The 60,948-nt window shown below is 32.5% G+C and overlaps 2 protein-coding genes across 3 annotated transcripts; one reads left to right on the top strand and one right to left on the bottom strand.

The window, feature by feature from the left end:
• Nucleotides 1–604: 604 nt before the first annotated feature.
• Nucleotides 605–15,082, top strand: LOC129216661 (uncharacterized). Its single transcript, XM_054850878.1, has 5 exons — nt 605–653; nt 4,976–5,191; nt 11,428–11,637; nt 13,340–13,580; nt 14,901–15,082. The coding sequence occupies exons 1-5, from the start codon at nt 605–607 to the stop codon at nt 15,061–15,063; spliced, it is 879 nt and encodes a 292-aa protein (XP_054706853.1). The 3' UTR covers nt 15,064–15,082.
• A 3,275-nt stretch (nt 15,083–18,357) lies between these two features.
• LOC129217499 (autophagy-related protein 13-like) lies at nt 18,358–39,080 on the bottom strand. 2 transcript variants are annotated; one of them, XM_054851810.1, is made up of 6 exons: nt 38,991–39,080; nt 38,382–38,624; nt 37,472–37,822; nt 35,941–36,143; nt 20,201–20,501; nt 18,358–18,685 (listed from the first exon to the last, which is right to left on the bottom strand). In XM_054851810.1, exons 2-6 carry the CDS (start codon nt 38,601–38,603, stop codon nt 18,479–18,481), a joined length of 1,284 nt encoding a protein of 427 aa, XP_054707785.1. In that variant the 5' UTR covers nt 38,604–38,624; nt 38,991–39,080; the 3' UTR covers nt 18,358–18,478. The 2 variants fall into 2 exon arrangements, with proteins under 2 accessions (XP_054707785.1, XP_054707784.1); XM_054851809.1 differs by having other exon boundaries at nt 38,923–39,054.
• Between the last annotated feature and the right edge of the window lie 21,868 nt (nt 39,081–60,948).

The raw sequence follows: 60,948 nt of genomic DNA, 5'->3' as shown, positions 1-60,948 counted from the left end.
ACGAGTTTCATTGTTGATGACGTCAGGAGCGTTACTCGATCATTGACTATTATATATATGAGGATAATAAACTTATCCGAATCTCAGAATGTTTAAAATAACCAGTTTTAGAATGCTTAAAATAATTTAATTCGAAATTTTTTTTAAAAACTTTTAAGCTATTTACCTAAAAACTATAAGGAATGTTGTCATTTTTAATAGTTGAATTTTTAAATGTTGACTTAACTTAATATTAGACAATATTATAAATATGTGGTCCAAACTAACACGCTCGGCAATTCTTGCCACGGCAATTCTTGCCACGGCAATTCTTGCCACGGCAATTTGGAAAATGTTAAAAATTATTTTCTTCGATATGTAATCGGTTGCAAATACAATAAATACATAAAGGTTCAAATATATAGAATTTCCATTTATAATTTTAAAATATACGAATAAAAATTAATTTGGGAGAAAAAAATATTAAAAGAGGTTTTTGGTACCTTTCGTTTCAGAAGTAAATTTCTTTAGAAAACAAACATGGCGACGAAACGAGTTTGTGAACGTCGGATCTATTACCAAGTATAAAACGCACAGAGTCCCTATTCCGATGCATTAAGTTACGATGTATTTGTACTTGTTGATTGTATTCCTAGGAGACTCTTTTGCAAAAGGTAAATTAATCTGAAATTTATTATTAACCACAGTTTATTATCTAGCGAATAAGTATTCATTCAATAAAATTGTTTTAAGAGCTATTTATACTGGAGAATACACCCCCCCCCCCACCCTTCCCATCCATATTTGAATCCAAAAAAAAAAAAAAAATTAAGAAAACAAAATTTGATATGCTTCCAGTTCAAGTTCAAGGATGCGATGGCTGAAATCCATCAAAGTTTTAAACCCGCTAACTCTGGGTTCTAGTATAACCTCTAAAACGAATATCGGAGAATCTATGCTGTATTTTATATAACCATATGAAAAAGAGAAACTTTGAATTTCATTTATTAAATGAGTTACGAGCTTTCCAACCATACCATGCTCGAAGCATTAAAATGCATTTTTCGTGTAGAAAAAGGGGGTTTCAAAAATGAATTAAAACTTAATGTTTCACGCTTCCAACAATGAATTTCAACAATGGAAAAGAGATAAAATTAAAACTTTAGAGTTTCGCTACCTAAAAAACGCCTATAACTTTTTTTTCTAGTAGATTTAGGTTATTGGACCTTGGGCGCCCTGACAATTTTTTCGTTAGGAGTGTTTTTTAAAGACCTTTCCAACCATATCAAATGCGAAAAAAAATGGACCATGTGTTCGTGTAGAATGAGCCATTTTAAAGGAAAATGCGTTTTTTTTTATTAATATCTCCGTTAATTAGCGTTCGATTTTAAAATTTTTTATTAATGACACTAAAACTCGGCAATAGCTACCGAATAAAAAAAAAATAATAATAATAAAAAATAAATAAATAAATAAATAAATAAATAAAAAAAAACGAATGAAGGAAATCGGTACCGAAAGAAAACGGCTTGCCTATTAGTATATAAAGATACTTCAGCTCTTTTTTTTTTATTTTATTTATGCAGTAAACTTTCAAATTTAGGTCACAAAAATTCCGGACCGAAAATCGGGAACATCTTTTTTTTAAAAAAGAAAATTCGGTAAAACATACAAGATTATTCTGCAGTTCATGAAAATGATATGTATTTTCTATCTTTAGCGCTGCATGTTTCAATAAAATTGACTTCGTTTATGATTTAACCATCCTATACAATGGTCCGAATTTTTTACAATATTTTAAACCTTTTTTTTTTTTTCATAAATGTACGATTATAGCTAATAAGTCTTAGAGTCTACTGTTCTCTGAAAAGTTATGAAATTGGACAACCTGTACCGAAAATTGACTTTGTTTATGATTCAGCCATCCGCCACAATAGTCCTGATTTTTAAGAGCCTATAGTACTTTAAAACATTTTTATGAATGTACCATTATAATTAATAGGATCTTTGTGTCTACTGGTTCGTGAAAAGTTACGAAATTAGACAACAGAAAATGCTAAAAGAAATCGCACCGTCATCCAATCACGGAAAATCGTCCTAGTATATACTTCTAAGTAGTAACTTAATATTATTATTTATAAGAAATGTATCCAAGACATTTATCCGAATATTTTTGTACATACCTGTTACGAACTGCTCAGTATAGAAGTATTTATCTCTTCTACGTAGAATAAGATTCTATGTTCGTAGTACCATATCCCAAACCCGGCTCGCTAAAGTTAAACAAAAACCTTTGTGAATAAGAAGTAAAACAAGAACGTCAAACAGCATAAATTGATAAATTGAAAATTAATGCAGAAAAGTGTTTCGGCGTTACAAGGAACGTCTTTTTCAATGCAAAAGAAATAAGGTTATGGATGAAAAGGCATCCAACAGTAAGTTCATTTCTTTTGCACTGAAAAAGACGTTCCTTGTAACGCCGAAACACTTTTCTGCATTAATCTTCAATATGTGCTATTTGACGTTATTTTTTATTCAACCGACTAAACTTATTCTCTTACATTTAATAGCAGCATATTTGTTCCAATTTTTAATGGATTCATTCACCTCAAGAAAGTTTAAAAGAAAAATTTTAGAACTTAGATAACTAATGCTTAATTATAATTAAAGTGTTACTTCAGTAATAGTGTTAGAAAAAAGCTCTTTAAATTAATTTTTGATAATTTATAAGTATAATTGTGTATAAGTTGTTGGTTTAGAAGACAAGCAGTTGCAATCAGCCTTAGATTTAAAACTTAACTAAAAGATGCTCGAGCATTCTTATGCGGGTAGTTAATGGGAATTGTTACTCAATCACTATTTTGTTCTAATTGCCTTCAGAGAAACCGTGGCTTGAACCAAAACTAGAAATGATCCAGTTAAAGAAACCCGGTGATTTATCGTCTTATAATAAGAGCCAGGGCCGTAGACAGGGTGGGGACCGTCGGGACAAATCCTCCCCCGAAATTTTAACCTTTCTTCAAAAAATAAAGAAACGAAGACTATCTAATTAAAACTCTTCCCTTTATTCCTGCTTCACTTGACCTTGTTATACGAATCTTCCTTCAGACAGACTCAGACCCCTTCTCCTCCTCGCCGCTCCACACCCGCATACAAATTTAAAAAAAAAAAAAAATTCAAAAAGTCGTAATTTTTTTACACCTTGGTCCATCATGGAATGTTAATGGCTCTTATTACGAATAATATTTTAAAAACATTCTTTGATATACACTTCAACAAGAGACTGTAAGAGATTCACGTGTTCAAAACTATACCTTTTTAATCCAATCATACTTTTGATTAAATGCTTATTTTGGTGGATTTTAACAAATTAATGTGGATTAATGCATTTGCTGACTTTAAGAATATTAATTTGTTTTTTGAGGTGGCCATTTTAGATTATTTTTCAATTGTGACTATTTTCACTTATTTGCGCGAAAGTAATTCTAAAAGGCCCCCGTCGCATGCACTTGTAGTTGTAAACATGTAATAAACACTGTATGATGTATTATAGACCGTTTAAGTGTACGCAGTCCTCTTATTTTGCTGAGTCGGGTAGTCATCAGATAGTGATGTAGATCGTATAAAAACGTATTATTACTCCATAATGAATAATTCTTGTGTAATATAAACTAAATATCAAATGATTAATTAATGAACTAATTAATTGGTTAAAACAATCATTTGATAGTTTTTTTTAATTACAATTTTGTTAGATTTTTGCAAACAACATAATAAACATAATTTTAAACGCTATTTTCCCCCTTGATTACAAGTCTGGAACCACCATTGCCTCCGACCATGTTCCCCTCCGAAAATATATCCTGGCTACGGCCTTGATAAGAGCGTTTCTACATAATTTCGTACTACAAAATGACAAAGACTTCTTTTCATTTTCATACTATATATATGGTCTTTTAAACTGAGAATCTAATGCTATGAATACTATTGCGAAAATGGTGAATCAGGATTCAAGGAATGTGTAGAAGAAAGTTCAAGAAAAATATTGAATTTTCATTTTTTTAAAAAAATTATTGTGAATGTTTTTACGTATAGTGATATGTATGTAATACAGGGTCTGTATTTTAAGTAATGTGAATAATTCCACAAGTCAAAATGTTTTGCAGGTATCGCTGCAAAACTTGAGTAGTCTTCAAAGTATGCTCTTTGGGTATCAACACTCTTCTGTAGGCGAGTTTTCCCCCTCTTCATACGTTCCTTGAAAGTCAGAAACATCCTTCAGAGCACACGTGCAAGCTCAAAATGCAGCAAAACATTGAACAGAGCTAAAGAATCAAATTTTTATGCAAAAAATTGACAAGACTGGTCAATATAGAGTTTAATGAAATAGAAGTGCAATCAGAAATTGCTGTTAATCGGATGCATCATCATGACAAAGCGCCGTGTCATACCTGCTTCGTGGTTACAGAGTACCTGACGAAAACTGGCATCACAAATATTCTTCTACCTCCCTACATCCTTGACGTTACCCCAACAGGAAAACTAGGGGCTATTCACATTTGGAGACAGGCTCGTAATCGGAGTAATATAAATTTGACAAGTTCTTTGAGGGGAGGGGGCCCGGTGACCAAACTGACAAGGGCCTTGGCTCTCGGCAGCCCTGAGTGCACGAAGCGTGGAAAACTAGCTTGCGGATGTGTGAAGGAGCATACCTTGAAGACTAAAGTTTTGTAGCGATATCCATAAAGCATTTTGATTTGTAGATTCATTATCATTACTTAAAATGCAGACCCTGTACACAGGAGTATATTTGAGTATGTTTTTACGTAAAATTTAGTTCATAGCAGATAAATAAAACTTACTTTTTAATGCGATTAAATATAGTTCCTTCAGACAATATATTTTTTAAATTAGCAAAGAATAAGAAATGACTGCTTTTTCAAGGGATGACCAGTAAATTTCTAGTCATCTTGAGCTATTGCATTTCCGTTTTCAGACTGCCCCAAGCCCTTCTCCCTGCTGGAACGGGAGCAGATCTGCGTCCAAGTTCAGGAGCGGCTTTTAGACAGAAAAGACATGGAAGGATACTGCCAAAGTATAAATGCCAACAGCAGACCTTACCTCAGGAAGGTGTCCGACAACATGCTTCAAGATTTGACGGACATGCTTGGATACAAAGTGGAAGTCGGGAGTGCCGCCCTCGTCTTCACAGGTATAGAGGAATAATATGTATAAAATAAAATAAAAAGAACTCCACTTAAATCTGTTGAAACACTTCTAGATTAGATAACTTGAAGGTTTTTTGTTTTCTTTTTAGTAGTGAAAGAAATCAAATAATAATTGAAACCTTTTAGAAAAGAAAAAAGGAAAATATCTCTCACACCGGTACACTCAAAAAATAATAATAAAAATAAATAAATAACACACAGATGAAACTGTCTTTTTCTTATACATATGACTAAATCTGGGATTAACTTGCAAAAGAGCGTACGGGAGCCCAGCTCCAGCACTTATTTTCAATGTTATGTAAAATTTTAACGTTTTAGACTAAATTCGTCATGTTTGACGTGCAAAAATAGATCTCAGCACTGTAGGGCTCCTGTTCTTCTTTTGCAAGAAATTAAGACTTGGATTGAATGCTAAACTCTGTGGTATCATTTGCATTTTGAGATTATTATGATGATAAAAACTTTGAATTTAGTTCTTTCAGGTTAAATATTTTGACGGGGTTTACTTTCAAGAATAAAATTTGCTTTTCTCATTGATGCATATAAAAACGGTTCTATGCTTGAAAAGCTAAAATTTAGCAAAGTTGTCCGGTTATCTAACTCTGTAGCAAAATAGCACAGATAAAATAATGTCGTGTTTGTAGAATTCAAAGGCGGAAGAAGAGCAGAGTTTTAGGATCCCTCTCCTTACACCTACAACCTTTGTTGCTAATATATATAAGTAATTTCATGTTCACCTTCCGAAAAAATATTCTAGTTGGGTCACTGCAAGGACGTAGCCAAGGGGGGGGGGGGTCCATGGGGTCCGGACCCCCCCTTCCCGAAAGACCACTGTCTGCTTTTTCTCGGTTGTTGCACCTCACGACAACAAAAATTTTCCAAAGAGAGAAATTTTATGAAACCCGGTATTTTCCCCTTAAATATTCCCATTTATCGACAATTTTCCCGCGTCCGAGTCAATTCAGAACACGAGAACCTCGTGAAATAACTGCGGGTTCCCAGTTGCCGCCGGTCTCTTCCTGTGTCGCGAAGAATCCGTTCGAAAACGACGAATTTCCAATTCAAGCCAACTGGGTTGTGACCTTGAAATTCGGCCCCTCTCCCTCAGCACACCACATTGCCATCGGCAAAGTAATTGAAAACAAACATTCCTTAGTCTCATTGGGGTGTTTTTCTTTCTTTCTTCTTTTCGTTTTGACTCTTTTCCCGTTTGGACTTGATTTCCTAGACACATGCTGCACGAAGGACAGCCAGAGTGAGGTGCATCCCTCGTGAATTAGTAATTGAAATTCCTATTATTTTCTGTTTTAACACACAGTTTTTTTTCTACCACGCGCTTATAGGAAACATATCTTGAACAAAATTGTAATCAGAAGAAAATTAAGTGTACATAAACTAGGTAAGTTGTAGTGTTTCCTTTTAAAGTTTTCTTAACAATACGAGCAATTTATGTGTTAATATGTTTTCCCATTTAAAAACTAAGTTCCGACAGCAACGAAAAAAAAATTCTACACATTTCGTGTGATTGAGGATGAGAAAAAATAAATATTAATTATTAATTTATTTTTGAACTTTATATTTTTGGTATGATTTATTTCAGATTCATTTTATATTTTGATTAATATTCTTATTTAAACTTTTAGTTTATTTTTAACAATAATAGATTACTTATCTCCCCGGAAGCTTACAACTTTTAAACTGTAATCCTGAAAAGTTCGTTTTTTTTTTTTTTTTTTTTTTTTTTTTGAACATAAGTGAATAAATAAATTTGAAGTTGATGCAACGAAATTACTTTTCGCTGTATCAAAATTTTATGAAGCGAAGAATGAAATTGAAAATTACTTGAATATTTTACTGTAATCAGTTTATGAAATTGCAAGTTCGGCCATATTAACGCATGTAATTTAAAAGTAATTATTAGAAATTCGTACTTTTAAATCTTACTGAAATGTGAGTCTATGGTCCCAAGAGAAGAGCAGCTAGTCATTTTTAACTGAAGAAAAAAAATCTTTCTTCGATGTTGTTCCGTTTTTCAAGAAAAGCATATTTGTATTTGTTTCATTGGAATAAATTTTCTGATTAGTATTTACCACCTTTTTACTGAGGAATTATTTAATAAGCGTCTATGCATCCATCATTAGTAAATTGCGAAGGTAGTATTAAACGTAACAAAAAACGGACATGTGCATTTAACTATAAAATTACTAGGTGAAAGTTTCTGCTATTTACTGCGCATGTAATTAAAAAAAGGTCAATGCGAGGTACATTTTCTTGTGTTTTTCACGTCTATATTAGATTTTTTTTTTTAACTCTTTATTTCTTCAAGTTAAAATTATTTGCTATTTCTTGCAATAGAATATCTTTTACTAACATCACATAAAAGAAAGAAAAAAAAAGTCAATACCTACGTTATAAAATATGATATGCTTTCGAGAATAGATGATGATTACAAAATCGCTCCTAGAATGGAAGTTATACCAATTTGAAAATGAAAGAATCAAAAGTGTTATTATTGTTAGATGAATTTTGGAAGGTAGATTTAAATCATTACTGGATTTTTAACCACAATCATTCTAAGATTTTTTTACAAAAGATTGTTTTTAGGCTTTTGAACATCGGATGACTGTTGAGCAAAAAATTTATAAACTGAGGCTATAAGAAACCTATAAGTTTTGATTTCAAAAATTGGCTAGCTTTATGCATATTACATATTGTTGAAAATGTATCTAATTTAATGCTACTGTATTATCGCAATCGCAAACGGAACGAAGATTACCTTAATGATCAAAATTTGACGTTTGACTCCAAATCATGAAATTTTCGAGTCGAACACTTGCTTACTGCTAATAAAGACAGTAAAGTAACCAGGTTATAATCAAATATTGACACGATAATTCGTAATAGAGTATATTGCCATTTACCCTGTAGTTGTTTACAATTATATTTTTAATTTGAAAAAGACTGATTTGTACAGAAGTGTTTTTTGTATTGGCAGAATAAACTGAACTCGTGTTTGGTGGTGAGATAGGTGGGTGCGATGCCTCCTCTTGATCTTTTAAATGAAACATCAAATTGAAAACATCAGAGGAAAATCGCCAATAATGTTTAAATCATTCATGACCTTATAAAAAACATTTATAAAAAGCAATCATTTGCATTTTTTCCAAAATGTTGTTAAAATAAAAATACATAGATGCTTAATTTCATTCACCATACATTCCATTACTCGACAGGTAAAAGATCTCTCAGGTATTCGTTTGGCTTGACAAAATTAAACCCCTAGTGCAGTTTCGCACCGAAGAGAGCTCAAGTGTCTCCATCTGGTGGAAACTCGGCATCGACATTTCCTGTGCAGTCACATCCGCGCCTTAATGGTAGCATTTGAAAGACTAGATGCCATATCGGTGGTTCGCACTAGATCCGAAAAGGCTAAAGCCTCTAACGAAGCCCCATTAGAAAGAAAAAAAAAATACCATAACGGATCCTAAGATAGCTTATTTTACCAATTCGTTTTGCAAAAAAATAATAATAACGATTTAAAAAAAAAAAAACGGCAATACGCATTTTTTTTTTTTTTTTTTAATGATTGCAACAAAGGAAGTCTCCATCCATCAAAGAGTTAATAGTTTGCAGTGGCGGCGCTAGGCGTCGGCGACGTCGGCAACTGCCGACGGCCTCGCGCAGATAGGGCCTCGCAAAATTCTCAGAAGTAAATTCTCAGAAGTTTTAAGATATTTCCATGTTTTCGATTGAAGCTCTCATTAAATATAACAGACGCAAAAGTAATCAAAATAGTGCGTGCAGGAGAGACTGCACAGAGTCAGCCTTAGCAAATGTTTGGCCCAATTCTGTCGGGGCCTGAATTAAAAATATTCATTGGCAACAGCTAATTGATCAGCTAACTCTCCCCCCCCCTTTCTTTTTTCTCTTCTTTTCAGTTTTTTTCTTTTTTCTTTTGTTTCCTAAGTTCATCTAAAAGTAAGAAAATATCCAAAATGCTGCTCCTCCGAACTCTTCCCCCTCCACACACACACACCGAAAGCATTATGGAGCAACTGAAATTTTGTTTCCAGATCTTAAACTTCGCAATATTTCCAGCTTAAAGCTCCCAAATGTTCAACAACGTCGAAAATCGCTTAAAATTGCGTTTTTTTAGCTTGAATTTCAAAAATTACCGAGCGTAATATTACAAAATATGGCAATACAATCGCATTTTTAAGGATTGAATTTCAGAAAACATTCGGGCAAGGGTCCCCATATCGCCTTTCTTTTATATCATAAGCAATTAGGCTTTTTAAACTTCATTAACAGAAAGTTCAAGTGGAATGGCTCCTGAATATAAAATATTCCTAAGTTTTTAGGACCATAATTTTCAAAAATTTTCGAGGGATCTCCCTTCCTTCCGGTAAAATCTTCAAAGTTTGTCTAAAATTCTGTTTTTGAAACTTCAATTTCGAGAATTTGCAGGAAATTGATTTTGACTTTTTTTTTTTTTTTTTTTAAGAATCGATCTGGGACAGTCTCTGACCCTAAAGTCAATAAATATGGCCTATAATTGCATTTTTAAGGCTTCAATTTCTAGAAATTTCCACCGAGACCCCCTGTACCTTTTTTACCTTAACATCAGCAAAGAAAGCACAAAATGGCGTTTTTAAACTACAAGTTTCGAAATCTTTCCGGGGGAGAACCCCCAGACCCCCCTTTCTATCAGGTAATTTTTTCCACAGTCCAAGTGCCGGCTCCTCCCCCCACCACGAAAAAAACTTCTTTTTGACTGTGCTACTAATCACGAAATGTTTTTGTCCCAGCAATTAAGTGAATTGGGAACCCTATGTGCCAATAGTTAGTACAAAAACTAATTCTATGAATTCAATTATTTGTCTCACAATATTTTATGATTAAAAGGGCCTCGCAAAACTGCATCGCCGACGTTTACTTTTGCTCTCGCGCCGCCACTGATAGTTTGTTCAAGTTTTTAAATGATGGTTAGAAATGATAATTAGAAAACGGATAAAATTAGAAACTTCATTCAATTTCGTATAATCAAAAGAATGTTATAAAGTAGATAAATAAAGAACTAGTTCAAGCTTTTTAAATGAAACCTTGCTAATATTTTCGTCGAGAGGGTGGTTGAATTTTGCCAGAAATCTTGTTCAAATCGGACAGGGTGGCGGAATTACGTTATATTGCATTCATAGTTATACATTCGACTCGATAGATATAGATTTCTTTATTTTTTTCAAATAAAATGACTTGTACATATTTTGTTTAAATATATTACAAAGATTTAATATTTTATTAAACTATTATCTGCGTTTTCCAAGTAATCCATAGAACAGTTTTCGTTTTCCGATTTTCTTTTATTGTGAACTTTTTATTAATAGGAATTGTATCACTCATTTTCAAAGCATCAGAACAGAGGAAGCTTATGTGATGGAATTTTTCTATCCATGTATGAAAACTTAGTATGGGAAAACTTTTAGTTTAATGTTAATTTTATAAACTGACAATAATTTTTTTGCCACTTAAAGTAAAATTTTTGTGAAATAATTTTTTAATAAATGCTCTATCAATTTCAATTATTTAATTAATTTTAGTTAATTATCATATTTTAATAATTAGTTTTAATTGGATTTATTTTTTAACGTAAATATGAGCTACTAATTTTGCTTTAGCATGCCTCCTCTTTTGAAGTTCGTGAAACCTTGGACCCCCCCCCCCCCCCTTAACAAAGTTCTACCTACGTGCCTGGTCACTGGTAGAGTTAAAACTTTCAAAAGTTGCTGAGTTCTCTTAATATGATTGTTAGATTTTTGCGTCAAATGGCGTGCGTATATCATGCACAAAATAATGATCACATAATTGTTTTACTTGTGATCCCATATGAAAGTAATATTTTACTTTAAAACTACTGAGTAACTTCAATTAGATTAAACTTTGTAAGCTGTCACAAAAATATTTTTTTGGTTAAAACTTCTTTTTTTTATTACCTTGAATATTGTAATCATGTACTTAATGTTGAGCGAATATTAAACCATTAACTTCTGGGAATAACATAAAATTCACATGTCAGGCAATCAGCAGTTTCCACAATTTATCAATATCTCTAGCTATCCATGTCAATGTGAAGGTTGTTTGTTAATGTGCAGTTGAATTTTATGGCAGAATCATAAGCAGCTTATATGTCCTCCCACTTACTGACGATGAGTTTCATCCATAGGTATGAGGAAAGATTCTGGATTCGGATCAAAGACATGGCAGTATTCCGTAGGAGACGAATCAGTAGAAGAAGATGATTATCCCCTGTGGATCAAAAAGCCGAACTTCGGTGATGACTGTGGAGCAATCATGTACCAGAAAGACTTTTTAGTGGCTCCTTACTCCTGTGGAAAAAATGCTGCTCTAATTTGTGAGAAAGAAAAAGGAACAGGTAACAATTCTTCCAAAAAAAAAAAATCAAGTGTGCTGAAAAAGTACCTATCTTCTAATGGCCTCAATGTAAGTCTTACATAATAAATGTGGTTTCCTGTGCTGACACTGAATTGTATTGTTCATTTTTTTATCACTGTTGATAGTAACACAGCACTAAGTACTCTACTGTAAATTTATAAATAGACGAAAGGTGTAAGCTTCCATTGCGAGTTGATAAAAAAACATAGGAGTTATAAGAGAATAGTCAAAAATCCTAAAAGGTTGCTTTAAAGATTACTTATTTGGGATTTTTTTCCCTTGACACCTTGACAGAAAACTTAACTCTGCTTAACTCCCTCAATAGTGCCAACGCACCGTTTTGACAGACAATGTGTGTCAATAAGATATCGCCTTGCACCTTGAATATGAGTACAATGTCTATAAGGCCTTGCATTACTGAAGAAAGCTTATTTTTAAAAAAGTAAGATTAAATGCATAATTCTTTTTTATTTCGACTATCATCGCATCAAGTTTTCCCCCCATTTGTATAAAATTATACCTAAAGTCGGCTGGGTGGAGTGGTGGTAAAGTGTTGGCCTTCTGCGCCGTGGTCCCGGGTTCCGAACCGCGGTATTCTGTCGGTGGATCTGGATTTTCAAGATGCTGAAAATCATTAGTGCTTATGTCGTATGATTATAAGGTATGTAAAATATTCCTTGGGTATTCGTTTCGCTTTGAATGTCATCTTCAAAATTAAATCCCTAGTGCAGTTTCGCATCGAGGAGAGCCCAGGTGCCTCCATCAGGTGGCAACTGGGCGTTAAAATTATCTGTGTGCCATCGACAGGTCTTTCTCTAACATCGAAAACTAAAAATAATGGTGTCTATGAAAGAAAAAACTCATAGGGACGTGGAAAGGGGTTTTGAAGGTCAACTTCTCCAGAAGGTTTGGTTTTCACAGATTGTCATAATAGTTCATATCGGCATAAGGACTGTTTTGACCAAACCCTCACCCTTGGGCGTAGCCAGGATTCCCGTTAGGGAGGGACAAGCACACAGGCGCAACAAGATAGTGGTTTTTAGTTACCCTTCACCTATCCCAAAGTTCGGACCATGGAAATTGCTTGAAATTATATAATCCTCCTCTCCCCCTACAAAAACATTTTGTGCTATTTTTGATCAGGTGAGGGCGGAAAAGATGGTTATGTAGCATTCCCTCGGAATTTTTTTGAAATTGGAGACCAAAAATTGCATTTGAAATTATCTTGGGTGACATTTGGAAAGAGCGTGAGAGTCGGAAGTTCTCTTCTAAAAAAGGGCAGATGCACCAGGTGCAGTTGCCCTTCCTAAAATAGGTGTACTTCACCTCCCTGCCCTCCTCTGGCTACGCCCATGCACCCATCCCTGAAGAGCGTAAATTCTGGCTGCGTTAGTACCTGGCGTGAAGCTGAAAATCGTCTTAATTCTTCTCAGAACCACCAAAGGTGCAAACGTAGAAGCGTATCAAAGTTCTGATACAAAAAACTTTTCAAGACCAAAATAAAGAAAGAATTATGTTGAAATCACGTTTTTTAAATTTTTTTTCAATGAATTTTATTTATCAGTGCAAGACTTTATAAACAATCTTTACATTCTTTTTTTTATTTTCCCCATTATTTAATTCTGTCGCATCATTTCAACACCATTCATTTTTTATTCATATCATAAATTTGATTTTCTCAGAATGCCACTCAGATGCAATGAGGTATGTAAACTACTATGGATTGTGCCTCTCCGTCGTAGCGAAAGAAGACTCCTACGACTTAATGACTAAGTTTTGCATGGACGGACATGCCTTCCCATACAAGAACGACAAGCAAACCGACAGTGTAGCAGCGGCAATACTTAATATGCAACTTGATGGCGGCATATACACGGGTCTGAAGAGGGAACCAAACGGAAGGTGGATTTACGAAGAAGATGGGTACGCCTTTAAAGATTTAAATCACGTCACATAATGAAATAAAAAAAAATTAATCCTTAATTTACACCAACTAGGTTGGCATGGGAGAATTTCTTAAAGTTCTGTACGTTAACAATACTTAAGGCATTCCTTCTTGATTTTATTTGAGAAAACATGGGATGGCAAGAGCGGGTCCAGAAAGCTTTCAAAGTGGAGTCGGTTAAATTACTTTATTTTCCTTCAACTACGTATCTCATTTATACATACTTACGGGGGGGGGGGGGGGCACATTGTTTTCATTTAAAGCAACTAAAATATAGATTCAGCCACGGAGAGGAGGCAGGAGCTCTCTGATTTTATTCCTTTCCTTCCCTTTTACAAAAAGGTTTTCTAAAATTGCATTTTTAGAACTTCAATTACGCAATGATTCCAAGATAATATTTCGAAAGTTCCTCCGTCTAACATCAGCAAAGGTCGTCGAACACAGCGTTTTTTGGAACTTCAGTTTCGAAAATTTAATCAATCCCCTCCTGTAACACTACTTGAGATGGAACTGCAATCGTGACTTAAATTTTGAAAAAATTTCGGTGGAAAGCCTTTAAACGTCTCCTTTTCCGAACATAAACAAAGATCGTCTAAAATTGCCTTTTTGAAACATCAAATTCTAAAAGTTTTCTTGGAGGAATTTCGAACACCATTTCTTCCTCCAACGTCATCAAAGACGAGGACTTCAATTTCGAAATATTGCCAGTGCATAGTTCCTCAACGGAGGGACTTCCTTGCAAACTGTCGAATGATAGTCAAACGAAGCGATAGTTACTCGTTATTAGCACAAATTACTAACGGTTAGAAAAGTGTATTTCTTCATTTACTGAACTTTCAAAAGTTCTCATCTATTTTGGCTTTAAAATTAGTCTCTTTTCCCCTCCCTCTCTTCAGTAAGCTTACAAAAATACTCCGTTTAAATTAATACAGTGCTATAAGAAAACTGATGGAACTGAGAAGCTCTGTTAGAAAATAAATGATGAATCTTCTCGTCAATTAAAATTTCTTGTGGAAATCCTGAACTTGATTATTTGTTAACAGGAAAAAACTGTAATGGAGTTCTTTTTTTCTTTACAATATGGTTTCTTCAAGTTTTACATCAGTTGTAAGAAATGGCGCTGGAAGATTTGCCCCAGTCGGCACGCACAATGCAATTGCATGAAGCGACGTCAACTATTTCACATTGGAACTTCGTGCCACAAACAAATTTAAAAAGATTCCCTCCTTTGAAATTAAAAGAACTTATTTTGCTGCTATAATAAAGTAGTAAATTTGAATTTGTACCCCTTATTTCAGATTGGAGGAACACCGGTGGGATGCACATGTGCCGCAAGAAACAGATTGCGGTATCATCAGTTTTGTCAGAGGCATGACGTTTGATTTTTTTGCAATGAAATGCGAAGATGGTATGAGAATAATTTGTGAATATGATGGTAAGTTCCAAAAATCTCTTGTTTGAAAACAAAAATCATATATTTTTTTTTTCAATAATTTTCAATTTAATTTTTTTAAAAAAATATTTAACTTTTAGCTGATTTGCTAATAGTAAAGGATATATACAAGTACTTCATTTCCGAGTAATTTTCGTCACCTCATCCTACCTCTCAGCGTGAATACTATTAGCGTCCACTATCACCGCTGCTTAGGTTGAACCACTAGAGAGGTCTGCAAAATTTTTTGGACAGCTTTTTTTTTTTTTTTTTTTCAGTTTCGAGAGTTTTATAGTTGTTATTTTGATATAGAGAAGAGGGAGCATTATATCAACCGCTAACATTCTTCTGAGGGGTTAGAGGGGAGAAAAGTACTAAACCATAAACATTTAACACAAAGAGGGAGATTTAGAGGGGTAGTTCCTCTATCAGGTTTACCCTGTATAGGTACATACGTGTGTAATGTATGCATGCATGCATTATATTAAACTTCGCTTCCGCCGTCCTACAAAATATTTCCCACTATAATGAATGTAAATTAGGTATGGTATTTCTAACCTGAAATGTAAAAAAGAAACTTATCCCAATTCCATGATACCATCGTTTTAAGATAATGCTTTATTTTAATGGGATCACTGCATTTTTGCTAAAACATGAGGAATAAATGTGGTTTGAATGATTCACTTGAGATAAGAAATGGCAATATGGCGTACAAATGAAATGGATGTGAGAATGATTGTGAGTGAATGCGAGTATATGAGTTGTTGTGCATAACTGTAATGACATAAAATGAGTGCAGCTATCAAAACTTGTAATTTGGTTTGACAGTAAGTGTGAGAAATTCTCCAAAAATACTATTTCCTTTTGTAAATATATGTAATAACATGTTATTGATGTAAATATATGTAATTATGTATGTAATTGCTTCTTCCACTATGTTTCAATAGTCATTGAAATTTTGTAAGCAATAGGAAAATACTAAGTGTGCCTGTAATACTGAATAAACTTTGGATTAAAAAACTGAGATCAAGAATTCTTTTACATTCTGAATATTTCAGTACAATATGTGCTTTTGTTTATAAATAATGTCCAATTATTTTAGAGTATTAAGTTTGAGTTCTTATGTGAAAGTCTCAATTCGCAATGAAGCAATGCAATTTTCTCTGAAATTTTGCACAGCTAATTGACACAGTCAACATAGTTTTTCATGATAATTAAATGCATTTCAGGAAAAGCAAAAATCAAGCGATCACATTTTAGTACAAGTTCTGAACTGCATATAAGACCATTCCACAAAAAAAAAAAAAAAAAAAAAAAATGTCTTAGACGTGGCAAATCTATATTTTGTTTCCAAACACATAATAAACGAATTTTTCTGCCTACGAAACCACGCATCTGCGATTTCTTAGGCAAAATTATTTCGTTCATTAGGTTTTCAAAAAATTTTCATTATAAATGAAATACAGAGCAGTAATGTGCAGGAGAAAATATTTGATTTTCTATGAAAGGGCTCACTATTTTTGTCTCCTTTTTGAAACTAACACTAAAAAATAATAAGTAGGAAAACAAAGTAATATAAGTTTTAAAAAATTACAATAGATTCGGAGGAAATATTGGTAAAATCAAGAATTTTAAAGCTGATGCCCAAGAGAATGTCCTGACCGTGAAAGAAAAAATTCATTTTTTAAATGAGGCATTAGAAAAAAAAAAGTTTAAGAAATCAAGAAAGTGAATTACTTTCACTATGTCAACAAATTTTTAACTTTCAGAACTTATTAATTTGTATGCATAAACAAATGTAAGGAAATATTTAGTGCTAATTGTTCCACATGTGACACTCAAATCGCCCTATACAGGTTTCCAGGCCACATTTCTTTTGCTTAATAGATGACAGTCATGCTTTCACAAATTTGTCCCCACCAACAAAATTCTAGAGAAGAATATTCTCATGACCATTTCTCTATTGGAGGTTCCCAACCTTTATCAATTTGGAACCCTTGCGAAAATCAGAATGAAATTATCAAACGCCTAGTGTGGTAGTTGTAACAGATAAGAAATCAATAACATTTGAGAGAACATTGTTTCCCTATGTTGCTAATTGGTATAAAGCTACTAGAAAATTAACACAAAATTATTTCAAAACATGGACTGAGATTTAGTTGAGCACACGTTAGCTTTGAAAAAACAGTTAATTAAACAGTTGTGGAACGAAAAAGTTCGACGTTTGGTTCAATTTCAGACACTTTTAGTCATAGATTTAAGTTCTGAATTTAAACTACTTCTGCAGATTTTTACACACAGGGTACGTACACTATTTGTAAACTTTTGCACATTATCCCAATTTACCAGGCTTTTAAAGCTTTTGAAAAAAAGAGAGTGAAAATCAAGATTTTCCAGGTTGCCTACCCTGTATATAGCAATTTGGGCTTTCAAATAGCATAAAATCTTAAAACATGCAAGAATTTTTTTATATCTCCATACTAACAAAACTATAAGAAAGTTTAAATTAAAATTGGAATTAAAAAAATAATAATTTCACTGAGCAAACCCTCATGATCCAAACTTACGTAGGTCAGTCAGAAAGTTAGTTGCACTTCTTTGTAAATCTGTTCCGTCTAAGACAATTTTGATGAAATTCTGTGGCAATACTTCAGACATGTACCTTTATCGTCTGACGTAGCGGCTTCCCCAAGACAAGTTCAGTTTTTCCGATTATCAGCCGCAAACATGTCTTGACAGCTGCAAGTAGCATCCAAATTGGAAATGCGTGCAGTGATTCAATTTTGTGAACAAAAAGGGGCAACTGCGCTGAAATTTATGGGCAGTAGCATGAAGTGTATGGTGAAAATGCAATGTATATGGATATTGACGACGCTGAGCGCAAGGAAAGACCAAGTTTAGGTGTGAAGTAGGGGATCACCTTCCCAAGTCAACCTAACCTTTCACCTCCTGACTTTGATGTTTTTGGTTCCATACAACAGGAATTTTCAAAGCGATGATGCCATTCCGGTGACAAAGTGAAAGCTGCAACCCAACAATGGTTGTTGGACATTGGACAGGATTTCTTTGCAGAAGGCATCGAAAAACTTGTACCATGCCTCAACAAATGCTTAAATAATGGAGGTGGTTAAGTTAAAAAGTAGATTTTGAATGGAACTTTAAGATAACAATAAAATTATAAAAATTTTCTGACTGACCTTTGTATTTTGTACCAAATTTCATGAAAACCAGTCGAATAGTAGCCAAGGGACAACTCTACCTGAAATAAATACACAGACATACTTTCACCTTCATCCTTAGTAAGGACAACAGAACAAAGCATGGCTGAGCAGTAAAATAAATTTATTTATCTTAAAACAAAAAATGCAACCAATAACATAATGTAGAATGTAAATGAACAATGATATTGCAAATGCAAAGATGTACAAGGATATTCATTTTGGCTTAATCAGGAATACAACAGACAGATTCCACAAAACTGTCAAACTCTGTCATGCTTAGTTCAAATTTTTCTAGTTGACTAGTCACATCAAAGACTTGCTCTTCCAGTGTTGGTTCACTAGCAAAGGATGATAAAGGAGGAGCATGTTGACACTCATGAAAGAAAGCACCCAGGTCACAGGTGCTGTTGCAGCTAGCAAATGGTGGTCTCTGCAAGAAACAATGAAAAGGAAAAACTTAATATTAGTAGTATTATTTGAACAGATTTTTAGAGCAGTGAAAGTCATTGAATTTTTTTTTTTTTTTTAACTTTATTTTTAAATACAAGAGCATTTTGGTTGCTCGGACTTCAATTGAATTGGGCATGTAAGGGGTATGACTGCAAAGGGTTTGCATTCACTTCCATAATTTCATCCAAGTTCTTTAAAATATATAGCTTTCATGTCACTAAATTTATAAATATTCCAAAATTAATGAATGCCTTAAATCATATTCATTCCATTTTCAGTAGACTAGCATACGCTGATAAAAGGAGATTTCTGTATTTTATGACATTTTTTTTTGGGTCTCATTCAAGGTGGGATCCGAGACATTTCAGAGGAAATCCCCCATGCTGCCCCGAATTTCAGCCTCAGTAAAAAAAAACTTTGATACTTTCATTATTGTAAATACCACATTTTGATACATTATAGAAGAAAAATTAAAGTCTCAAATAACATTTTTCAGCTTTAAAAAGGTAAACTGGGCTTCTTACTAATCAAATTTGCTAAGCATATTATTTTCTGACTAAGAACTTTACTGATTAAGCATTTGAACTTTTCAACAGTTAATAAGAATGTGTAACAGTAAAATGTTAATTCTATGATATCTATAAAAAATCCTTCAATAATTAGAATTTTATATTTTGAAACAAACTGCAATTAAGTCTTAAATTTAAGTCTTATAAAAGTTTATTAAAGTTTATAAATTTCAGACAGCTGGCAAGAAAAAAAAAACTGAATTTTAATTGAATTGTTGAGTCCAAAACCAGTCATCCCCAGGAGTTAACTAGTTTTCAGACTCATTGATTCAATTGGATTCTTCTGTCTGCAAATGATTATCCCTAAAAAAGAAATAGCTCACATAAGCTTAAAAACTTTCCCTTTATGGTCCCAATATTTGTCTTCCCAACACATTTGGAGGTTTTTGTCAGTACAATGTAAGAGGGAAAATTATTTGTGTAATGGCTTGTAAGCCAAATTAAAAAGTACCTAAAATAACTTCTTTAAATAATTGTACAGTCGAACCTCGTTAAAACAAACTCAAAGCGACCTTTAAACTCAATGTGACTTATTTAAAAAAAAAAAAAAAAAAAAGCTACTAACAGTAGAACAGGGATAAAAGGGATTTCAAAGGTAGTTCGTCTTAGCGGGAAGCACGTATGAGTTAACGAGATTTGATTGTAGATGGCTGTAGCAAGTACTTATGAAATGAATGGTCTGAAATGTAAGTTAATTGTATGAGATTCATGATCTTTTCTGATGAAAGCAACAATTAGACATATAAATATTGAAAGGAAATAAAATGCAGCAAGAACACATAAATGCAATATCAAACATAACTTAATCACCAAAAGCTCATTTAATAATGGCATTGATAATGCGGATCAACTCTTTTCTTCCAAAAAATAAATAAATAAATAAATAAATAAATGAGAGAGAGACTAAGATTAAAGTAAAATCTTACCATGTCCACAAATACAAAATCACTGCCATTGGAAACATCACTGTTTGTTAGTTTTTCACAGTCAATTTCAGCATCAATCCAATCTCCAACTTGAACATCCCAAGTACCATCCAAACTGTTGCAGTTTAAATCGACAGGGTGATTGTCCTTATTTCCTTCTTTATCACTGCAAGTGTCAAGCTTTCCCCGAGATAAGTTCAAGAAAGGCTTTTCAAAAGTGGATAGTTCAGGGAAAAGCCCATTTGGTAGAATGCTACAACGAGCAAAGGCTCCAACCTTTTGAGAATTTAATAAATTTTGGCTGAAAAAAAAATTCTTTATATTAAATAGATTTGGGAATTATCCTGCATTAACACAAATTTTTATGGTTGTCTACATTTTAGTCCAAAACAAAAATTCTATAAAACTTTGAGTAGCAAATTTGTTTATGCTTCAAAGTTCAGAATTCTATCAAGGCCACAATGTTACAAAGTGTATAAATACAACAGGGAATATAAATGATAAAAAAGAAACAGAAAATAAAGCTTTAAAATGTGATGATGTTTCAAAATGATTGTCGCAGCAACAATTAAATTCAACATGTAAGTTTAACATTCATTTTTCAGTTTTGCTTGATCTGTTCCTTGGTTCCTTCAGAGAAAAAAAAAAATCTCCCTTCCGTAGTCCTAAGGTGTTTTCTAAATTCATGAGAATACAGTTTTGAAAGTCTTGAATCTCAGAACAGTTTAAGTCAAGCAGAAGGTGTGATTTTATAACAAAATACTCTAGGGTTCCCTGTACATACCACACAAAGTGGCTAAACCAGTTGGATAGAGACCTAAAGAGACCTTTTTTTTAATATTCACATCCGATCGTGAAATACCAGAGGGTATTGACTTGGAATGAGAATTTGGATGTCTTTTTAACCATGAAAGATTCAACATGCACCAGTCACCATTAGCAAAAATGAAGGATCTTCAACCAGCTGGTATTGAACTCCTGAATTTCTAGTTATGAATCCAACATACCTTTGACAACATACACTGTCGTACCTGGGAGAGTTTTTCATAGTGCTTACTTTATACTGAAAATGTGATGCAATAATATCAAAAGCTCTCTACAAATCCAACATGCTTTCCTCTCTACATCTGCTCTAAACTATTTCTGTCGTACAGAAAATTAGCAGTAAAAATCCTACAAATATACTGTGTTTGTACAAGTGCTTTACAACGTACAAATATGGTACATCCACATTGTTATGTGTATATCACATTTTAACTACATTATTTAAAGTCCATTAATTCACTTACTAATACTAGTTATTTTACATAATCATAAGTGAGTTTTTATACCACAATTACTCCAGTAATTATTATCAAGGAAATAAAAAAATACTGAAAAACAAAAGCTGCACAATTATATCTATGTAAATTGAAATTTTATACTTTATATTTAAACACTTAAATTAAAATCAAAGTTTATTGAGTTTATTAAAAGAACAATTGATAAAGCATGTATTGCAGATAAAAAGACAAATGAAAATCTTACACATAAATTTTAAGCATAAGGACTTTGATTTTTCTTACTTAAAAACATGAAAAAATTTCAAGACAGCTTGGTATTAAACAAATTTGCGTTTTTGTATTATAAAAAGAAATTATTTATCAAAAAGGATACTGTGCAGCAGGCTTGGATTCAATTAAGAGGGAATGTAATCGATTACGATTATGATTACGAGCACGAAAAAAGGGGGGATTAGAATTATGATTATAATTCTTTGACAAAACGTAATTACGATTACAACAACTATCCTATTATGTAGAAAATGTAATCAATTACGATTATAATATGTGGATTATGATCTTCATTACGATTATAGACTTGTAATATAATATATATATACATCACTCATTTGCATCAACAAAGTGATAGTTGAAAATTATGATTTTTGATTTAATATTCAAGAGACAATTGCAACTACTGTGTAGTATTAACTTAAAGATTATTTGTTTTGAATTATTGCGCTGTTGCAGGAAAAGAGCAACATATGAAATATAAAAAACATCCAGAAAATTCAAATTGCGTACATTACACAACGCTACAGTGACTGTACATTGTAAACAGGTATAGGCACTCTTTTACAAATGTATACACAGTGCATATTGTTTTTCAATATTTGCAGTGCATTTTGTCAGTTGTTCATTATTATTTTGCCATTGCAGTAGTGCCATTTGCCTTAGCCCTGGCTTAAGGGCGATAACTTACTGCTTAACTGCTCAACATTTCAGAGCTTATAATTTCTGAAAATTGTGTGGTATATTTCAGCATTGTATTTTCAATTATTTAGTATAATATCAGTAAATTTAATACGTGGCTATTTAAAAAAAATGCAGTAAAATTACAATGTAATAAAATATACAGAAAGTGTAGATAAAAGATACGGAACTAAACAATTGAAAATTTAAAAAAAATGGGGGGGGGGGGATTAAATGCATTTAAGTGTAATTAATACTTTAAAGGTGTCTTTTTTTTTTTTTTTTTTTTCATTCTTTAAGAAGTGGAAAAAATTCCAGTGATTGCTGAACTGGAGCAGATGGCGCAGAAATTGAAAAATACTTTGGTAGTATTATTTTTAGCAAAAAGGTACATATGAGTGTTAGATCCCTACAAATCTATAGGATCAATTTTATGATCATTTGATAAGCTATTAGCATATGCTTTGATTTCATTCTTGATTCAATCATTTACTAAAGAAATTGCATTTTTACAATGCTAAAAGGTTTCAACTTAACACTCATAAAAAATAAGATTGAGCATAACACGTTTTGGTATGATTTTTAGTCATAAAACTTTTTATTTTTTGCATAAATGAGTATTTTATTATAATATTTATACATCACAGTTTTAATGCAGCAATGAAGTGCAATTATTCTCACTTTAAAAAAGTAGCATAAAAAGATAATTAAATTTCAAAATTTGTGTTAAAATAATTTTTTGATACAATAAAGCGTAAACAAATTTTATAAAATCTATCAATGCAAACTTTTTTCTTTCATACACACTCATTAACTAAAGATAATATCAGTGGTAAACATATGAAACATACATTTAAGATGAAACGATGCGAGAAATTATTTTGAAAACATACAAAAAAAAATCTTATTCGCCAGGATTTAAATTAGATGTCATGTAGCAAAAAATAAAGACAATGCATACATAAGAGTGTTTAAAGAATCACTGAAACACAAATGCGAATTCGGGCTCTTCAGACAAAATCTGTTTTCAGTCATTCACTACTTTCTCATGAAAGTATAAAAAAACCAAAAGCTTTTTGCTGCGCGAAACTTAGTTATACTTTTGATATCATTGTTCTTCTTCGGCGAAAATATGATTTTAAAGCGGCAATGTGCTTTGCTTGATGATAGATGAAAAGGGAAATTGATGAATGACCAATTGTAAGGATTTGAGAAGACGTTCCCAAGAGCCGCTGAGCTGTTCCTGTCAAAGGCACCCAAACTGCACTAAACATTTACTTAAGATAAGTCTCAATTTATAACTCATTTGCAAACAGGGACGAGCACTAAATAGCTTGAAGTTGTTTTTTATGTAACTATTGAACTATGTTATCTTTCCACACAATAGTAAAAGGGTGGCTTACTTTTTTCCGCTTTTAGAAAGTCAAGATTACACAATTACAAGGCTAAATTACAATTTATTTTACTTAGATTCAGTGTTGCCAGATGGTCAAATCCAGATTTCCCCAATTCCCTTCCAACTTTTCCCCAAAAAGCGATTTTTTTTACAAAAATTCCCCAAATGCAAAAATTATTTGTCCACTAATGTTTTCATAAAATGAATCGACTTCCTCTAATATTTTTGTCTCTTGAAAAACTTTTTTTTCCCCAAATAACCAAATTTTCTTATAAAGTTCCAACTTTTTTCTTCTTCACATTTTTGCTTTTTTTTTTTTTTTTTTGTCTTCTTTATCTTTACTAATAATAAAGCTGAAAGTCTCTCTGTCTGGATATCTCTCTGTCCGGATATCTTTCTGTCTGTCAAGATCTCTAACGCGCATATAGCACCAAGACCATTCGGCCGAGGCCTTCGAGATAAAAAGGCCATCCAACTAGCAAATGACGTCATCGTTTGTCGATCCACAATGATATTGGGAAGGGAGCACTTCGATTAATATTTTGGTTAAATAAAACTATTTGGTTTATTTATTATTGTCTTCTGTTATTCAAGTAGCATTACAAGTTCTACTTTTTCATTTGAAAACATAAAAAGGAACCGATAATCATACATTAAAAAATACACTGAGCTTAATTCATAGTCTTACAAAGTATTCAAATAACTAAACACGATTTTATTTTACAATCATGTTAAAACAAAGTGATAAATAAACAGTTTTATTTTTCATTAGAAATTGTTTTTTAACTAATCGCATTTTAAGTACTCGTATATTGTATTGAAACATTAAGTCTTAAGAAGTATTCAAATAAATAAATGAACTTTCATTTTACAATTACATCAAAACAAAAAATAATATTACTATTGTATTTGAATAAGAATTAAATGAAATTTTAAAAAATAAATAAAAATTTTTACTTAAGTAAACGGGAAACAGGACTGCAATATGTTTCAAAGACAAAACATCAAATTAAAGTACATAATACCAGATTATTAATGTTAACTTAGCTGAGCAAATTTATGCTTTTAAAAAGACGTGAATGCTTGGGTGCCATCCCCAAAGTAGATGGTGCCCTACCCCCTTCAATTATGAAACCTTCAAAAAAAAAAAACCAAAACATCCTCATCTCCCTTAAAATTTCAAGGGCACAGTTATTTATAACTATAGCCGTTTAAAAGCTATCATTACTATGAGACTATGATTCCGACCCCCCCCCCTTCGGTGGGCACTCTCGAAAAATTACACAGGAATTCAACTTGAAAAACGTTAATTAAAGAATGAATGATACATCATGAATACTGTATGTTGTATATCAAAAAATGTATTCAATATATAAACAGCCTTTTTTTTTTTGGAATTTGGCTACTTTCCCATTTTTAGCTTTTTCTGCTGCTAATGATTCTTGTGTGTGCGGGGGGGGGGGCTTTAATTGTTCATCATTTTAGGCTTTTGAAAAATTATTTTAAAAAGCATTAATTGATGACAAAGTAATATTTTTCAAAAAACTTTTCATAGAATGACCATTTTAGCAACTTTCTTTAATACTTAAAACCTCATATATGTTAAATTTAGATCAACATTTTGCTAAGTATGCTCTTTTAGGAAATCAATGTGACAGTTTTGTGACAGGGGGAAGGGAGGGGATAACAAGAAGTGTGACATCACGCGTTGTTTATAACAATATGCTCATGTTGAACAGCGTTACATGTAACAAGGAGGAGGGGGGGGATTTGTTAAAAAGTTTGTAACATACTTTATAGACAGCCCTTTAATTCAATTTATGTTACAGTTTCAGAGTTCCTGAAAGCTTATTAACAGAAAACCCAAGGAGTTCAAAAAATATGTAGTTCAAGACATTTTGCCCTTTTTAAGCATAAACAAACAAGCATAGAGCATTTGGCAAAAACACGTTGTGTATCCACTGCTCAAAATTAATCTTTCGCAAGCCCAGAAATTATGAATACCGTTAACTTAACCACAATGTGTGCATAAATATCATAAAACCTAAAGACAACAGTGAAAAAAAAAAACCATATATATATTTGTTAATTTACGCACAGAACCAGCTTGTTTGAATAACATTGCAGGGGCGTAGTTGGGGGGAAATGTTTAAGTATCGAACCCACGACCTCCGGCGTTCAAATCTAATCTTTTATCTCAGAACTACGGAAACCCATCAAGGAATGTTTTTTGATCAAAATAACACATGCTAGCGTATAAAACAATTTAATCGAAACCGAAAATATAAGATTAGTTCAGTTAAAAGCCTGTTTCAATAAACTTGTTTACATTTTTACTGAATATCAACACCAAGTTACGCTTCTGATAGCAACAAGTATCTTCGCAGAAAATTTTGACATATGTATATTGTTAGTTTGGAAAATCCATTTCGAATAAATGCGTGTTCAAAGTTGAAAAAATAAAGAAATAAAAAGTTGCAAGTTAACCGTTTCAAATATTAAAGCAGTATGCTGAAATTACAAATTACAGACAAAGATATCGGAAAGGAAACTGACAATTGTTTGTGTAATGGAGGAAAACTTAAGAAATCTTAACTGCATAAAATATAAATTTGTTTATCTGAGAAAAGAGTACTTACCTCCGAACTTTAAAATTTATTCCATGAGGCGTCCAGCTTTTTGCTTTACATGCAGGTTGTTCGGCAGCGGAACTCGCTGACTCAGTTTTCACTCAGCAGATACTTAAGACTTATATTATACATATATTTTTTAATTGCCTCTACATTCCGGTACGTGGGAAGGAAGAGATAAATCCAACAGAATTGTATTCAAAAATGTGCATCCAAAGTTACATATTTCCTATTTCATCTATATCAACCAGAGCAAGCAACACTACTGGTAAACTGAACTGTTTTTAAGTTTCGCGCCAAGTTCAAAGATCGACTACTGGTGGCGTAACGAAGCGGGGGGGAGGGGAGTTGTCTGGCCTGTTATCACGTGGGTCTCGATTCGGCTGATTTTCATGAAATTCGGCAAAGAATTTGTTTGTAGCATGGGGGTGTGCACCTTTAAGCGATTTTTGGAACTTTTGATTTTTTTCTTCTTCTATTCCAATTTTAAGAATATTTTCCCGAGCAAAATTATCATAAGATGGACGAGTAAATTACCAAGTACTCATAACTGTTGACCTAACAAATTTTGTCTAACTCCCGCAAGGAAGGTAAACACAAAGTTTAGCAGATGCCTTTCTGTTTCACATTTCTGTAGCTATCAAGTGAATGAAATGTCAGAATTCAAGTTGTATGGCTAAATCATTTTATTTATAATAATCCAATAATTAACAACTGTAAAACAAACTTTAACATGAGTAAATGGTATAAACAAGTATGAGGAATTTCAACACTCAAAAACATCCTTCATGTTCTAAAAGAACATCTTCCAAAAAAAAAAAAACATTTGACACCCTAACATAAATTATCCTAAAAATGTTTCAAAAATTTTAAGTCCCTAACTCTCATGGCAAAATTCTAAAAGCCATACCCTAAGTGCAGGACGTCGCCCCAACAGCGAACGATCCTCTCAAAAATACGACTATCGTCAGTCGAAAATGAGAAACGCGAGCAGAAGAAGTGATTTCCTTCTCATTTCCCCCTGCTTATATAATACAGCGCACTCAATGCACGTCACGCCGGATATGCCTACGTAAGAGCTCAGTCTGGACGCTTCCAGAACATTCGATTTGCCGCGGAGCTATCGGGAGATTACATCATCTCCGCTCGTGCTCTGACGTCACATCCTTCTTCCTGACGAAACACGTCGTTCGAAGTCGTTCTGATGTTTACAGGTTGATTCTCCTGTACGCGAATTGAAACAAGCGTCCTTTAAGGGACAAGATTAACTGCCTTTTCATTATCAAAGAAATACAAGTGAGAAAAAACATTTACACTTAGTTTTCAAAATGAATTGTTGAGAACATTTCTCAAATAGACATTTTTGGCTATCAATGCCCTCCCTTCTCGACAATTCATTTGATCTCACATATTCATTTAATTCCAAGCATTATCCGATTTAAATTTCCAAAAAAATTCTCACTCTTCAAAATTTCTTTAATGACAATTTATCAATCAAAAAAATTAGTAAATTTTTAAATCTAAATCTCATGTTAGTTAATTTTTTATCGTCTCAAAAATTTGTTAGTTTCAACATTTTGTAAAAACAAACACTTAATATTCTTCTTGAATTTAAGTAAAACAACATTTGCACATTACAACAATAATATCACAAATCATAATTGTTAAAGTCCTATAGAAGTCCTAGAGGAAAAAAGTTCAACTATATTCAGTCCAAAAATTCTCAGTCACAATCGTATCTTCACAAAATGTCACTGATCTAAAAAAAATCCCGTAGTTGACAAAAGCTCATGTGGGTGGACAGACATCAGATTTAATCTGAAAAATAACGATAAAAACCACAAGTAACTGTTCTAATATCAGCGATTTAACAACAATTGTATAATACGTATAATCATAATAAACAGTTTTGAATATAAGTTCAAGCTTCATTTTTGATCAAAAAAAAAAATAAAAACAGAAGTATATAAGCTCATTTTTACATTAATTTAAGTTGACAATCCATATGAAAAAATTTTAACAAAAACATAAAAAATGACTTTCTGCACGCGTTTTTCACAAATGACTGCTCATCATCGAAAAATGATTATCAAAAAATTACAAACACTTTCTACAATAGATTAATCACTTGAATTGAAAAAAATTTCTTGAAAAAATTTTAAGTCGTTTTGGGTTCGTGGCTTCGTGAAAATATCTGACAAGTTAGATTTACTTTCTACATATGAAACAGTAAAAATATCTTTAGCAATCAAGTCACGAATAAAAAATAATTTCACATCAATATGTTTACTCCTGTGATTTTCAATTGGTGATTTTACAAAATCCAAAGAAGCTTGATTGTCGACATAAATAATTGCTTTTATTTTTATGAACTTTAAAAGTTTATTTTTCAAACATTCTTCCAGAATTCTGTCAAACCACAATGTTTCTTTTGCCGCTTCTGTCAATGCTATGAACTCCGATTCCATAGTTGATAAACTAACACTCCGTTCTTTAAAAGTTCTAAATTCAATAGGAGCTTTGTCTAACATAATCATTTGACCCCCCAAAGAAGTTCTGTCATCTTTATTTGATGCGAAGTCTGCATCTGAAAAAGCTACTATTTGGATTTTACTGCATTTTAATTTTAAATTTCGGGATTGATAAACATATCCAAACAATTTTAAAAGGCCATCCCAATGACGTTTCCCTGGGTTATTCTGAAATTGACTAAATAAATTTACAGCGTATGCAATGTCTGGTCGTGTTCTATTGGCTATAAATGCTAAACATCCTAACAAATTACGAAAAGGAAACTTAGTCATTTCAAACTTTTCATTTTCTGTCTTAGGACAGTCAGAATTAGAGTAAACAATGCCTTTACTAATTGGAAGAGAGGTAGATGGGAATTTGAATTTCTTAAAACAATCATACACTTCTTCTATATAGGAAGTTTGATGTAGATACAATTCCTTTCCCGTTAATTCAAATTCTATCCCTAACAATTTCTTTGTACTTCCCAATACCTTCAAATCAGAATGTTTACTTAAAGAATTAATTGCACTGTTCATATGACTTTCCTTTTTACCAAAAATCACAATATCATCAACATATACAAGCAATAGAACATTAGGATTAAAATATACAGTAGACTCCCGATTATCCGCGAGCGGTTTATCCGCGGGGCGGATTATCTGCGAATCAATCAACAATCACGAACATGTATTTTTGCAGTAAAAAGCTAATACCAGTGGCTGTTTTTTTTTTTTTTTTTGAAAAATTGTAAATTTACACTCAGTTGTTTTTGCTTGATTGATTGATTTGATTTAATTTTATTATTATTATTATTGATGTTAAGTTCGGTTGTGCAAAAATACAAAACATTTGTACTGTACTCTATATATATTTTCACTGTTTGCAGAAAGTGTTATGCATCAATACAGTTAAGAATTTGAGATAGGACAAATTTTACCTGATTTGTCCCCCATTTTAGTCTTTTTGCGGTTATCCGCGATTTTTATTATCCGCGGCACTTGTGCCACCCAATTCCGCGGATAATCGGGAGTTTACTGTACACAGTTACATGATTCAAATTTCTTAAAACCAATTTGTGATAAAACTTGATCTAATTCATAAAACCACAAGCGTCCACTCTGGTGTAACCCGTAAATAGCCTTATTTAATTTACAAAAATAATCTTCCTTTCCTTTTGTTACAAAACCGGGAGGCTGACTCATATATATCAAGTCATCAATTGGAGCGTATAAGTAAGTGCTCTTTACATCGCACTGTATATTTAACCAATTTGCACATGTAATTAACAGAGAAAAGAAAAATCTAATTATTCCAAAATTACATACAGGGCTGTATGTCTCATCAAAATTTTGGTTTTTGATCTGATGCATGCCGTTTGCTACCAATCTGGCCTTATAAGATTTAACTACCCCTTTCTCATCTTTCTTTAAAGTGTAAACCCAGCGAGACCCTACTGGAACAACATTTTCCGGCAATTTTGCCAAATTCCAGACTTTTCGGCTATGCATAATTTCTAGCTCAGTCTCCATTGCCTTTTGCCATTCAGCACTTTCTTTTACCTTTAAAGATTGTTTGTAAGTCCTAGGGATTTGAATTTCATTTTCTAGTCATAAATTCTTATTGTTTTTCTTTGAGCTTACAGACACATTATTTACTTGCCCCTCTGTTAGATCTTTCCCTTTAAAACTAAACTTATCTGGATTGTATTTTATATCTTTTAATTTACAATACTTTTCAATGTCATGTTTAGATCTCAACCTTTTTTTTCCCCCTTTCTCATAATAATATATATCATTCCTTGTGCTATCCGGTCTGTTCACTACTTTTCTCACCCAAACTGCATCGCGTAGGTGTAAATCACTTTCGCTGTCAGAATCCTCAGATTGAGAACTCGTTTCACTTTCCCTGCTAGCAATCGAGCTTTCAGAATCGGTCGAATCTGAACTCTGCTGTTCATTAGCCGTTTCATTCTCGCTCAAGGTTGCAGGCGGAAGTGCCATGGGCCATGATAGAACTCGATTCTCCTCCTCATTTGACTCATTTCGAAAGTCAGTTTGGAAAAAACAGTTTTCTTTGAACGATACATTTATTGATTCTATGATTTTGTTGTTGTCGGGCAGATAAATTCTATACCCTTTTCTATTAAACGCGTAACCTATGAGAACACCCTTTTGTGCTTTTAAATCCAATTTCTTTCTTAATTGTTTGGGCACACCAACAAACAATATTGTTCTGAAAGCGCGGAGATGCCTTATAGAGGGTTTTCTCCCCCCCATAAAGTTCAAATGGGGTTTTAGTCTGATTGGCATGGCAAACCCTATTCTAGGTGTACGTAAAATATTTCACTGCCTCTGGCCAAAAATTCTGAGGTAAACCGTTCTCCTTTAAAATCACCCGCGTACTATCTGCAATTGTTCTGTTAAAGTTTTCTGCCGTCCCATTCTGTTCAGGAGAATAGAAATTGGTTAATTCATGATGTATATACCTTTCTTCTTAAAAAAATCATCTAACTCATGGTTTACGAACTCAGTTCCGTTGTCTGTCCTTACAGCCTTGACTTTCTTTCCCAAAAAATTTCCGCTTTTATGATATGATTCATCAAAATTTCGGGTACTTGGCTTTTAAACTTTATAGGGTATAGAGAACTTCTTTTTGAAAAATCATCTATAACAGATAAATAATAACGTTCTCCATTTCTACCCTCAACATTGCAAGGCCCCCAAACATCACAAAAAAGCAAGTTTAACGGACTGTCTGACTTTGTATCCCCAATAGGTTTAAAACTCACTCTTCTGAATTTTCCTAATTTACAAGTGTCACAATTAATTTTAAAATTTTTAAATTCTGGTAAACCATTAACAGCTTGTGAACTCCCTTTCTTTCGGATACATTCTGTATTTATATGTCCGAAACGTTTATGCCAGGTTTCAATATTTATATGATTGAACTCTAAAAAAGTATTTTCATTATCAGTATTACAAACAGGCAATTGGTTTGATTTTACAGAATCAACAATATATACACCATTTTCTAAATTTGCTTTAAAAATCAATTTACAAGTTTTATCTAGTACTTTCACGGAGCCACCACCCCCTTCAAATTTAGCACCTCCCAAATCAAATTTGGGTCCGGACAATATATTTCTCCTTAACCTCGGTGAATACATTTTCTAAAACAACAGATCTATTTCCGAAACGAACTTTAATTTCCCCGCTGCCTTCAATGGGAAAAGTCTGTTTCTTGACTGCTACTGCCATTTGTACATCCGTTAAGGGAGAAAATGTCCTAAACCAGTTCCGGTTATGGGTATAATGATGACTGGCCGCCGTGTCAAAAATCCATGTCGATTCCTTTACCCCTACTTCATTTAAATTTGCCTCTGATAAGAGAAAGGATCTATACTCACATCTGTCAGTTGATGGAGATCTCCGCCGGTCCGTTGTATTTCTATATCTGGCTCCTCTCCGTCGACGATTCCTTCCTCGTTGGTTCGATCTTACTCTAGAATTTCCATGTCCTGTGGTGCTTCCTCTCTCGTTGACTGGACTTGGGGACTGGTTCGTCGTGGGATTTTGTTGCCTCAGCTCTGGACAATCCTTCCTGAGATGTCCAATGCGGTCACATCTGTAACATCGCTGCCGATTTTGAACTGTCATCACCTCAAGCCGCTCCTTAGTTTTCGTCTTCAAAACCATGCGGTTCTCTTCAATCACAAGATCCACTACCAGTTTTTGGAACTTGAAATCCTGGTCACTCCTTGTAAGCATTGCTTGGACTAGATGATAATATTCTTTAGGCAAGTTCTGTAAAAGCTGGAAGCAGATACAGTCCTCAGGATATTCGGGATATGTAACCTTAATTCGATCAAACAATCGTTGTAAACGGGCCGCAAAAAGGGAAATATTTTCATTTCGTTCAGGTTTTGAATTTTGCAGTTCCATAAGCAGTTGCATCCGGGCGCATTTGTTATCCGGGTAGAAGAACAATTTCAACTTTTTCCATGATTCTCGGGGATCTTTGCAATTTTCGATAATCTTCCTAAGTCGTTGCTCAATGTTTAAAAAAATCATCGAAACTGCTGCTCTCCTCCGAACATGGTAATCTTTAATATCCGCTTTTGTGATTCCTTCCTCTTTATTCTCGATCGGTTCTTCTTCCTCTCCATTAAAAATTTTCCAGCAGTTCCTGTCCATTAGCAGGAACTTGAGGTTTGTCGCCCATTCGACATAATTCGAATCATTCAATTCTTCAATTTTAACGGTTTGGGTGGACATAGTTCTTTACTGGACAAAAATTTCGTATCTTCTTCAATTCATAAATTCTTTCATCTCATTGCTTCGATGAGATCGCTCTAAAAAATTAACTTCCAAATTTCTATTCGATATTTCATACAACAACATTTCTTCCTCAAATTCACTTTACTCAAGCCGACGGAATGTGAATAGGGAAGGGCAGTCTGGGCCCATAACCCTCTTGTTGACCTAACAAATTTTGTCTAACCCCCGCAAGGAAGGTAAACACCAAGTTTAGCAGATGCCTTTCTCTTTCACATTTCTGTAGCTATCAAGTGAATGAAATGTCAGAATTCAAGTTGTATGGCTAAATCATTTTATTTATAATAATCAAATAATTAACAACTGTAAAACAAACTTTAACATGAGTAAATGGTATAAACAAGTATGAGGAATTTCAACACTCAAAAACATCCTTCATGTTCCAAACGAACATCTTCCAAAAAAAAACATTTGACACCCTAACATGAATTATCCTAAAAATGTTTCAAAAATTTTAAGTCCCTAACTCTCATGGTGAAATTCTAAAAGTCATCCCCTAAGTGCAGGACGTCGCCCCAACAGCGAACGATCCTCTCAAAAATACGACTATCGTCAGTCGAAAATGAGAAACGCGAGCAGAAGAAGTGATTTCCTTCTCATTTCCCCCTGCTTATATAATACAACGCACTCAATGCACGTCACGCCGGATATGCCTACGTAAGAGCTCAGTCTGGATGCTTCCAGAACATTCGATTTGCCGCGGAGCTATCGGGAGATTACATCATCTCCGCTCGTGCTCTGACGTCACATCCTTCTTCCTGACGAAACACGTCGTTCGAAGTCATTCTGATGTTTACAGGTTGATTCTCCCGTACGCGAATTGAAACAAGCGTCCTTTAAGGGACAAGATTAACTGCCTTTTCATTATTAAAGAAATACAAGTGAGTAAAAACATTTACATTTAGTTTTCAAAATAAATTGTTGAGAACATTTCTCAAATAGACATTTTTGGCTATCAATAACGTGGCACCGTAACGTGAGCAAGCCAATTGGCGAGAAATTCATCATGCATTATTTGTAAATATACAGGGAGACCAAAAGACCTTTTAATTTTCTACTACGGGCAAAGCCGTGCGAGTGCCACTAGTCAAAAATACAAGCACCTGACCGAGCGATAAGAAATAACCAAATATTTTTTTTTATATTCGCATTTAATACTTTGCTTCTGTATGTACATTTAAACTATAATTTTTGCATATATTTATCCAAGAACGTTCTTCATCATACTTATTTTTACCTGTTTCACGTATCAACTAGTTACTCACGCAGAACATTAATGCGAATTCTGTAGCATAATATTCCACATATTGCGAAATGCGAATTCCATAAAGTTGAGCAAAGCCAACCCAACGCTGTTTGATACAAACAATGTTTTCACTACTTCTTGACGCAAATTTAAACGCGAAAAAAAAATCTTTTTTCCCAAGGTTCCCCCCCCCCCCCAGGTTTTCCCCTCAAGGAAAAAAATTTTCCCCAAAGAATTCCCCTCAAAACCCATTTCCCCAAAATTTCCCCAGAGAGCACCAGATTTCCCCAAAATGGGGAAATTTTCCCCAATCTGGCAACACTGCTTAGATTACAGTTACGATTAAGCATAAAAAGCATGATTATGATTTTGATTACGTTTATAGGAGTATCCCATCGACAGATTACGATTATGATTACACAAAATCATAATCGATTACTCAGATTACAATTACATAATCTGCAAATAATTCAAGTCGGCTGTGCAGCAAAGAGAAATTAGAACTTTTATTTACAATATAAACTTAAAAATGAATTTGTAATGAGAGCTTTTTATGCACTGAGCTTTTGTGACTTGCCAAATGATAGACAATCAATTACAAAAGATTATAAAAATAGCACATTTGTATCTCTTATAAAAAACGTGCAAAACTGCATTAATTGAAATTTATTTAGTGTGTGTGCGTGTGTGGTAGGAAAAATTATAAAAAGCCTCTAGGGTAACACTAAGGTTCACAGATAAACGAAGTAGTTCAGTAAAACAACTTGAATGTACTCAATCAGTTATAAAAGTTTTTATACAATTAAAGTTTTTGTATTTTTCAGAAATTAATATCAGATTCAGTGCAAAAATAAGTTTCAAAATCTTGTGAAGCTAATATCTGCAAAAACATTGTTTATTAACTTATTTGCAAATCTTAGTATTATATGTGAGATTTTTTAAATTTAACTTTCATAGAAGTGCAACTTAAATAATTAGTGTTATTTTTATTTTCTTCATTTTTTAAATACCATAAACACGTTTAAATGTAGAATAAAAGTAAGTAAATGAGGTTAAGAGAAAGAGATTGGGGAGATAATTCTAACACATTATCACACTAAGGCTCTGAAATTATAATAAGAAAGCCTAAAAAATTACAATACACAATTCAACATAGATAAACAGATAATAAGTAGGCTAATTATTAAAAATAAAACTTGACCCTTAGCGTCACTAAAAGACATTATGTAAACATATCAAATAACAAACAGAGCATTAAAGAATTAATACTTAAAATTACGCTATGCAGATAATGTTTTAACTCAGTTTTAAAAATCAAAACCTGATATTTTCAAACCATGTTAATTAAATTTTGAGACAATATAAAGAAAAAAACAGTCATCTTACTTTTTGACGGTTTTAACTCCTCCATTCTTTTCAGAATTCATTTCTACATTAAAGTAATCACTGTTAAGCATAAAAGAATTCTTCTTCGGTGGGATTGTCATAGCATCTTTAGACCTATAAGCAACTGACATGCTAATTGTACCAACCGGAGTCAAAACTTCAGCAATTTTGTTCACAAGTGGATTTTTACCCAAGAGCTCAATCTATGAAGGAAAAACAGAAAATACAAATATTTGCTTGTTTGGTCATGATATTTGAATAAACAAAGCAGAATAATTGAAATTCTAAACACTATTTCAGACACATGTTCAGAATTAGTTCTAGTTCTAAAAAGAAACAAAATAAAAACAAAGTGAAATAAATACCAGAATCATCAATAAAAAATTAAATACAAAAAACAACTTACAAAGTTATATTTGAAAGCTATAACTGCTTATTAGCAATCCATTCTTAGTGATAAGAAGGATAGAACACTTAAAAGTATGTTTGGGGTGGCTTGAAATGTTTTAGACAATTTAAGTAATATTTTAAGACTAAACAACTGAGGCCTGCATTAATGAGAATTTGCTGATGGTGCCTTAAAGGCTACAATCAATAATAACTAGCATGTCATGTTGTAAATTTCTCCCTCTCTTTTGTTAATTAAAATATATACATTTGATAACTAGTGATACACATGTAATAAATTAGGAATCATCATAATTGTATATTATACTTAAATAAAGTGCAAAAAAACATTTAAGTTACTTCTTTAACCATTTTACTGTAAATAAACTTTTGTATATCAAAATTTAATATTACTTCTTTCAGCCATTTGAGAATTAAATGTGTGTAACATTAATTCCCAAATGGCTCCCCAATGGTTCATCAGGCAATGTAGGTTTGCCTGAAATGTTTTACATGCATCATGTGGAGTTAGGAGTAAGGTGGTGTATAGTCAAGAGTGTAAGAAAATTGCTGTGCCCCTCCCCTTTTCAAAATTAAGAAATTTTTGTCCTTATTTATATTTTGCAGCACTGAAATAGAAAAAAAAAATTCTTTCGGCACTTTTACTGAGAAAAAAAAAGAAGAAAACCATTGATAATGGATTTGGTGGAAAATCTCATCTCAAAATGTTCCCTAGTGTGAAGCCTGGTCGATGCAACTTCTCTTAATCAATGCTGTCAACCAGATCACTTCTTAAAATTTTCCAATTTCAATAACGTTGTTTTATTTAAACAGAAAATATTTTGCAAACATTGTAAGCTGTGCACAGCAGATTTTTACGGTTAGTTAATTTATAAAGGAATAGCTAAGTAACAAACATGTTCCTTGGAAAAGGAACTCTTGTCGTTTCAACTTGGTGTTAACAAATTTTATAAGTAGCAAAGCTCTATCAAAACAACATCATCCAGGATGATTCAAATAAGATTGAACTGTTAAATGAGCATGCTTGATCAATGGGTATTGGGCATTACTGACTATCAAGACTTGTTTGAATCTTCCTGCATTATAATTTAAAAATAATAGAGATACAAAATTGGAGATATACCTGTGGATCACCTTGATAAATTCTGTACAAGATTACATAAGTATCAGCACTCTGCTTGAGGGAAAGCTTATAAGTAGGTACTGCACGAGATATAGTAATGACCGACTTCATAAGACACATCATATTACCAAATACCACTTCAGGGTCACAGTACATTTTGTATCGTGCATCCCAAAAATCTTCTGAATGCTCCATCCTCAAATGCCATAGTTCAAGAACTAGGGTATCGCCCTCAGAAGTCTTCAACAAAATTTCAACACATACAGTGAATTCTTTCAAAGGCTGAATATACAAGCATGCTTCTCTAACCTTTGCTTGAATTTCAGGGTGGTCTTCAATACCAATTTCGAACTATAAACAAGAAAAAGTAAACTTTAAATGAAAGAAAACCCCAATGAGTTAAAAATGAGACTGATTGTGTACATATGCAAGCAATCGGATTTCAACTTTAAAAAGAAAAATAGTGACTTGAATGCTAATAGCTTCAGGATGTTTCGGAGCTCCTTCAGGACCAAAAAAAAAACAAAAAAATATGCCATTTAGGAGTGTGTTTACCAGAGGCTATGAGGGCAAGCATAAAACTGTAACTATAACTTTTGGTAATATTTTGTACTTTTCAGAAGTTGAAAATATGCCTTGAAGAAAGCAAAATAACACATACATCTTGCTACAATGAATACTTATCATTCTAACATGAACATTGTGCTTCTTTAATAAGAATAATTTGTACAAAGAAATAAATTATTCGGTCATTTAAGTCCTAAGAGAAAATTAATCAACTTAAAAAGAAACATGCAAAGTCAGTGTACAACTGAAAATTAATATTATCCAAAACAAACAAATGAGTTTGAATAGTTTTTAAGAATGAAACAAATTTATACATGCATGAAAATATGATCCAATATATTACCACATTTTTTTCGGATGATTTTGTTCCACAGCTCAATGACTTTGGTTCACCGCATCTAGATTGAACAATAGACTGTGGCACGTTTTCAATCAAAGCTCGAACATACTTCTCCAATTTTACAAGGTCCCAATTCAACAATGCTTTTACTCTATTTTCATTCATTTTGCTTTTATCTTCCGCCAATAAACATGTTCCTGGTTTACATTTTTTAATATCCTTCATTCAGTGCACTTGTGAAATAAACTAGAAACAAAGCAAAGACAAGTTAAAAGAAAATATCTGATAATCTTTTGAGCTGTGTTTAAGCAATGTCACAATGAAAGTAAAATTCTTATAATAATTTGTAAGGAATCTAATGAATTAAATTGTTCTCGACTCGGCATGCACCAAATATTTAATTAGTATTGGATATACTGCCTACTCGGCGTTCAGAAAAACATCCCAATTCCTATCGTCGAATATCATCAAACGTGATGATCAATTACAGAGCATAAGCATATTATTACAAGAGCAATGATTATACAAGTAGTAGAATACATACTTCGAAGAATTCGCAAAAAAATCCTTCTTGAATTTACAATGAAATATTAAGAGTGATTCCTGTTATACCTTTAAAAAGAAAAACAAAACCATCAGCAGTAGCAGTACATTTTTCTGTTGATGTTGTTAGTGGCGTTTTACTTCATTTCGTTTCTTCTTGTTGCGCCTTCAACCATGGCTCCGCACAATTCAAGGTGTGTTCGCATAGAGGAACCGGTCGACCTCATATAATTGGTCCGAATATAGCGCGGTCGTCAAATTTTTAGTGATAAATATTTAATTTTAGCAACTCTTTTCTGTGTTGCTTTATGGTAACCCTATGTGTCTCGATATTTCCGCATTATTTTCTCCCTTTGTTTTCATTTGCAAAGGAAAAATTTCCCTCGCGCATGCATTAGAACCAAAAATGTGAGGACAACTGAAAGAGATCACCAGATTCCCAATTATCGAAATCTCCCCCACTTCCTCAGTTTCACTTCAGTTATAATACTGACTGAAATTTCTTTAAGCGTTCTGTAGTCATTTGCAGGGGCAGTGCCGCTTTAGCTAGTAACAATTCATTCTTTTTTCCAACATTATTCATTACTCAGTAAAATATTGTTGAAGCATTTATACCAGTGTTGTTAACTGTAGCGGATTTGAAAAGGGGGGGGGGAGCGTTTCCAAAAGAAAAAAACACACACATCTCTACATAGTATAAAATGAAGTCCCCAAAAAGCGTCTGTGTGTTTGAACTCGCAAAACTCGAGAACTACCTGGCCGATTGTGCAAATCGACCTTTTTTACTCCAGATCTAACTAGACTTATGGTCGAAAAAATAAGCTTTTATCTCAAAAGGAAAAAAAGTTGCAAGCCTTTTTAAATCAAGTTTAAGAAATCGCGATTCCAGTCAAATTGTAAACCATTTTCTTTCGAATTTTAATTCCTTAATCTTATTCAATTTTGTGTTTCCATGGTTTCGCATTTTAGATTATCTTTCTGGATTTAATTTCTTAAAAGTATTTTAATATCTGCGGCGCCAGAATAAGACGACTTGACATCATAAAACTACGTAATAGGATTTTTTAAAATCAAAGTAACCCCCCATTTATTGGTTTATTCAGAAACATTAATGTAAAATGTTTTTCTCGTTCCCATCCAAATCTACTTCCTTCACCCCAAAAAAAAAATGGTGTCGGAATTAGTAGGTAAAAATTGACAGTTCTGCGTCAGGAGGGGCAATTGGGCAATGCATTGCCCCTCCACCCCCTGCCGACCCCCCTCCACCTCCTCCCGACCTTGGGGTTGACCTTGGGCTGCCCCTCCACTTCCTCCGACCTTGGGGTTGACCCTCCCCACGACCGGGGCCGCCTCGAACTTGAAGAAGGTTACGGGGGTTTTTCGCGCGTTTTTAGATATTTTCCCGCGTTTTTGGACTTTGTCGTTTTTCTAGTCATAGAAGACTAGGAGGTTTTTCACTTTTTGAATGGCAACGTCAAAGTTTTGGTTGTTATGACAACCAGAGTTTTTTAGTTTTCAGTTGGCAACACTTGTTGCTATGTTTTAACTTATGCGGTGTTTAACGTTCATGGCGCCATCTATTGAGAGGTTGATTTTTTTATTTCCGAACTTTGAATAATTTCGACGAATGGTTGTCAAGACAACCAAAGTTTCGCGAATTTAATTATTTTTATTTTTACAGAGTGTTGAAGTTGGGAATCGAACACCCAAACTTTGAGTTAGCAAAAACGTATGCTAACCACTATGCTATATTTTTCATTACTCTTTCAGTCTTAATGTGAATCTGTACCATGACAACGAATATTACAATTAAATTAATTTTAAAACCATCAGTTAATTTACTCTTTAGTACTAATCATGGCATATCATTAACTGAATTTCAGCTCATAATTGAAACTATCATCATTATTATTATTATTTTTCATAATAACAAAGTTTTCACTTAAGTAAAGATTTATTTAAATACAACCCATTCGAGATTTTAGATTTATTTCAATGCTTTGTGGACTTGAAATATATTTTAAACTTTGATTTTCTTTTTCATGCATTTCAAACTTTATCCTTTTTATTTTTTCTAACTTGTTAAATTTTCTTTTTTCTTTGTCAAATTTACAAATAATTTTTCTAACTTGTAAAAATTTCGAAGAAATAATTTTCTTAACTATTTTTTTTTTTTGACTTTCATACAACAAAATATTTTTTCTTATTTGTTAAATTTTCTAAGAAATAATTAACTTAAATATTCTTTCATACATTTTGAACTTTAACGTTTTTTCCTGTCATTTAGCACTTTGATTTTTTTTTTCACTATTTTAGCGTTTTTCAATTATTTTCAGTCTTTAACTATTTTCTTAACTTTTTAGTCTTTAACTAATTTCAAGCATTTCAGACTTAGATTATTTTTTCGTGATTTCGATTTTTTTTTAGTATATTTTAGAGTTTGATCATTTTCTCGCTTGTTTTTACTTTATCGTTTTTTTTTTTTTTTTCCCGATATTTTTAAACTTAGAAATTTTTCACAAGTAGTGACAGGAATCGAACCTTCAAATTTTTCAAAACGTTATCATGTCTTCAATTTTTGCAATCATGTCAAACTTGCAATCAATTTACTCGTAGTAGTAATTAACACTTATCATTAACAAATTTTCTCAGATTTTAAAAAATCAACTTAATTAATTTTTTCCAGTAAGCAAATTGCGCACTCAAGTTACATTCCAACACTGCATATATGTTTCAAGAGTTTCATTGAATTTATCACATTCCATTTAATTAACTCTAATAATTACTTTTTCATTAATACTTAACTTAATCATTTTATCATACATTTATTCCAGTTACAAAATTATGCTTAAAAGTTATTTATTTTTCTTAGCACAAGAGATTTTAACATGTTCCTACTAAAATGCTTTTCACTCTAGTTTGAGTTTACTAAAATAGCAACTCATTTACGATTTAGATTCATTTAATCGTCTTTGATTCTTTTTTCATTGTTAATATTTTACATTATCACATACGTTATTATTTTTATACATTTATCCATTTAATTTTCCAAAATCTACAATCAATTTACTCTTCGTATTAATTAACACTTATCACTATCAAATATTTTCATGAATTTTAAAAATTATCTTCTTAAATAATTTTTTACTGTAACCAAATTTCCCACTCAAGTTATATTTCATCACTACATATGCTTTTCATGAGTTTCATTTAATTTATCGCATTTCATTTAATTAACTCTAATAATTATTTTTTATCATCGATATTTAAGTTAATCATATTTTCCTTTATTTATTTTTCATGCAAACACTCTTGATGGAATAAAACAAATTTTTAAACTTTCATGAATTAAATCCCCTCTGACTATTTTATTTTACTTTACCATACTTTACTATTTTACTTACTGCGTTTTACTATTTATCATTCATTACAGCTTTTCCAAAATATTACTTTACAACCAACTAATTTCATTAACAGAATTTTCATTACAATTTATAAATTTCACTTTTATTTAATTATTTTTACCTACGCTAAAATAAAACACATCACATAAAAAAGTTAAACATCAATGAAGAACCCGAGAAATGTTAAAATTATAAGTCAAGTATCAAAACTTCATGTCAGCAAATTTTAAAAATAGACTTACCGAAAAATAACTTCTACTGAAATTCATTTCAAAACTTGGAATCAATTTACTCTTAGCATTAATAAACACTTATCATTAAGAAATTTTCATGGATTTTAAAAATCAACTTATTTAATTTTTTCCAGTAAGAAAATTTCGCACTCAAGTTACATTTCATCACTTTATATGCTTTTCAAGAGTTTCATTTAATTTATCACATTTTATTTAATCAACTCTATTAATTATTTTTGATTAGTATTTAACTTAGTCATTTTATTGCATAGTGTTTTACTTTATTATTATTATTTTTTTTTTTTCATACAAGCACTCTTGTTAGAATAAAACAAAATTTTCAACCTTCATGAATTAGAATCACTTTGGCTATTTCATTTTCCCAATAATATTTTACTTTAACAACTAATTTCTTTAACAAAATCGATATCATTTATTTTAGTCTTTATCCTTTTCGAACGATACATTCAAATGGACAGCTATACGTTAAATTAAGAAACTTAATCTAAATTTTGACAAATTAAGTTATAGCTAAATACTGACTAAAATTAAGTACAAAAGACTAACCTTTTTGGGGTGAAATCCCTCAAGTACCAGCTATCGCGAAGTTATTTAAAAACAGTGAATGAAATTGTAATAAGTGGATTGTTAATTATAACTCAATCTCACAAAATTACAATTACACGCATGTTTTATTTGAAATCACTGCATACGGCTGGCTGCCCATCGTCGATTTGCAGAACGCATGCCGTGATATCGCAAATCAACTCGGCTGTTGAAAAAAACTACCGTAATGCTACAGCACTTCGGATCGTCCACACTCACCGAGACGAATTGAGAAAATGACTTTATCAATATTGCTATCTACCCCTTTACCGATAACAGATAACAAACCCCACGTGCGAGTATTATTCACCACCTGGCCTACGTCTTTCAAGTGATGTCACTGTTTCTGACCAATTAAAATTAGTTCACGTTTCTCAAATATCAAGCACATAGATCGGCAATAGCCTGATGTCTGGTTTTCCAAACAAAATTTTAGATTTTAATTCGTAGTTTCGAATTAATTTCTTTTTCATTTCAAACTTATAAAAAAAAATTTCCAGCTTGTAAGAATATTTCTTTCAAAAACAGATTTTTGATTCAAAACAGTATTTTTTCAAACTTGTAATATTTTTCTACTTAGAAAATGAAATCAAAAATTTTTGTTTTCTTTAATCATATAAAATGTTTTTTAAGAAATAATTTCTCAAACTTGTAATATTTTTCCACTAATTAAAAAAAAAAATCAATTTTTTTTTTTCAATCATATAAAAATAAATTTTTATTCTTACAACAATAAATTTTTCCGCAAAAATATTTTTTTCAAATCAAAATAATAATAATAATAATATTTTTGTAACATATTGTTTTTTTTTTTTTTTCCTTTCAATCTTTTTTTTTTTTTTTCAAAAATTTTCAAACTTACAAAATAAAATTTTTTCAACTGAATCTTCAAACGAAATGATTTAATTAAATTTAAAACTCAATATCACTTTACTCTTAGTATTAATAACCAATAGCACTTAACCATTTACTCTTTGCACTCTAAGTATTAATTAACACACACGCATTACAAATAATAATAATAATGTTTAAGATACTTACAAATCATCCACTCAAGCTTTCAAATATCCATCTAGCATGTTATTGTTCATTCGTGTGAGGGAACTTGTAATAAAACTTTACTTATCAACCGAAATTATAAGCGAAAATATCGCATTTTTTTAGCACTTAATATAATCCTACAATTAACAAATTGGTTTTAACTTTGAATTTAAGAAAAATAAAAACTATTACACACTTAGTAACATATCTATCGATGTATATTATTTCATGACAAATCACAAATAGGTGAGGATCTTTTATCGATCATGTGACCAACTAAGTTAAGAAAGAGCGTTCTTATCTCATATGAGAATTTATAAGTCTTTAATATTTCTCTTTAATGTAAGTGTATTGATACGTACGAGTTTGTGTATGTGAATATAACTGTGTATTGTTTTCAAACCATTGTCATGTTTAAGCTTTACGGTTCTAATTTTGACTTTCCACTTAGCATTATTTGAAGTCCTTCGCATGCATTAAACTATAGAAATATTACAAAAATTATATTTTCATTCAGTCTTAATTACAAAACCATACAATAAGATGAAGACAACACCGATAGTATAAAGATTACTTACAATAAAGTGCATATAAAAAATATATGTAAGAGTGATTTCAAAGTATAATCCATCAACCATATTCAACAACTCAATCAAAACACAAGTCTCTTTTAAAATGATAAACACAATTTATTCACACACACAGTAAAAGACAATTAAAAAAACTTTCATCCTTAAGTAAAACTCTTCAAAACTTTCAAGCGTATTTTTAACATCGATTGCATCAAATAAATCAGACACATGACATTTTAAACATGGACTATCAACATTCAAAGTAACGAAGTCACGAGTCAAGTTTTCCCAATTAACATTAAAAAGAACCCGTTCGAAAAAAGTGTCGAACTTTCGACCCCTTGTTAATGATTCACATTCATGCACTCATGTAAAAAATGAATCCATTTTTACAATCCACACATTCTTTTTTAGAAAGGTAGTTTATGTTGCATATGAGCTCATCAAATAGTCACTTACGTAGAGAATCAGCCAGTTTACGAACTTCTTGTGATGTATATGTGCTGATTTTATCACATCGACAATCACAGGGATATTTTTTCTCAATTTCCGAAAGGATGTACTCTTTTAAAGTATAAGTCATAAGTTTGTCTTTGACACTACGTGAGATACAAGGGGACGCGTAGCACAATTTGTCAATCTGGCATTCCAAAAGTAGAACTCTATCAGGCATCAACTGGAACACTTCTCGTTTCAGTTTGAACAATCTTTGCACACTAACACAGATGTTACCATTCGCACTCGACTCTCCTTTTTTATAACAAAAACGAAATCACGGTCTTCGATTAATTTTTGATTTATATTTTTACGTAGGCTTGAAATAACTGATCTCCACACATCTGGTTCTAAGGAAATACCATCCATAGTTGGTCGAAAAATACCATCTTTCCCACACGTATATCTTCTAATATGCACGCGTGTACGTTTCCCAAAAGTATTTACTAAAGTGCAAATACAATCACCCAAGTGTATCATATCGTCAGGCTGTGGAGTAGGCTTAATATTCGTCTTCGTGCTCGTTACATTCATCTGTTCATCTTCAGGCTTCAAAGTTTCAGAATGATTTTCACCAAGGTTACTCATTCTTAACTCTCATAGGATTAGGAGTCACAATACTAAAATAACTTCCTGTGAACTTAAAAAATAAATCAAACTAGGTTTTAACACTAGCGGGTGAAGAAAAATCCAATCACGTGTAATTGATCATGTCAATTTGCACGAGATGTGAAAACGTCATCGACATTCGGTGTGATGTGAAAACCTGCTACCATCTTAAAATTACTCGTAGTAGGTCAGGATGAATTTGGAAGTCAAAGTGTTGGCATTTTCTAAAAATCTGAATACTGTGTAAAACAACACAATTCTGCTCAAAAGTTCATGTGATATTCTATGACGTCAGTAGCAAGAGATTTATGTACACTTCTCATTGGTTAAAGTGAATATTCATTGGTTTATAGTGGATGTTTGGAGAATCATTTTCAGGGTGATTCTGAGCTTTGAAAGAGATCGTGAAATTTTATTCTATGTACTTAGGATTTTTCTTCACCAGCTAGTGTTAAAACCTAGTTTGATTTATTTTTTAAGTTCACAGGAAGTTGTTTTAGTATTGTGACTCCTAATCCTATGAGAGTTAAGAATGACTAACGCTGGTGAAAATCATTCTGAAACTTTGAAGCCTGAAGATGAACAGATGGGATGCAACGAACATGAAAATGAACATTGAGGCTTCTCCACAGCCTGATGATATGATACACTTGGGTGATTGTATTTTCACTTTAGGTGAATGCTTTTCGGAAACGTACACGCGTGCATATTAGAAGATATACGTGTGGGAAAGATGGTATTTTTCGACCAACTATGGATGGTATTTCCTTAGAACCAGATGTGTGGAGATCAGTTATTTCAAGCCTACGTAAAAATATAAATCAAAAATTAATCGAAGACCGTGATTTCGTTTTTGTTATAAAAAAGGAGAGTCGAGTGCGAATGGTAACATCTGTGTTAGTGTGCAAAGATTGTTCAAACTGAAACGAGAAGTGTTCCAGTTGATGCCTGATAGAGTTCTACTTTTGGAAAGCCAGATTGACAAATTGTGCTACGCGTCCCCTTGTATCTCACGTAGTGTCAAAGACAAACTTATGACTTATACTCTAAAAGAGTACATCCTTTCGGAAATTGAGAAAAAATATCCCTGTGATTGTCGATGTGATAAAATCAGCACATATACATCACAAGAAGTTCGTAAACTGGCTGATTCTCTACGTAAGTGACTATTTGATGAGCTCATATGCAACATAAACTACCTTTCTAAAAAAGAATGTGTGGATTGTAAAAATGGATTCATTTTTTACATGAGAGTGCATGAATGTGAATCATTAACAAGGGGTCGAAAGTTCGACACTTTTTTCGAACGGGTTCTTTTTAATGTTAATTGGGAAAACTTGACTCGTGACTTCGTTACTTTGAATGTTGATAGTCCATGTTTAAAATGTCATGTGTCTGATTTATTTGATGCAATCGATGTTAAAAATACGCTTGAAAGTTTTGAAGAGTTTTACTTAAGGATGAAAGTTTTTTTAATTGTCTTTTACTGTGTGTGTGAATAAATTGTGTTTATCATTTTAAAAGAGACTTGTGTTTTGATTGAGTTGTTGAATATGGTTGATGGATTATACTTTGAAATCACTCTTACATATATTTTTTATATGCACTTTATTGTAAGTAATCTTTATACTATCGGTGTTGTCTTCATCTTATTGTATGGTTTTGTAATTAAGACTGAATGAAAATATAATTTTTGTAATATTTCTATAGTTTAATGCATGCGAAGGACTTCAAATAATGCTAAGTGGAAAGTCAAAATTAGAACCGTAAAGCTTAAACATGACAATGGTTTGAAAACAATACACAGTTATATTCACATACACAAACTCGTACGTATCAATACACTTACATTAAAGAGAAATATTAAAGACTTATAAATTCTCATATGAGATAAGAACGCTCTTTCTTAACTTAGTTGGTCACATGATCGATAAAAGATCCTCACCTATTTGTGATTTGTCATGAAATAATATACATCGATAGATATGTTACTAAGTGTGTAATAGTTTTTATTTTTCTTAAATTCAAAGTTAAAACCAATTTGTTAATTGTAGGATTATATTAAGTGCTAAAAAAATGCGATATTTTCGCTTATAATTTCGGTTGATAAGTAAAGTTTTATTACAAGTTCCCTCACACGAATGGACAATAACATGCTAGATGGATATTTGAAAGCTTGAGTGGATGATTTGTAAGTATCTTAAACATTATTATTATTATTTGTAATGCGTGTGTGTTAATTAATACTTAGAGTGCAAAGAGTAAATGGTTAAGTGCTATTGGTTATTAATACTAAGAGTAAAGTGATATTGAGTTTTAAATTTAATTAAATCATTTCGTTTGAAGATTCAGTTGAAAAAATTTTATTTTGTAAGTTTGAAAATTTTTGAAAAAAAAAAAAAAAAAAGATTGAAAGGAAAAAAAAAAAACAATATGTTACAAAAATATTATTATTATTATTATTTTGATTTGAAAAAAATATTTTTGCGGAAAAATTTATTGTTGTAAGAATAAAAATTTATTTTTATATGATTGAAAAAAAAAATTGATTTTTTTTTTTAATTAGTGGAAAAATATTACAAGTTTGAGAAATTATTTCTTAAAAAACATTTTATATGATTAAAGAAAACAAAAATTTTTGATTTCATTTTCTAAGTAGAAAAATATTACAAGTTTGAAAAAATACTGTTTTGAATCAAAAATCTGTTTTTGAAAGAAATATTCTTACAAGCTGGAAATTTTTTTTTATAAGTTTGAAATGAAAAAGAAATTAATTCGAAACTACGAATTAAAATCTAAAATTTTGTTTGGAAAACCAGACATCAGGCTATTGCCGATCTATGTGCTTGATATTTGAGAAACGTGAACTAATTTTAATTGGTCAGAAACAGTGACATCACTTGAAAGACGTAGGCCAGGTGGTGAATAATACTCGCACGTGGGGTTTGTTATCTGTTATCGGTAAAGGGGTAGATAGCAATATTGATAAAGTCATTTTCTCAATTCGTCTCGGTGAGTGTGGACGATCCGAAGTGCTGTAGCATTACGGTAGTTTTTTTTCAACAGCCGAGTTGATTTGCGATATCACGGCATGCGTTCTGCAAATCGACGATGGGCAGCCAGCCGTATGCAGTGATTTCAAATAAAACATGCGTGTAATTGTAATTTTGTGAGATTGAGTTATAATTAACAATCCACTTATTACAATTTCATTCACTGTTTTTAAATAACTTCGCGATAGCTGGTACTTGAGGGATTTCACCCCAAAAAGGTTAGTCTTTTGTACTTAATTTTAGTCAGTATTTAGCTATAACTTAATTTGTCAAAATTTAGATTAAGTTTCTTAATTTAACGTATAGCTGTCCATTTGAATGTATCGTTCGAAAAGGATAAAGACTAAAATAAATGATATCGATTTTGTTAAAGAAATTAGTTGTTAAAGTAAAATATTATTGGGAAAATGAAATAGCCAAAGTGATTCTAATTCATGAAGGTTGAAAATTTTGTTTTATTCTAACAAGAGTGCTTGTATGAAAAAAAAAAAATAATAATAATAAAGTAAAACACTATGCAATAAAATGACTAAGTTAAATACTAATCAAAAATAATTAATAGAGTTGATTAAATAAAATGTGATAAATTAAATGAAACTCTTGAAAAGCATATAAAGTGATGAAATGTAACTTGAGTGCGAAATTTTCTTACTGGAAAAAATTAAATAAGTTGATTTTTAAAATCCATGAAAATTTCTTAATGATAAGTGTTTATTAATGCTAAGAGTAAATTGATTCCAAGTTTTGAAATGAATTTCAGTAGAAGTTATTTTTCGGTAAGTCTATTTTTAAAATTTGCTGACATGAAGTTTTGATACTTGACTTATAATTTTAACATTTCTCGGGTTCTTCATTGATGTTTAACTTTTTTATGTGATGTGTTTTATTTTAGCGTAGGTAAAAATAATTAAATAAAAGTGAAATTTATAAATTGTAATGAAAATTCTGTTAATGAAATTAGTTGGTTGTAAAGTAATATTTTGGAAAAGCTGTAATGAATGATAAATAGTAAAACGCAGTAAGTAAAATAGTAAAGTATGGTAAAGTAAAATAAAATAGTCAGAGGGGATTTAATTCATGAAAGTTTAAAAATTTGTTTTATTCCATCAAGAGTGTTTGCATGAAAAATAAATAAAGGAAAATATGATTAACTTAAATATCGATGATAAAAAATAATTATTAGAGTTAATTAAATGAAATGCGATAAATTAAATGAAACTCATGAAAAGCATATGTAGTGATGAAATATAACTTGAGTGGGAAATTTGGTTACAGTAAAAAATTATTTAAGAAGATAATTTTTAAAATTCATGAAAATATTTGATAGTGATAAGTGTTAATTAATACGAAGAGTAAATTGATTGTAGATTTTGGAAAATTAAATGGATAAATGTATAAAAATAATAACGTATGTGATAATGTAAAATATTAACAATGAAAAAAGAATCAAAGACGATTAAATGAATCTAAATCGTAAATGAGTTGCTATTTTAGTAAACTCAAACTAGAGTGAAAAGCATTTTAGTAGGAACATGTTAAAATCTCTTGTGCTAAGAAAAATAAATAACTTTTAAGCATAATTTTGTAACTGGAATAAATGTATGATAAAATGATTAAGTTAAGTATTAATGAAAAAGTAATTATTAGAGTTAATTAAATGGAATGTGATAAATTCAAAAAAAATCTTGAAACATATATGCAGTGTTGGAATGTAACTTGAGTGCGCAATTTGCTTACTGGAAAAAATTAATTAAGTTGATTTTTTAAAATCTGAGAAAATTTGTTAATGATAAGTGTTAATTACTACTACGAGTAAATTGATTGCAAGCTTGACATGATTGCAAAAATTGAAGACATGATAACGTTTTGAAAAATTTGAAGGTTCGATTCCTGTCACTACTTGTGAAAAATTTCTAAGTTTAAAAATATCGGGAAAAAAAAAAAAAAAACGATAAAGTAAAAACAAGCGAGAAAATGATCAAACTCTAAAATATACTAAAAAAAAATCGAAATCACGAAAAAATAATCTAAGTCTGAAATGCTTGAAATTAGTTAAAGACTAAAAAGTTAAGAAAATAGTTAAAGACTGAAAATAATTGAAAAACGCTAAAATAGTGAAAAAAAAAATCAAAGTGCTAAATGACAGGAAAAAACGTTAAAGTTCAAAATGTATGAAAGAATATTTAAGTTAATTATTTCTTAGAAAATTTAACAAATAAGAAAAAATATTTTGTTGTATGAAAGTCAAAAAAAAAAAAAAAATTAGTTAAGAAAATTATTTCTTCGAAATTTTTACAAGTTAGAAAAATTATTTGTAAATTTGACAAAGAAAAAAGAAAATTTAACAAGTTAGAAAAAATAAAAAGGATAAAGTTTGAAATGCATGAAAAAGAAAATCAAAGTTTAAAATATATTTCAAGTCCACAAAGCATTGAAATAAATCTAAAATCTCGAATGGGTTGTATTTAAATAAATCTTTACTTAAGTGAAAACTTTGTTATTATGAAAAATAATAATAATAATGATGATAGTTTCAATTATGAGCTGAAATTCAGTTAATGATATGCCATGATTAGTACTAAAGAGTAAATTAACTGATGGTTTTAAAATTAATTTAATTGTAATATTCGTTGTCATGGTACAGATTCACATTAAGACTGAAAGAGTAATGAAAAATATAGCATAGTGGTTAGCATACGTTTTTGCTAACTCAAAGTTTGGGTGTTCGATTCCCAACTTCAACACTCTGTAAAAATAAAAATAATTAAATTCGCGAAACTTTGGTTGTCTTGACAACCATTCGTCGAAATTATTCAAAGTTCGGAAATAAAAAAATCAACCTCTCAATAGATGGCGCCATGAACGTTAAACACCGCATAAGTTAAAACATAGCAACAAGTGTTGCCAACTGAAAACTAAAAAACTCTGGTTGTCATAACAACCAAAACTTTGACGTTGCCATTCAAAAAGTGAAAAACCTCCTAGTCTTCTATGACTAGAAAAACGACAAAGTCCAAAAACGCGGGAAAATATCTAAAAACGCGCGAAAAACCCCCGTAACCTTCTTCAAGTTCGAGGCGGCCCCGGTCGTGGGGAGGGTCAACCCCAAGGTCGGAGGAAGTGGAGGGGCAGCCCAAGGTCAACCCCAAGGTCGGGAGGAGGTGGAGGGGGGTCGGCAGGGGGTGGAGGGGCAATGCATTGCCCAATTGCCCCTCCTGACGCAGAACTGTCAATTTTTACCTACTGGAATTTTCCCCTCTTTTTTCAAAATAAAAGTGATATACTTCATAGGAATTTTTTTTTAACTATCAATTCACGAATCGTCAAAACAACAATAAGTAAACATTCAGCGCCGACTTGAATTCATTAGAAACTAATAAACCTTTAGATTAAAATTTTCGGGTAATTCCCGTGGTTCCAATATTTTTTAGAATCAAGGCGCCTACATCACATTTTGGACATCTAACCCTCCTACGGCGCCCTCCCAGTAAGCAAAATATCTTGCCTCAGTATTGCATAAAGGTTGACATGCAAGAAAAATCATCTTGCATTAATGCTGCCTCAATGCTGTTATGTTACTCCCTTTATGCTGTCAGCAGGCTGCCACAATATTGACTGACAAGGTGTATGCAGCATAATATCAGGAAAATATCAAGGTATGCTGCTTTTGTAATATTGCATACGTATTGATATGACAGGATAATATCAAGATGTTGTCATGACAGCATGAAATCACAGAGCATTTTTTAAGGAATTTTTACTAGGCGACACAAGTTCATCATAAGAGTAAAAATTATTGAGAAGGTTACAGCCTTTTTCTCAACAAATGTATGCATAATCGTCGCCTCAAAGTGGAATTTCTGTAAGTACTGTTTGTTCTGTGGCGGCTGTATAGATCTTCTGATTTAAAAGGAAGCCGATATGAACCAAACCTTAAGAATAGTATTAACTCCGAAGTAAAGGGGGTCCGGGGGTTTCTCCCCCGGAAATTTTTCGAAATTTTATTCTTGAAAACGCATTTTAGACGATCTTTGGTAATGTTAGGATTGAAGAGGTTCGGTGTCACTCACCTGTCTATTTTTCGAACTTCTAGCTCTAAGAATGCAGTTTTAGACGATCTTTTTGATGATGTTAGAGTGAGGGGAGATTTGAGGGCCCATATCAAAGGAAAATTTTCTCTATTTGTAATTCTAACTGACTTTCGTAATATTATGCGCTCCGGTGCGACTCCCTCCCCGCGCCCGTTTTTTGAAATTGAAACGTTAAAAACGCAAACATTATGTCCAATAATGTTTAGAAGAGGGTGGTTCGGGGTTGTCAGGCGGATTTCTTTCTGCAATTGTAGTGCTAAAAACGGAGTTCAATACGTTCTTTTTGTGATATGACGTGGAGGAGTAATTCAAGGGCCCGCCACAAGAAATTTTTCTAATTTGCATTCTTAAAGATGCATTCTACTTGTCTTTGATAATGGTAGGGGAGAAGAGGTTTGGAGCACTCCCTCGGAAATTGTAGCTCTAAAAAATAAAAGATGAAAAAACTAAAACCCGAATACGGCAAAAAAAAAAAAAAAAAGCCTAAAAGATAAGAAACAAGGTAGGTGCTGTTTAATACCATCGTCCTATTGAGTAAAACCAGTAATTTGATAGGTTAGATATTCCTGTTTAATTAGTTCTATTGAAATCCTCTGCCACTTTCGCATTAATAACATTATAATTCAATTCAAATGCCGTTGTCGTGCGTTCTCAACTACAGTTCTACTATACCGCACGACTACGGTATTTGAATTGAATTATGTTATTAATGCGAAAGTGGCAGAGGATTTCAATAGAACTAAATAAACAGGAATATCTAACTGGTTTTACTCAATAGGACGATGGTATTAAACAGCACCTACCTTGTTTCTTATCTTTTAGGGTTTTTTTTTTTTGAGCAATCACGATTGCTTATTGTTTTCACTTGACTGTTTTTGACGTTCCTTTGATTTTTCCCCCCGCCACCCTCCGCACCATCACCGTCGACGGGCTCCTCACGATGCTGCTCCTATAGCGAAAGCCGTCTCCAGGTTGCATCCATGTCCTACACACACGCGCATACATACACATCTACACACACACGCACACACACACACACCTACACACACATACACAAACACATACACACACGCATACATACAGACACCCACACATACACACACAAAAACATACACACACATACACACAACTACCCACACATTCATGCCTGCACACAGACACAAACACATATGCCTACACACACATACACATTAGGGTGGGCCGAAATAAGCCGAAAAAATTTTTTTTTCGAAATCAATTTTTCGATAGCACGCAAAAGTTGCGTAGTGAGCTAGTTAGAACTCACAAAAAATTTCTTGGATATTAAAAAATATCTAGCCGGCGCTATTTGAAACTGAAAAACCGAAAAAAAGAGAAAAGTGAATTTTTGTCGAAATTTTTTTTAAAAAACTAAATTCCAAATATTTTGCTGCAATGAACCTAAAATGTTATATAATGAGCCAGTTCGAGCCAATAAAATGTTTCATTGATTTTAATTAGTATTTAACCGCTCCTTTCCGATATCAAAAATTGGAGAAAAATGAAAAAAATTGAAATTCTTCAAAAACAAATGTGAAATTTTTTTTTCAAAAATATATCATAGACAAATTAATTAAATAGCACTATTAATCATAGCAATTATTTTCCCGCAATAGTATCATACATTTTCTAGAATTACACATAGAGATAATAAAATTTTGAGAAAGAAATGTTCTAATTTGATTTATAACACCTCATGCATAATGAATATTATTTTTTGGAATAATATTGCCCCTTGTTATCAAATGATGGAAGTTCTTTCCTAGCTTGAAGTTTGGCACGAATGTATCCATCTCGAGCAGTTTCACCACGAACTTTTATTGCAGTTTCGGTTACTAGTTTCACACAACGTTCCACAGCTTGCGTGTGACAGGGAAATTTCTCGAAAGTGAACTCTGTAGGCTGTTCTTTGCACATTTCTTTCAATTGTTGGTCTTTTAGATGCATTGTAAGAGGTGGCTCTATTACAACACAGTTTGCCCAATCAACTAAATCAACACAATCAACGGCTTCAAAATTGAGTTAGGACGCTTAAAAAATCGTACACCATCCGAGCTCTTCGTCTCCTTATACCTAGAGTTCAGAATGCGCCTAACAGCTAATTCCAGAATGTATTTTCTTCAGTCAAACAACACTGTCAACAGTAGCTGTTCAGGATGAGCGAAATATGCATTATTTGAGTGAACTTTGAAAACTATCTCCTTAACGTTGTCTGGAAACTGCCTTGCAAAAGAAATCATTTTCCAAAAATGTTGGGCACCATACTGGCAGTTCGGTTTCATTTTTATTTCAAACCACATTGGAGCATAAACTAACATTACGTGCTTTACAAGCATTGTAAGATTTTCTGATGGAGTTAGAGTGCCTATATGCAAATGTAACAAACGGTTTGCAGTTGTCAGCCATCGCGCATGACTGAGTTTGCCTGGGCTACTGACAGCCACGCTAGAAGGACAACTACCATCTTTTACGGCAAAACAGATTCTGTTCAAATATTGTTGTTCAGTACTTAAAATTTTTTAAATCTTCCACGTCCGAAACCAGAGGATTGCAGTCAATTTTATCAAATTTGACCACCGGATTTTTTTCACAACCTCTAAGAAGTTGTTCGATAGCTCCAGAATATGAATTGGGCCTCTTTGTGCAACCGTCCAATTCCAGAAAAAGATGCCTCAGTGGCAACTCATTAGTATGCAGCGGACATATGTTCCACTGTAAAGGTCTTTTGAGGTATGTCTCAAGTAAACGAATTACTCCACCTTTCCATCTCGTATTTACATTTGTTCCTTCGCATCCAATAACCGATAAGTTAAGCAAGCTCTTATTATACTTTTTTGCAAAGCCTATAATACCTTGCGAAATTTCTTTTGCACTTTCACCAACTGTTAGTGATAAATGACCGATGTATTTGCTACCTGGTTCTTCTATAAGTGCTACATGTGCTTCAGATGCTAATTTTTGATGGCTAGATGTCATTTGAAGGGTGTCATCTTTGCGGCCGTCAAAATACAAATTCTTTATAGCTTCTTCTGTAACTGCTCTTAAGTCCCTTTCTCTTAGCTCGCTCCTTTTTTTATCCTTACTTTGTTTTTATCGACTACATATTTTTGTTGTTTAGGGTTGTTAAGGCTTGTTGTCAAAGTCTGTCTCTATTTGTCATATATATAAATAATAGTGTTAAAATAATCTTAGGAATAATAGAAGCAGTTGAGCGCCGTTTATTATCCATGAGAAACAATTGGAACCGAAGATTAAAAAATTAACATCTTATATAACTATTTTTTGTTTGAGTGTGTGCATTTTTTAAAATTGGCGTACAAATGTCGGATAAAATTGATTGAATTTTCAGTTTTTTCTAAGTAACGTATTAAGTAACATTTCAGTATTTACTTAATACGAAACTTTTTTTTTTTTATAATTTTTCCCATGTTTTAGTCTTAAAGGAGCTTAGCTAAATATTCTACGAAATGTATAAAAGTCTTTGAGGATTTCAACTAATTCACTGACAGATACTTCTAATGTTTGCTGAAACTAGCTTCAAACTTTTATTTTTGCCCCCCCCCCCCTTTTTTTTTTGAAAAAAGTGCATTTTTGCCCTTTTTTCAGTCTTTCAAGGTCAAATAGCGCCGGCTAAATATTAAACAAATTTAGCGAAATTTTTTATGGGTAATAACGGGCTCATATAGCAACTTTTCCGCACTATCCAAAAACAGATTTCCAAAAAAAGTTTTTTCGGCCCACCCTAATACACATACCCCCTCCCACACACACACATTCATACACACAACTACCCACACACTTATGCCAGCACACAGACACAAACACACATGCCTACACACACATACACATAACCCGTACACACAAACACACAAGCACATACACACACTCATGATTGCGAAAAACATGATTTGAATTCAAGATGTCAAAATTCAAATTAGTTTTTTTATTTATTTATTTATTTTTTTTGCCGTAGTCGGTTTTCAGTTTTTTATTCTTTTATTTTATTTAAATATTTTCCGTTTTAATCTAAGATGGACAAAAAATAATAACGTGAGTAATTTACGGTAAGCATTTTAGTTTGATATACAAGAATATCATTAACTTAAAACTTAAAAGGTAAACTTAATTTATTGCTATTACATGAAGCTGATAGAAAATTTAAACAATAAAAGATTGATTTAACTTAATAAGACTATAATAGTAATCAACACCAAACTTGTTTCTTACCCTTTGTTCCCTTAGTCGGGTTATTAATAAATTTATTTAAAACCCACTCTAAAAAAATCATTTAAATTCGAGTTTTGCAAGGTAAAATCAACTCCTCCTATTGTTGAAGTCGATTGATAGCGTACGTTACTTGAGCCATAATAACGAATCAATTGACACTTATTCATGAAAGTCGGATAAATAGTTTAGGTGCTGCAATAGAACATACGCAAATACAAAGACTGCTATTTTTTTTTAAAAGCAAATTATTAATGGATTTTTTTTGCTCTATATTTGTCTTTTCCCCTGAGACAAATAAAGTTATGCTCTTTTCTTTCTTCCTTTCTTTTCTTTTTCTTTCTTTTTTTTTTTTTTTTTTTTTGTGTGTGTTTTTTCAATGTGTATTTGCCTGCCTTTTTGGATTTCCCTTAAGAAGGGGAATAGCATTGAGAGAATGATGCAGGGATCCCAATTTAGGGGTCCCGGGGGTTCCATCATCATCATCATAGTTGGCTCGACAGCCCAGGGTGGGCCAAGGCCTTCCTTTGGAGAATCTTCCAAGACGTCCTACTTTTTGCCTCGGTTTTCCAATTTTTAACTTTGAGAATATCAAAGTCAGATTCAACAGAATCCAACCATCTCATTTTTGGTCGTCCCCTTCCTCGAATTGTCACAGGTTTTGCAGCAAAAACTTTTTTAACTGGGTTTTCTTCGTTCATTCGAGAGACATGGGCCGCCCAGTTCATTCTCCTAATTTTTATGCTTTTTATTATGTCAGGTTCTCTAAACAATCTGTAAATTTCAAAAATTGAATCGTCCCCGGGGGTTCCACCAGAGGGAATTTTGGAAAAAAAAAATCTAGTAAAATTATGCAGTTTGAAGCCATAAAAAGGAAGATTGGAATCGAAAATATTCGGGGAAAAATAGGCAAACAAAACTTTTTTAAAATTATGTACTCTTGCAAGTTGAGATAGTACACAGTAACATTTTTTTAGGGGTCGACACATCAATGAGGCAGTCGACAGAGAGATAGAGCGAGGGAGAAGAAAGTATAATGCATTGTTACTTGCTCTCATGGACTTTCGATACAGTTAATTTTTAATCACCTCTGCAACCCATCTACAAAGTGCTTTAAAAGAAATAGGGTACACAATTAGAAAATAGGTAGCAAGAGAGTAACATAGTGCCCATTTGAACAATTCATAATTTATACGCTTAGTAAGAAATAAAATTGAAGCATACTTCTTTTTATGAATATACTTTAATCCAATGTTAAAGCAACCCCCCCCCCTCGCGCGCGCACACACACACACACACACACAAGGGAATAGAGTTTGATGGAATAATGAACGATGCTAAGAGTAAGAGTATAATTTCCATGAAACCTATTGTTCAGTGGCAAATCATGTAATTAATTGAGAAGTTCAAGAAATAAACTGCTAAAACTGGAGGTTATGTCCTAGCTGGGTCCAAAAATGTGAAAGTTCTGTCTTTGGACCTATTGTCCGTCGGACATTGTGTCCGTTGGACGTTATGTCCGTCGGACGTTATATCCCTGGGATGTTTTGGAACTGGTCGTTATGTCCATGGACGTTTTGGATCTGGACCTTATGTGATGTCCGGCATTCCATTGAAGCACACACTGAATTTAACATATTTTGGCACTCCTCCTTATCAACTCCAATTTGTTAGAAATTTTAAAATTCAAGGCTTGTAGCCACATTTTTGTGAAATTTCAAGCATTTGAAAATGAAATTGATTTTTTTTTCAAGTATTTTCATTTTTTTAGGAACGACAACTCACACAACTTTTCGTGATAAGCAATAGGTAAGCATAACTAAATATTAAGCGTGATAAGCATAACTAAAATGTAAATCCGGGCCCTGGAAATGATAGTATAAATAACAAATGTCTCAAAAACATTTTTACAAATTAAAAGCGGTAATGGATAATTAAAGTAAAAGTTTTTGAAATAAGTAAATTTTCTTACGAACCAAACTTACCCTTAAAAATCCTTTGTTTGAATCATCAAAATGAGTTTCAATTTCATTATAACTTTAAAAGGATTTTTAATTACAGCTAAAACGTGTTACAAATGACTCCATCATTCTTCAGTCCTGTTGCCTCGAAACTGGAGAAAAATAAATAGATTGCCAGTGCCTACAAGTTTCAACGCGCGAATCCCTTTTATTCAAAAAGCCATAAAAAAGGAAGTGGTAGGTGTGGTATAATCCTCTGTTACCCTAAAGCAAAAATTACTGAAAAGAATTCCAGGAAGCAACCCCGACCCTTAAGCCTTCGGCTTTTCTTTCGAAAAAATACCTCTCTCTTTGCATCTTTGAATGAAAAACAGCTGTTTTCGTTCCGCAAACTGCTTTTATTGCCGTCCCGTCCCACCAAGTAGTGTCCCTGCAGGGTCCTGTACCCTGTACACAGGTAGACGTGAAATGCTTATCGGCTATCATCAATGAAAGAGCTAATGAGATGGGGTGCTAATCGATTGCTTAATCTGGCGCCGAGCAGGGCTATGGCTCTGGGCGCCGAGTGCGTGGTGGGCCGGTCCTCAAGGGTAGAAAAAGAAGGCTTTCGTCATGTACGAGTCGGCGGTTTTTTTTTTTTTTTTTTTAAAGAAGGCAAGGGTCTTCCTAAGATTTTTACAAAGATTTGAAATCCGTTTACAAAAATGAGTGTACCAATTTTAGATTTTCCAGTGTCGCCCAGTGGTTTGATTTCGCATCTTCTAGGCGACAGATTTTTTTCACTAGGCGACAGTAGTGTCGCGCAGTTCCTATGTTAAAAGATGCTCTGTGAAATCAAGGTCTAGGCAAGATGATCTTGCTTTTGTAATATTGCATACGTATTGATATGACAGGAAAATGTCAGGATACATTGACATGACAGTATGAAATCAGTACGTTTGCAAGGTGTTTTATCCATTTATTTATCTGTATTATTTTCACTTTAAACTCGAGAATTAAATTTCATTCTTTAATTATTTCTGTTATTCTTCAAGATAGTTTTCTAGCCTGAGAATATTTTCTTAAAGCTGACATCTGATCGGAAATTCATATAAAGGTATTAATAGTACTCGCAATTTAATTAAAAAAAATGAAAGTTTCTTCGTTTTGTGTAATACTTGGCTTATTTTTTAAATTCATGCTTTTAATTGTATTATAAAGACATAAAATGCCTAGTTATAAATGATTGCGGAAGTTTTTATAGCATATTTAAGAGTAAAGATAGCAAAATAATAAATAAATACAATAAAGTACATTTTCAAATGGATGTCAGCATTAAAAATATCCCATGGACAAAACATATGAATTTATCTTAAAGAATAACATAAATAACCATTGAATAAAATTAATCTTACGTGAGATTGAAGTGAAAATACGAAATTCTGGGCTTCATGTCCTTTGTTTCAAAGTCTAGGGACGAAAAAAGTTATTTTCGGCCATTTCTAACATTGATCGCACATCGTCTGCGATATGACTTGTTTAGTACTATATTAATAAACAAATGCAGTTATCAGTCATTCATAAGTTTTTCCTAAAACAATACTATTCCACACTAATAACTAAGCAACCAACTTAACGAAGCCTAAAAGAATGCAACGCCACGTGCAACTCTTCAACCGACTGAATCGAAGGTCGAAGCAGGAAGATGTGCCAGCAATGCGGGGGACGCTGGGTAGAAAGA

This window comes from Uloborus diversus, chromosome 2 (assembly GCF_026930045.1).
Source record: "Uloborus diversus isolate 005 chromosome 2, Udiv.v.3.1, whole genome shotgun sequence".
Lineage (NCBI taxonomy): Eukaryota > Metazoa > Arthropoda > Arachnida > Araneae > Uloboridae > Uloborus > Uloborus diversus.
Note: the sequence above shows the minus strand (reverse complement) of the source record. Positions and strands in the feature narration are given on the sequence as shown.

Bases quoted from the DNA above. Each gene is read 5' to 3' on its own strand.
- LOC129216661 (XM_054850878.1), top strand. From the start codon at position 605: ATGTATTTGTACTTGTTGATTGTATTCCTAGGAGACTCTTTTGCAAAA. The intron at 5,192-11,427 runs GTATAGAGGAAT...TTTCATCCATAG, and splicing joins TGCCGCCCTCGTCTTCACAG to GTATGAGGAAAGATTCTGGA. The intron at 11,638-13,339 runs GTAACAATTCTT...TGATTTTCTCAG, and splicing joins TGAGAAAGAAAAAGGAACAG to AATGCCACTCAGATGCAATG.
- LOC129217499 (XM_054851810.1), bottom strand. From the start codon at position 38,603: ATGAAGGATATTAAAAAATGTAAACCAGGAACATGTTTATTGGCGGAA. The intron at 37,823-38,381 runs GTAATATATTGG...TCTTGTTTATAG, and splicing joins AATCATCCGAAAAAAATGTG to TTCGAAATTGGTATTGAAGA. The intron at 36,144-37,471 runs GTATATCTCCAA...TTTCCTTCATAG, and splicing joins TTTATCAAGGTGATCCACAG to ATTGAGCTCTTGGGTAAAAA.